Raw genomic sequence first — 68,395 nt, 5'->3', positions numbered from 1 at the left:
ATCAGTATGTGCTCAGAGCTGGCGCCATTAAAGCTCTTGGATCTTTCAGGAGCAACGCTTGAAAATCCTTCAATGGAAATATATTTAATTGGTTTCTCTCAGATTGTGTTTTGTTTTTTGTTTTTTTTGTTTTTGGGGTTCTCCTTTTTCTCTCTTCTCAATAGACTTTCGATGGTTGAATCGGAACTCAATTCTTGCGGCTGCTCTGCTCTCGTCTGCTTTGGTCCGTCGTGGAATTAAGTTCTACAAGAAGTTTTAATTGTTGGCCCTGGAAATTGTACATATTTCCATTTCTCTCCCCTAAAAGAAGAAAAAGAGAAAAAAAAGAAAGAAAAAGAAATTGGGGCTCATTCTCATCCTATGTATTCATGTATTTTTCTTTTTGTGTTTCATCCTTATCCTTTGTTTTTTATTTAATAAAGGAATCTCCTCTATTATGATGTTCATTTCCTCTCTTTCCTATCTCTATTTCAATGGTAAATATTCATTATATTAATCCAACCATTATTAGAGAACATAATAATGCAGTGATTGTTTATTAATTTTGAGCTAAAGGAAGGTTACTTAAAATTAAAGATAGTGAAAATGACAGCACATAGATTACAATAGATAGGGATTTGTGGTGGATGTGGCATCTTGAAGTTTGAAACAAACAAAAATATAAAAGTGGGTTCTAGAATTCTTATCCTATAGAGTGGTTGCAAATGTACAAAAGAGAGAGAGAGAGAGAGAGAGAGAGAGAGAGAAAGAAAGAACCCAAAATTGTTAGGTCATTACAATCTCATTAATTTTTTTCCTAAAGCAAGTTTATGGAACACTAATTATAACACTAATTAATCTTATCTTGATGTTTTAATTTTATGGTTCTACATCATCATTTCATTTTAGTAGGTGAGGTCTAGCTGTTATGTATCATATTTTTCTTTTAAAAGGAAGAATTATTGAGGTTGGACTTTGAGCATGAGAAAAGAGAGAAGAAATTAATAATAATATGGTATTGAATTTGGTTTTATTTCCCAAGGGGGCCATTCAAGAATATTCTTTATGAGATTACATTATTTGTATTTGGTTAGCAAAGACAATGACAAAATAGACAAAATTTAATTGTGATTATCTAATTTAGTGGTTGAGTTACCTATTATAGGACCCTCCCTCCCTCCCTCCCTCTCAACATAGCGTTAAAACTTTATTTTCCCACATTGCTATAGATAAAGCCAAATCCCCCAAACATTATGATTATATTATCATTTTGGAAATCATTTTAATATTCTTTTTTTTTTTTTTCTTTTTTTCCTTTTTGAAGTATTTATTAATCTACCCGTTTTCTCTAGAATTCTCTTTAAATCATCATTATTTCTAAAGAGAAAATATGTTTGTTTTATAGAGAGAGGAAAAGAAAAAGAAAAAAAAAGGAGAGGGAATTTATGAAGTTAGTGCCCATGCTAGACCGCAACACTTAACAATTGTGTGTGTGTGTGTGTTTTTTACTAAATTGCTAATTAGGACTTCTGAATATCCCATTTTTATAGGCTTATTGGAAATATATGTGGGAATGAAACGTGAGCTATGAAATGTATGCAATATCAAGAAAATTCCTCTACCTTTTTTCCCCTTTTGGAAAAAGTATTTCTCAAATTTTAGATGTATATTATTATTTTAAAATTTAAATGTGTTTATTACTTATTTTCTATTTAGATTAAAATAGTTTAAACTCCATTATATCCTACATTTATTTAAGTTAGCTCATTATAACAACAAATTTAAAGCTTTAAATCCTTACCTTTCACACTTATGATTCGAGGTATATTTCAATTTTCGTTCATAATTTTAGAAAATACATTCTTATTCTTGAATTTTTGCTAAATACACATTCTTCCTCTTGAGTTGTTTAAGTCTATTAGTTAATTTAAGATTATAAAAATTAATTAGACTTCTCTATAAAATTGCACTAAAAAATAAAAAACTTAAAATAATTTTGAATTAAGTGATGGACATTGGTGTTAAATATTAAAAGTAAATATTTGGTAAAAAAATAAATATCAATGTAGATCTTAAAATCTAAACCAAATTAAAAATAAGGTCTCGAAAGTTAGAAATAAAATTATAATATTTTGAAATTGGATGAGTAATAAGAAATCAAACACAAAAGCTAAAGAATCAAACCAAAAAATAAAAAATAAAAGGTAATAGTTTGAAATAGAAATAGAAATTAGATTTGATCCAAAAATGAATATTTTCTTTCATTTCCTTATTATTATTATTATTATTATTATTATACTTTAAAAGTAATTAATTAAAATTGATTGGGATTCGTATTAAAAAAGAGATGGGGAGTTTGTAGATTTACATGTGGGATATATATATATATAAAGTTACGTGGAAAGTGTTTGGATGTCCAACCTCATCCTTTCTTCCTTATTCGTATAATATATATATATATGGGTAAGGGCTAAGCTTAAGAAAAAGAGAAAAAGCGAAAGCCAGAGGTTTAAAGGAAGGGAAGGAAGGCCTAGTGGGTTCCTATATTGCAAAGATGCCCTAAAGATTCACGTGGATGGGACATTGCTATGTCACTCCTCAATGGTCCACTAGGATCAACTATTTCTGCCAGCTCAACTGTCGCCTCACTGTTCCTGCCAGCTCATCTGTGGATCCCTTCTTCTCTACTTTTAGATTACAAATTCAATATTTCCCCCTTTCCTTTTCTGAATAGTACAATATAAATATATATGTCCTTCCCAATTTAATTACATCATATTACTTCTTTCTTTCCTAATCTAATTTTACAATCGTGTATTTTCTTTTCTTAAAATATCTTCATTCTATGAATATTATTTATACAACCCCAAAAATTCAATCCAAACTTTATTGTTCATTAAGATTGAGTTCCCCATTTTAATTAGATTTATACGAACACAATTAAATACAATTTTTTTAGAATAAATGATTAAAGTAATCTGAATCCATCCAATTCATATTTTTCATGTTTGTATTTTTTAATAAAAGTAATTTGAATTGAATAATTTTATGATATAAACTGTGCAATTGAGTGTAAAAAGTGCGGTAGCCTAACTTAATCCGCGTAAAAACTATAATTAAAATGAAACTAATATAGATTTCAAAAATAAAATACTAGAGACGAAATCTTAACTTAATTATTAATTATAACATTATGTATTCAAAATACTATTTTAGTCATTAAATTTTTAAGTTTGTTTCTTTCTCTTCGATATTTTTTTTTTAAATAATATGTATGATGAAATACAATTAAATCTTTAAAGTTTATAATGCAAATTTTATGTCCAATGAGTTATACTCGTTAGCGCATCAACTTTATTTTATTCTTGTACCTTAAAATTGTTGGAATTTATGTTCTAAAACTCGTAGTCTGTAGTTTAAAATTATATTCTACTCAATAAAGTAGTTATTGAGAACTTATTAGTGAAAATAAAATACTATAATCTCGAATCAAATAACTAAGATCCCGAGGTTATCTAGTGTAGACTTGAAATTTACGTAGAGACATAAATGTGGATCAAGTTTAAGTTTATACCCTTAACGGTCGATAGTGTATGAATAAGTTTGAGCGCCTTATTTTGGGAACACTATGAATGCGACCCGCTCTGTAGTTAGTACAAACGATGTGATCCTGAATCGTTTATATAAAGACATGGATGTTGGGGCATCTCTTATGTAAAGAGTTTGCATAATACTGAAACCATGAAGTAGTCACTTTTAAGTTATAACATCGTTGGCTTTATAAACTGACTATTTCGATTATGATGACCTAGGTAACTTAATCTTAATCCTAAGTTAATTATGAACTTCTGTTCAAACGGTATTATCTTTAGATCTACATAAATGAGGGCAGTTGAGATTACGAACAACCTGTGAAGGATTAACTTACTGATCATGATTATATCAAATGGTAACAAATATATCTATGGTGAAGGGAGTGCAATTACAGGACTTTATAGCGGAATGACTTGTTAGTTAACGAATGTTGATTAGCTTGATCTAAAAGAGTTTAGCTAGTTAATCTCGGATTGTTGGAGCCTATGATCTATAGATCCATTAGGTTCCCCTGTTAGCTCATATGGAATTAACTTAAAACAATATGTTGGAATAATTCAGATTGTTCGAAATAGGTAGAGAGAGAAATCGATGAATATATGTGATATAACCGTCAGTTAAAGGACTTTACATTTAAATGTGATTTAAATACTAAAAATATGAATATGGATTCATATTCAGAAGCTTGAAATTAATGGAAATGGTCAAAGTTGTAAAAAGTCAAAATATTGATATTTGAATTTGAAAAGTCAGACTTTGACCGACTTTATATTCAAATGTGATTCATGCTCAAAAGGTTGGAACTAGTCAAGACGGACAAAATGGTAAAAAGTCAAAATGTTGACTCTTAGTCAAAGTTTGACTTTGACTTTAATGATCAAATGACCAAAATGCCCTTGGGCTAAGTTAATGGGATATGTGATTACATGAGATGTAAACACCTAGCTTACTAAGTTCCAGTAATGTTAGTGGATTATTAGGTGTTGAGATTTAATAAACTAATTACATGTAATTTTGCATGTAATTAGTCTATAAATAGGGTATTTTTCATATTGAAGAATTTTTTTTTTTTGTCGATTTTGTAATTTTGAATTACAAAATAAACAATCTTTCTCTAAAATCTCAACCTAATCTCCTCCTCAATTTCCATCTCTTTCTCAAATTCCTTCACTTAATGGGTCCCAAAACTCGGTTCTAAGTCCGGAGAATAGCAGGTCAACACTAATGGTGGTCTCGGATTCGTGATTGTGAGAAGACTTGGAAAAATTGGAAAAAGCTTCAAAGGTAAGATTTTATTTTAATCCTAACTAGTGTAATTAAGATAGTATTTAGCATGTTAATCACTAAAGTATTTAATTGCATATAGAGTAATTTTTCGATCATTCTTCCGTTGCATTCGTACGAAAATGAGACATTTTTAGGCACATAACTTAAAATAAATAGAGATTTAGTATTAAGTATACCAATATTTAAAAAATTAGCCTCCAAAATTATGATTTCAAAGAAGGAAAAAGTTACAAATATAACTATGAAATTAAAAATAATTAAATATATAATAATATTTTAAAAGTTTTACAAATATAATAAATTATGTCAAAATCTAGCCACAACTAACTGGAAAAAAAAAACAAAGAAGAAAAAAAAAATCAAATCTCTATAATGTGTATTTAGGCCTACGTAATGGCCCAGTAATCATAAGCCCAATAAGTAGTCAGTCCATAAGATATAAGCACTTTGTTGTAGTTGGATGTGTAGAGTCCAACTAACACCATAGTTTTATATTTATATATTTTTTATTTACATCTTTAACTCTTCCATATATCATTTTTACATAAACCACTTTAATTTAATTAGTTGTGATCGAAGACAAGTTAACAATTATGAAAAATGAAGAGGTGAAGATTATTCTTCCTAGATCATTTTAAATATAAAAAGTTAAAACTTTTACACGAGATTTCGGTATGAAATTTCACCGATAGAAATCAACTTGATTTCATTGATTTGTAGTATAATGTTACTATCTCTAATCTTCATCATTTGACTATTTTCCTTGAATGCATAAACTTTGAACCTATTGACCGTCTTTGATGATCAACATCTAGGTTTAATCTTGGATGCATAAACTTTCATAAACTTTGTTGATCTTTGAGCATGTTGACCTTCTTTGACGATCAACATATAAGTTTAATGGCCTTCAATTGGATGATTGACCTTAAACTTGTCGTTTAAGTTAGATTTACAATTAAGTTTGTTGATCGAGGTGGATTGATTGCTGGCTTGTTGATTAGGTAGGATTAAACGTTGGCTTTATGTTGAAATTTTCTGACTTTTGAATGCTCAAATGAATGGTGACTTCATTTTACGAGACCTTATTTGGACTTAAGCTTTGACTTTGAACTTAATTGTTAGGTTCAAGCTTAATTCAATACCATTTAATAGGATTGTCAAAATCTATCAATGATACAAGTCTATCGTCGATAGACCATGTAACACTGATAAACCATAAGAGTTTATTAGATAGAAGTCTATCATCGATAGATTTTGCTATACTTGTAATCTTTTAAAATATTGTCACATATTTAATGATTATTCTAAAAATGGATACCCATTATAGTTGCTCTATTTAAATTTGATGCAATGGATTTAGTAAGTCTTATATAACCTAAATTCGGGTCACATAGCCATGTGACATAATTTGATTGGACCACCTAAAATTGTTAAGGGTCATTTAAATTGCCTAACATTTATATCTATTAATTTAACACGAACACACATATAGATTTGTAATTAACCTCAAATTTATGTTTAAATTAAGAATATTATAAGTTGTGATTGATTGATATTTCTCAATCAATACTTTGGAAATAGACTATAGTGAGAATGAACGTGCTGCGTGTATTGAGAAAGTGGTTATAATAAATCTATTCACAATTAGTCTTATTAAATGTTTGGGGAAGATTAAATTTTCTCCAACTCTCTCAGAAGCAACCTCAAATAAGAGTATAAGGAAAAAAATTTGAAAACTAAGGACCCGTTTCATAGAAAATTTTAAAATTAGTGGATTAAATGAAAATATAATTGTATTTCATGTTTTCATATATGTGTTTGATAGTAGAATTTATAATTGAATTCTAATTTAGACAATTGCAATTTAGTTGTAGTTACCCACAAAATACTCGTCGACGATAAACTAACAATAATTTGTTTATTAACATGGTTTTACGTTTGAAAATTTTGTAGAATTATTATTTATGATATCATATGATATATAGAATCACTTGAAAATTTCGTCCCTATTGTTTGAAAGAAGTTAAAATTTAGGTTTAAGATTTAGAGTTAATTATTTACCTCGATGGTTTGATAAGAATTTTATAAATAGTCTCTACTAAATAGTCCCTATAGTAGAGATTGTTTAAAAGAATTTAACGCACCATAGAGACTATATATGAAGTTATGTCAAAATTAAATTTTAAATTTTAAAATCACGTAGAATAACTTTTAACTTTATCCAAATTATTGGATGGAATTTGAAATTTAATATAACTTATAATAAATACATATTTTAAATTAGAAAAAAAAAGTTAAATTGAATTTAAATTGTGATACGTAGATTTTAAAATGTTTTTATCTTTAGTTAATATAATTCTCCATTTTAAATTTTGAAATTTAAATTTAGGATGCAATTAAAACATAAAAATATTGTTTTAAGAATTTGTACCATTTGGATCACAAAATTTGAAAATATTTTTTAGAAACATAACTGAAATTATCTTATGAAACCATAAAAATGCGAATGAAATAAGTCCTAAACATCCTCTCAAAACCTATCAAAAGCCCATGTATGGTTCAATTTTGATTGATTGCTTAGTGACTACGCAATCTTTATCTTTTTCTTAGTTATTTTACAAACATATCAAATTTGAAACATGTTTTCAAGTATATCAAAGTAGATTAATTTATTTATAAATACAACAAAATTTTACACTGATAAATGATAAACTATGATAGATATCTATTACTTTAATAATTGATTGATGTGTATGTAAATATTTTATCATCTAATAAAACTTTACTATATTTGTAAATATTTTCATTAATTTTATAGTTTAAAATTGACGAGATATAAATTTTTAAAAAATAAAATAAAATAAGAAATCTAATAATTTTTTTTTAAAAAATAAAAAATAGAAATGATGATAGTAGAATATAATTTGTTGAAACATAAAATTGAAATAGAGAAAAAAGGAACCAAATTGGTTATATTGGGATTATGTCATTAATAAAATATTTATTATGTAAGAAAAAGGAAGAAAGACAGAAGAGTTTCTTTTTTCCGATCATAAAATCAACGGCCCAAAATTTAAAGTCAATTATATTTCTTGTTAAAGAAATTATCTACGCGGTTCACGGCTTTCCTCTGCCAGCGCGGATCCAGTACACGTATCACTATCACTTTTATTTTGTTTTTCGAAAAAGAAAAAAAAAGAAAAAAATGATATCTCACGTGGCACTCCCTCATTGGCACATTCATCTCTTCTTCACAATATATTTCAACCGCTTTACTTATATACTGCTTGGATCCAACTCCAATATTCAAATTTTCCCTCACCGACTTAACAAAAATTCCCTTTTCAGATTCTCAAAATCTTCGCAAATTCTTCTCCTCACTACGAAAATGGCGAAAACCATTCATCTCTCTTGTCTTCTTTTCATCTTCCTTTCCCTGTTCATCAATGTCTCTTTCTCTTTGGAACTATCACACCAACTTCCTCCATCTACGTCTCCTGTAAATTCTCCTCCACTACCATCTCCTACTCCATTCCCTAATGCTCCAGCCAGTTCTCCGGCCGAATCTCCTCTCCATTCTCCTCCTGCGCCTCCTCCTTCAGATCTCCCTCCCACTCCATCTCCAGCGCCTGTTCTTTCTCCCGCACCCACTCCTTCTCATTCTCTAGCGGCCGATAGTGATTCCGGTAATATTACTTCCGGTGGCGGTGGAGAAGACTCCGAAGTCTCTAAAGGCGGGATGAATGGAGGAAAGAAGGCTGGAATTGCAGTTGGAGTGATTGCGGCACTGTGTTTTGTTGGAATTGGAGGATTTGTGTACAAGAAGCGTCAGGATAACATTCGTCGATCTCAGTACGGGAGTGCTGCTAGGTCTTCGTTTTTGTGAGTTATTTGGAATTGAATGGCCATGGTACGGAAATCTCTGCTTAATTAGAAACGGATAGCAGTTCTATTGATTAAACAGCATTATCGTTTTATTTTGACTGCGTAGTTTCGTAAACTCGTTTTATTAGAAACGGATAGCAGTCCTATTGTTTAGGAGGAGGTTGTTAGTAGCATTTCGATTTATTAGATGATTTTGAGTAGTAGTGTGATTACTTTTCCATACGATAGTTCTTAGCTTCTTGCTCAATCAGTTCGGCATTGCCGATTTCTTTGTCATTCTGCTTTGTTTCCAAACATTTCTTTACTATATATAGTGTATCTTCTGCCTGCCTCATGTATCTCTTGTTTAATTGCTCAGAAATTTGAGGAATTATATATTTATAGTTCTTACTTGAATTGTCTGTGTGGATTCGAATTTCTCAATTTTTAATTGCGTCTTTTAATTTTTAATTAAGAATCAATCAAGTGTCTTTTTCCATCTATATCAAGGGTTAATATTATTCCTATTTCACACCGGAGAACCTGTGATTTAATAATGCAAACTGCAAACAAACATAACTTTTAGATTTTATTGTTTATATTATCTTAAGAAACATGAACTATGCTGAGGCTTCTTTCCACTTATTACCTCATTTTGCTTTGAATTGCCATTATTCATTGTGTTGGACTGATAATTTTCCGGATTGGTTGGCCGGGTGTGTCGGGGCTGACATGGATGTTTTTGTTTTCCTAGAAAAAGAAAAGAAAAGAAAAAGAAAAAAAGAAACATGGGCTACACCCCGTGAAAGCAACATCAATCTCAAATTCATTCTGTGATTTTCTTTTATGTTTATTTTACATTCACAATGTTGTGTCAAGTTGATAACTTCCAGAACCACGGCATAAAGTCTATACAAGGAAACTATGGTTCAAAAATGTCACCACCTACATTTCTTGTACATATAACGAAAACCCATATACAATGCATCAAAAAGTAGAATACCTCACTTTGGCCAGCACTGTTTCAATTCAACTTCTGCTTAATGATTCGACAACTGGGTGATGCTGGCGGGGTATAGCATTATGTAGTGAACTTACAGCTATAGGTGGTTGTACTGGTTGTGCCAACCTTTGAGAGTCAAAGTGCTGTTGTCCCATTGGTAGCCCCCATCGTCTTCGCCATCGTAAAAATTCCACAATAATTGAACTTCCACTCATGATGATGCCAAACCCAGTTAATGTAGCCAATATAATGGCCAAAACTGCTTGGACACCAACCTGTAGAGCCATTCTAAAACTTAGCATAGAGGGGAGATGTAAATGACTATTGGTTTTATTCTTTGAAGCATCCTATTCTTAGATTTAGTTTTCAGATTTTGCCATACAACAAGTGATGCAAAAGACACCCAAATTGAACTAATAGGAAAAATAGATGGCTTTGCTCTTACCACAGTGTAAAATATGTGTGAGAAGAGAACCACCATACCAAATTGCACTGTTGCATATACCCATATAAATCTTCTTTTCACTACAAACAAAAAATTTGTTTAGGATTACAAAGTAAACAGTCTACAATAGCAACAAATGTCACATTAAATCTCATTGTGCACATATCAGACAACTCGTTTTTGGAGCTTGTATATCAGATGCTACTACAGTATCATTCCTTTGTCATTCTATTTTAGCATGACGATTCTGTTTCCTTATAGCTCTAATCAGTTTAAAATACTTGAAATTTTCTTATGGGTCTTGCTAACCTACCCATAGTTGAAGAGGTCATGGATGAGAGTAGACCCAGAACGCAAGAAAATGGAAGTGAAATGGCAATTGCACTGGTGCCCATTTTTGCAACCTGCATCTGAAGATATTACAGAAGACATGATAACTGATGGATTTAAAATAAAAACTCCATAGTTGCTACTCTTACCAGTAGTTGCTCAAGAAAGCAGAAATAGGCAAGTATGCTAACAATGACGAGCACGGGAAACTCCTGCCAGACCCTGATTTATTAAAAAGAATTAGCTATTAGCATTACTTTAACATGTAAGGCAAAGAGATGAAGCGTTTAAGTTTAGCTCTAACCCTATTCTATTTGTTTTTCAATTCTCAATTGAACGGGAAGTACTTGGAACATTGTGCATATGGTAACTCGGGAACAATATAACTATAGTAGATAGAGATCAATTTAAATTCTTTAACAACAGATAGTTGCTGACCTATATCCATTAACATTATCCTGCTGAGTTCTAGCGATCCCGAATACTTGAGTTCGAATGCTCTGGATCTTTAGCAGAGTTACAGGAAGGTTTTGAACTTCTTTCTTGCAAACTTCACACGTTTTGTTTCCCTTGATACTAAACCATTTGACTGCACATTCTTGGTGAGCCAGAGCAAGTGCTCCTTTGCAGCTACATTCCATCTTTAGAGTCTCACCTCCTTCACACAATTCAACCATGCAAATTCTACAAATAGCGTCTTCTTCGGAGATGTCTTCACCATTGGCTTCTTTAGTTTCTGGACCATGAGATTGAAATCAAACTGACATTACTCACTCATTGAAGAATACAAACTTTAGTTCTTAAGATTGGATTTAAGAGTTGTTTACCCTTGAATGTTGATAGTACATGCTTTTTTCCTTCTCAGCAAGATCATTGGATACTATTTGATCCATAAATATATAATCACCTCTTTCCTGTAATTAAATGGGGGACAGATACAGTGGAAAGTCTAGTCGAATTACCTCTTTCTACTGTTGTTGAAGTACTCGGTCTTATATCCCCTTCCTTTGGTCGTGGAGTTGAAGGAATTACACGGAAAAATGAATCTGTTCTCCTTATACTTCTAGACTTGTTATTGACTGGAAGAGAAAGCGAGCGAGATATCCGTTTCTGAGATCCTTTTCTCTGCACAATAAAATTGCAAGCTTTGTCAGGTGGTTGTTATAATAACTCAAATGCGTCACCTTCACCCCATAGTAAAACTCAAAGTAGGAGGTGCTTACTACTGATTCCTGTTCACTCTCCTTGTTTTCATCGTGTGTAGATTCTGAATTAGAATGAGCTACAGGAGTTACAGGTAGTGATGAAGCCTGCTTCGACCTAGGCGTAAACATCTTTGCCACAGACAAGGGCTTTAAACCTTGAGACTTCTCATGTGTCCCTGAAGACGAAGAGGCCTCAGAAACAAGACTGGACACTGCCTCAACATCCGGGGAGCTTCGGTAAATGAAGCTAAGCTTCGGGAAGAGAGTTTTGATAGATGATTTGCCTCTGGATGAAGATGGCCCTGAAGATCCACTAGCTATAGCATCTGAAGAAGTAGGTGTTAACACAAAATTCACTTTCCTTGGTGTAGGACTTGATGTTGGAGGCATTTTTATCGCAACAAAATCCGTCGTTCGCGACGGTATCTCAAGAAAAAGATTCCTTTTCTTCCAATGGTTAGTCCCAGCTGAGCCCCCAGCCTGAAAAGGACCCAAAATAACACACCATAACCGTTGGTAATGTATTTACAACACACAAGAAGATTGAAAACACAAAAACACATCACAGCAACTTAGAAAAAATACCTTATGGAGATGATCTGAAACTGCTCCATCACTTGAACTCACAACATTTCCCCCAACAAAATTCATTCTCAAATATGTTTTCTTACAATTAAGCAAAAACAAACATGGAGATGGAGAAGATTTGCAGAGAAAATAAGAGGAAAAAGAAAAGGAAAAGGAATAATCATGAGGGTTGAACGCAAAGCATGGTGGGAAATCGTGGCCTACTACCACCACCACTTCCCTTAAAACACTCCACAGCTTGTTCTTGGTATTTTCTTAGCTGACTTAACCACAAAACAAAAAAAAAAAACCCAACTTTAGAATCTGATTCTTCTCCAAAACAAGGTACTCTCCTTTAAATGGGAGATTACTTGATTGAAAAATTACTAGTTTAAGCTTGTTTAAGCTTTTCTTGTGAAGTAGGTTTCAATCTTTCGTAGTATAAATTGAATAGTTTTTCACTGTTAGTAACCTCTAGTTTTTTTTTTCTCTCTTTTGGGTTTTTGTAGTAATATGATGAGGTGTGAATTAGTTCAGATATAGAGATATTAAATATTAAATGAGGTGGAATTTTTTGGTTAGTGGTATGAAATGAATAAAGTAAGTAAAAAGGGGGAAATGGAAGGAATCACTTTTTGAGTTGAGTTGAGAGACATTATTATTATTAGGATCAACTCTAAATATTTATTTTGTAACCCAAAATGGAGACGTTATTCATATGTTATGATTGAGTTTCATAGTTGACCTTTGTCCAATCAAATGGCATTTACCATGCTCTGTCTCTCTTTCTTCCCCCTTTCTCTTTATATATTCTAAAAGATTATTGACTATATTATTATTATATTAAAAGAAAAAATTATGATTCTGTTAATTCTTAAAATTTTGTAAATGTTTTAAATTTATTATTGTATTGGATATTTTTCTGTGGGCTATTTGTTTTACAAACATCCTAGATAAAGAGACCAGCGTTCTTTTTTACTTTGTAGTATTCTAAGATGCTTTTGTATAAGGCATCTCGAGAGTTTAGATGTCTATGACATATTCTTATGTTTAGGGTTTTTTTTTTTTTTTTTTTTTTTTTTTTCATTTTCTTATATCACTCTCAAATTTAAATTAATATTTATATGTATATTATTTTGTTTAGAAAAATAACATATAAAAATCATATAAATTGTATTAATTAGAAAAATCTGCGGGGCTTTCAGCTGTGTGAATGGTTAAATTAGTTACAAATTAATAAATAAGCCAAATTTGAAAGGCTAAGAAGTTCTTGTCAAATTGGCACTTTATCAAGAGTTCAATTTGGTTTGATTAAAAACGATGTAAGGAAAAAAGTAAAACACTTATACTATGAAATTTCTTGGTGGAAACATTTTAATTTCCATTAGTTTTAAGTTTTGTTAGAATTGATGGTGGAGGTAGAAAGAAGTAGTAATTTATGTTATCTCTAATCGCCTTTTTATTTCTTTTATATTTTATTTGGGGCAAAACCTTCAACTCCTCCAGCTTCCAATAACTCTCTTTCTTTCATCTCTTTGTATAATTTATTAACCCTTTTGGTTCATTTTCTTTCAATCTCAGGCTTCCATTATCACAATATATCGTATGATCAATGGAAATATTCCTATTACTTTACCAATTTTGATTAGAGGTGTTCACAATTCGTGTTCAAAATTGGATTTCATAGTAAACTTAAATTTAACCAAACGAGGCTACAATAAAAACCGAGGTTTCAATACGGTTTGGTTTTTGTTGGTTATAGTGTTCAACCCCTAATGAGTTCCAAATTACAGGAATCTAAATTGCATTTCAGCCTTTTCTATAATTATTAATACAAACAGTGGCATTCAACAATTTTCATTTGATGTTTCTTGACCGTAGGGGCATATCGTGTTAAACTAAAAAGTAATGAAGAAAATATTCTAAAGAAACTCAACTTTGGTCAGCCAAGGGAGTAGTGCAGCCATACTTTATTGAATGGCTCTCTTAACTTAAAAGAAGTCCAATCACATTAGACAAATTATCGTCAACATAAATTAAACTAACCGGAAGAACGAAACTATTAATTTTCTATGAGCTTATATCTCAAAACTAATCATCGAGTCTTCCTCCATAATCGATTGACAAAACTCTTTGAAGAAGGCAGTATATGTTTGTTCATCTACCTCTCCAGCAGCATCACCATCTCACAGTGGGGTGTATGAGGGAAAAGATCTACAGCCATTGCTTTTACAGGCCGAAAAGGCTCAGATATCGGCATGGACTTGACCCGGTGACGAGCAAGGCCAGCACTCCCCATATTTCTCCACCCCCGGTTGTTTTTGTTTCCTTTCTCAATTTTCTCGGATGATGGCGTGCACAGCTCTATTGCATTTGCCATCAAACTTTCAGGGTTGCATGAAATGTAACTGCACCAAGTTGTAAAATATATTTGTTGATCATAGGAAAAGAAAAAGAGAAATAGAGATTGAATTAAAGAGCAAAGAAAGTTCGTCACTAGAACTAACACTAGTCTCCTCAGATGAGTATGAGTTCTCAGAACCTTCGTCACCTGCATTGTTGCCATAATACCAACAGTTAGCAATTTGAAGTCCCCAATAGGATACAACTTGAGGACATCTAACAACCTAATTTGTAGTTTAACATTCGACAATAAAAAAGAATACTTACGATAGGATGAAGTCCACCGCGAGGAGGGTCTACAATAGCCACAACATTTTTGAACTGCTTAGTCCCATTTTCTGGATTGCAACAGCTGTGTTGGCTTCCATTCTTTTCACTGGCAACCTCTGAAGTCTCGGGTCCATTCGCATCATTTTCAGGTACATGGTTCACTACAGGATCTCGATCTTTGTCGTTCATTAAGGCATTTCGTTCCCCAGTCTCAGAAACTTCGTCACTTTTTTCTTTCGCATCTTGAATTTCCCCACTTTTTTCAGAGGCACCTGGAGTTCCATCGTTTTTCTCGGAGGCCCCAGAAATTTCCTCATTTTGCTTAGAGGTACTTGAAATTCCATCACTTCCATTGCTGTCGCATACAATCTCCTCTTCTTTCTTGGTGCCTTTTAGGTACTCTTTCAATAAAGATCCAATTACATCCTCTGCCTGTTCCCTCGTTGAGAAAATGCAGGAAACAAATAGAATATAACGTTTACAATTAAATTCAGAAGTATGATTGAAGTCAAAATTTTGAGGTTGCTGCCCTTTAGATGAAATCATGCTAATAGTGCAAATAAATTTTGAGGTTGTCTCACCTTTGCACAAATAAATTTACAATTATTTATGCCATTGATTTCGGCATTCCTCTGAGCATCAGACACTGCAGAAGCATTCATTTCGATACCAACAACCTGAAATATGATTACAGCAAAAAAGCTATTAATAAATCAAGAAAGTCACAATCAGAGTACCCATAAAGGAAATTGGATGGGAAACGGTTCTTTGAATATTACCATACCAACACGATGAGCTAAAGTCAGCCCAATTGTTCCAGTTCCACAGCAAATATCAAATAGCAAGGTGTCAGGGCCCAACTCAGCCCAATCCCCAGCAAGTGAATACAGCTTCTCAGCAGCAAGTGTATTCACCTGAGGCAAAAAGATTCACTATTTACTACAGCATGAACAAAAAGAAGGAACACAGTCAGTTTTTCTGGAAGATTAATGGCCATACCTGGAAAAAGGCAGTTGGAGATATGCAGAACTTAAGGTTGCTAATGTAATCGTGGATTCTAGGTTCCACGGCATCATTAGTGGCCTCCAGTTCAGCGCTGTGGACTTTTGGAATGGTCAGGGGCTGAAGTGGAGTATCAGCAGGTGCTGCATTTGATATTCCTTGGTGGTGCTGCCAAAGAGAAATGAATACAAAATTTAGAAAACGGAAAACATAAAAGTAGTGACATATTTTAAGTTATATTTGGGAACGAGTTACTCCAAAAAAGAAATTTATGCCTGAATGACTAAAGCAGTTAGTGGCAATGGTGGCGAATTTGCAACAGATCCTTCAGCAAAAGCTTGAGCAAGTCTCTTGAACTCACTGGTCATTAGTTCAGACTCAACACCTACAGAGCAGACCTACACGTGGAAGGGCGACAAAAAACAAATGATTGAAAATGGAAGATCCAGGCGTTTTTCATTTTCTTTCCCATTTTAATGGAAAACTGAGGGTATAGGCAAAGATTTTCTGATACGATTTATGAGGGGAAAAAAAACCTGGACGATGAGCATGACCTCACTGATGCTTGCATCAGAATTATCTGAATCAATCAACTTTCCTGGAGCCCGTCCTTCTCGAACCTTCCATGGTTTACCAAACAGAATTATCAACAAGAAATAGATTGGATGGTTATCAAATACAGAAATTATATTTCTTCAACTTTCCAGGATCTGTCTATTCAACCTTACCGTCAATTGACGCCAAAACCCAATATTCTTGAATCTATTCCAAATTGGCAAGCTTGAAGATTGTAGAAATTCCTGGAAAATCGATGCATATTTGCAAGAAATTCTAGAAACATTGGGACAATTTTCAGGTTCTTCAACAGCTGTAACACCCTCCCTGCACATTCTTGTAATCATCACAAATCATTCCAAGGTCAAAAGGAAAGTGTACAAATAAAAGGTAATGTTCAATTGACCTGAAATTTCCCAACATAAACCCCACAGTTGGCTTGCCTTCCAAAGAGTATCCAACAGAAAACTCACATTTGTTACGGTATCCATTTATAATTGGTGATTCGATGATACCCTCAAAACTGCATGCAATACCACCTTGAAGGTACAAAAAGCTAGAATCAGTGTACTTGTAGTAAACTCAAGTTAAAATGAAGGAGAATCGGAGAGGAAAGAATGCATACACTTCAATACTATCACAAAATTTTTATTATGCAGACTAAACAATCCGTATAAATAGGAGACAACCTTTTAGAAAGACCTAATATTGTACGTACCTATATCCCTTGATTTCAATATCCATTCAGGAAGAGAAACACCGTGTGGACAGGCTTTTCGTGCGTTCCTAGTCTGTCAGTGTAAATTGAATAGTCAAGAATTATATTCGACAGAGAATTAATTATAAAATGACTACAAAATGTGAAGGATGAAAGCTCTTACAAGTTTTTTGAGAACATGCAACAATGAGTTCTTTTTATGATCCAATTGATCACTGTATGACATGTGAGCAAGGGGAGCCACCACTTCACGGGCACTTTTTCCCTTCAAAACTGAATCATTAGGAGTAGAACTCCCATCATTTATATTACCAGCATCTTGACCATCATCTGATGGTAAAGAGAAGGCCGCAGAAGATACAGAGCTATTATCACAATCCATCGATGATTTAATTTTCTTTTCAAATGATCTGGGAATCACATCTGCAACCTTCAAATTCTTTTTGCCGATAATTTTTCCTTGCAACTCCTAATTGATCCAAACTTTGAAGAATCATCCCAAATTCAATTAAAATTTATAGATTGAAGAAGTTTAAGTTTGTAACAAGTGATACCTCAACAGAACTTCTCAACTGTTCTGTACTTTCAAAACTAACAAAACCTACGGTCATGCCTTTCTTCTTCTTTGCGGATTTAAAAAGAACACTCTGAAATAAGAAGACAAAGCAGTGCGAGTGCCACCAGGTTAAAAATACATCCAGTGCCAGGGGATAACGAGACCAACAATTTATGAGGCCTCCCATAAATCCCAACAAGGAAAAAGAATCAGCAACAGAACAAACGACAGCACAAAAAAGACACTTTTGAAATGAACCATCAATTTTCTAACACTATTCAAGTCCAACACATCTTTAATTCTACTTGGTACATAGCCATACCAGGTTCCACAAATGATAACAAGGAGGAGAGGAGATGAGAGGCTTGCAATTCATCAAACAAGATATAAGCAAGCAAGATTCCTCAGATTCAAGTAGTTGCTACTAACCTGTTCATTCAAGTAGTTCCTCAGATTATCAGAATTCCATTTCGTCGGCAAATGAACTAAGCATTTGCTAAGCTCATTATCCCTTCCATCATTGCCAACCTCGTCGTCGTCAACAACAACCTCCGTCATCATAACCTCCTCTTCCTTAACTTCCTCCCCCACTTTCATCACCTTCTTAGCCCGCTCTGACGTGGGATCCCAGGACTTATCAGGACGTTGCCTCAACTCCTCTTCGCCATGAGCGTAGCGACACTCAGTTCCATGGCTACACGACCCCGAATGACGCCTAAAGTACGAGCATAAACTGGTTTTCCAAAGAGGGTTCGTAGACGGATCCGGGTTTGGCTTTGCAGCATCGGAATCGGGGTCCGTTCTCTTCCTCTTTTCCCCTGCAACACTTGCTCCGTCGGATTGTAAATCAGTTTGGTCCGGTAAAGATTCCGGCGGCGGAGCGGTAGTGACTGGTAAGTTCTCAGTATCGTCCTGGACGTCCATTGAGGTCTGAAGATGATCGTCGGACGTTTTTGGGGGCTGGGTTAGAAGGGTTTCTTCAATTGAAGAGGCCGCCATTGGAGGAAACCCAAATTTTTTGAGAAAATCAGTTCGTTCAGTTGAAGTTAAAGTGTTCGGTCGTTTTATTTTGTTTGTGCATTATTCGATTAGGGCAGTTTCTATTGAATTTGGTTTTTATTTGACGACGTGACGTTCCCATTTTTACCCTCTCGTCGAAATTTTCGCACACACATTTTCTTCCCTTTTTTTCACAAGTGAAATTAACCAATAGATTAATGTAATTTTTTTGTTCTTTTCTTTGAATTCTTAATACTTGCTATACAATATGTTTAAGAAAAAAAGAAGTTTCAATGAATATGGAGAATAAGTAGGAGCAAGACATTAAATTAGACACTCCTTTTGAACTTGTTATATAACTCGTTTGTTTTTCTCGTTTTGAGTTCAACAAAATATTATAGTGACATGTTTCCGAACATTATAGTGACCTGTTTTTTCTAGTACAAGATAAACTCAAACTGTGGTAGATACCAGTATATTCAAATGTCAAAATTGATGTATACTTTTCAAGTCTAAGTTAATGTTATATAGCTTAAGATAATTATATCATTAGCTTATGTAAAAATATTGACATATCTCAAAAATCTTTCTCCAAGTGCCCATGTTCTTGCAACTTAGCCGCTCACTGGCTTGCTCGAGCGGCAGTTCTCTGTTCTTTTCTTCCTTTTTTCTGCATTGATTCATCTCCTTCTTCCCTGTTGGAAAATGAAACGTTTTTTTTTTTTGGGATATTGATGTGTTGAATGGAATCTCTTCTAGCTTAGAGAGGAGAGTGGTTTTTTTGGCCCGTTAATGGTGTTTGAAAACAAACGAAAAAGAAAAGCTCATCATCTCATTCACTCATCCAAATTCTCTCGAAGATCTCCTTGAATTGAAGATTTGAAAGAGTAAACAACATTAATTAGTGAACTTCTTTCTAATGCACGTTATGATGTTCATTAATAAAATCACGCAACACTTCAAATGAGTTTTTTGTTCAGACCCAATCCGTTCAAGCTTTAGCTTAACCTACGCTCGAACCGAGCCTATTCAAATACCTTAATCTGCGCTTCAACAGAACCTATTTGTTGATTAGACTCCATAATCCAAAATAGACCAGAAGTTACCCAACAAAAATACCTAATAGCGGAATAACAAAGCCCCCAAGAACTGTTTAGAGCAAAAGCAGAAATTGAACAAGAGACGGCAGAAACACTTGCTTCAAAAAAGCACTGTTGATAGAAAGTCAGAAGGGGTTTGAATTTCTTTTTGTAGATAAAAGTAACTGTAAAATGAAGATAGATAGATATCATCAGAAACGGAAAGTACCTAAAATCTGAAACAGTAATTGAAAACTGACTTTTACATAAAATGTTTGCCTACAAGAAAGATAGAACACAAGAGAATGGGGGGTGGGGGGTTAATTTTACCTATAACTTAACAATTCAGAAGGCAGCAAAAGGGAGATAATGTAATTCCATATATTGAGTAAAAGCCAAATCCAGAAAAGAGTGAAACTATGTAAACAATTATTAACTACAGTTATGAAAACCAAAAACTAAGAAAATCCCTTTGTAGAAGAGAAACCAAAAAAAAAAAAAAAAAAAACTAGCTTCTGTCAAATCAAAGTTATAAATGATTCTTCCTTCAACAGCCCATAACTGCACAGTTGTAGACAAAAACCCCAACATGTTCCTTCACTCCTACTATCTTCCAATCCAAAATCCCATTATTGACTCCTGACTTTGGACACCATGAACTTAGCACAATGGATTCACCTTCTGGGCCTCTTTGTCCTCCTACAACCACAAGCTTTTTCCCACAAGCTTTGAAAGCAAGTCCCCATCCATTTGAAGAATCTGCTCTCACTGGAAGTCTCCCCAACACATTCCATGTGTTCCCCACTTTTTCATACTTCATAACCATGTTTGTTAAATGCTCCACTGCATATAGTTCATTCTCCACAACTGCAACTAGAGGAGGAGCCTGAGCGCCTTGATTCACGTACGGATACATACCTTCTATTTTTCTCCACTTTCTCTTCTTTAAATCATACTCCTCTCCACATGTTAGTGATACTGTAGGACTCGACATCCCACCAATCACGTAGAATTTCTCGTTCATGAAGAAACCGGAACATGAGCGACGTGGGACATGCATGTCAGGCAACATTTCCCACCGACCCTTTGATGAGTCATATAACTCGGCTGATTTTAGAACATTCCCCTTTTTATCACTCCCACCTGCTACAATGGCTATTGAACCAAGGCTGCCTGATCCAAACAAACAACGAGGCTGGTTCATTCCTCGACATTTCACCCAAGAATGAGAAAAAAACGCATATTTCCATATAGCAAAATCGTAAAACTCCCGACCAAAAACCAATAACTCGCTGCCTACTGCTAAGGACTCCTTATCAGCATGGTTGAAACACTCATCACATGGCATCTTAGGTAATGCCATCCATTTATTTCTATCAGGATCAAACGCCTCCCACTCCTTTAGATCACAAACCAGATACACCCAATGCTCCACAATCCCTATCTTCTTCCTCAACTCAGCCAAGGCACCACTTCTAATCTGCTTGTTAAACCTTGTATTAACACATGATAAAGAAGCATAATCTGACCTTCGAACGTATGCAAAGCAATTCATTGCTGCATCATCATTGAGGCCAGGCAGTAGAGAATCAGTCGATATAAGCCGGCGCTGTGAACCATCAAGTGTTTTTTCTATCAAATCTACACTTGAAGAGTAACTTACTTCTTCATCCTCCATCTCCTCCAAATAAGGTATTACAAAGAAACTTTGTTTGTCAATGTCAGCAAAAATCGATATTTTTAAATTTAAAACAAAAGAATAATCAACAAGCTGTACCAATAAAGACCACCAATCTCAAAATGCAATATCCTGGCGGCCTTTGATTATCTTCCCAATACCCAGGGAACAAATTCCGATCCTTGAAAGCAGCAATCAATAAACACTTATTTCCTTCTCCCATTAATTTATTAAAACAAAGTGTGAATCTGTGAAGCATATATACTCATAATATTCCATTTATAAAATATTCCGCGCTCGAACTTATACCAAATTAGAGAAGTTCTCGCAGTTCTCAGCAAACAGATTAAGAAAACCAATAAACCCAATTCACAGAAACCCAACAGTAATCAAATCACCAATAACCACCACGAACGATCTGAATTTCATTCCAACCGCCAAATAGAACGATCTGGAAATTTTATTTTAAAAGATAAATTAGCGAGAAATCCAAAACCCAGAAAGAAAAAAACAATCAGAAAAGATCCGCAAGTTCCTAAAACCATATATTTGAGAAGGATATTGCATGGAAATGGATCGAAAACGAAAGAAAGAAAGATGCAGGGAAATTAATTAAGCATATTAGAAAGAGAGAATTAAAAAAAGAAACCTGAAATTGGGGAAAGTAAGAGGGATCTATCGATTGGGTGTCCGATGAACGCGGTGGCCTGAAAGAGTTGCCGACGAACATGTCGCACTGAAAGTCGGATGAAAAAAGAAAAAAGAAGAAGAAGAAGAAGAAGAAGAAGAAGAAGAAGAAGAAGTAGTAGTAGAAGAAGAAGGGTGGAGTCAGCCTTGGCGAAGCAAAACAGCGGTACCAGATCACATTGGTGGGGCGGCCCCGTGTTGTGTCAATCTGATGTAATTTTCTTTTATTATTTATATATCTTTATATCTTTATATATATATATATATTAAAAAATAAAGAATTGAAAAGAAAAAAAAGTAAATATGGTAAATTCTCCCAGACATCACCGTACTTCTGGGTATTTGTACTTTAACCCTTCTCTCCATTTTGCACTTTGGGGTTTCCATATATATATATATATATTTCTTTTACAAACATACATTTGTTACATTTTTTTTTAATATCATTTACAAATGTTTAACACAAAATGAAAATTCTATATCTCCAAACGTTTATTTACTGATTTCCTAATACTTCTTAGGGTTCTCTTTTGTTGGTTTTCTTTTTTTATATCATCATTAAATATCTTTAAAAAAAATAAATAAATAAATAAATATCCAATAACAAGTTAAATGTCTTGAAAATTTAATATTGACAACTCATATTTAACCGTCTACAGATTCAAATTTGATAACCTTAAAGTTAATTGATTTATTAGATAAATAGCTAACGTTAATAAAACCAAATAGCTAAATGCTAACAACATCCAAACATAGAATTCAACGTTTTATTTTTTATATTAAATTAATGTTTTTATATTTGAGTTCTACGTGCATGACAATCTATCATGTAATGTTTCTCTTCGAATATTGAAAGTTTGTAATTCATCTCATAATTATTATACTAAAAAAAGGTTCAGTGATTCAACTAACGATCATAATTTAGCTTTGGAAATTCGGTTGTACGAGTCGTTAAAAAAATTAAAAGTGGTAAGTGTTAGAGAGAGATGTGGGCGAATTAAGAATCAATAGAAAGTAATAATTAATAAATAGATAAAATGCAATTAATACATTAAAGAGAATATAAGATTAATATGAGCAATAAATAAAAATACTTGAAAATGAAGAAAAGAAAAAGGAAAGAAGAAAAAAAAGTGGGAAAAGGTGAATGACCAACAGACAAATAAAGTAAGAATTTGGGTGTAATTTGACTTAGGAGTTTATGTTTTAAAACCACACGTTAAAAGGTATTTATTCCACAGCCTCCACGTTTTACTTTATATGAATTTTCAAATTTCTTGGATTAATTCAATGTTCAATTTTTTGTGCATAAAGAATCCTTTGACATGAAATAAAGCAAATGTCTGCTCCTAATCTAGCAACTTTGATTTCTTTCTTATCATCTTTAGGGTTTGTTTTTCTCACTCTTCAGAGGGGTTATATGGTTAAGATTTTTGTTATTTGTTCGCAAAGAATATAGAGATTCATTTTTTATACTGTGTTGATCGTAGTTTATTTTGATCTTGTACTCTAACTTTAGTTTTATTTCATTTCTTGTAGTTTTGAAAAAGTATATTTGAGTCCTAAAAATTCTTAAAAGTAAATGTTCAAAATGAATATTGGCCCAATGCCATGTTCACCAACCCATTATCAAAATTGGTATAATTACGATAAGATTCCATTGATGAATTGGTAGTAATGAGCCTCAATCACATACGTAGTCGGACTACTTTTTTTTTATCACTTTTATTTGATTACAAATGAGATTGTTTACACATTATTTGGTAATACATAATTTTATTATTACTACCATTATCGTTCAATGTTAATCAGTAGCAACATTATCTATAACAGTAACGGTAATAGTATCCTCAAATGAATCCCACTTAATTTTTAAAACGCAATTTGATTGATCATTCTAAACTTTTCAATCGTATAGTATTCATTCATTACAAATTTGACAACACGATTTGGTAATATATATTACCTAAATAATGAAAGAGAAATAATAGGATTTGGGGTTTTAATACAAAAGGCAATACAAGAAAAAGAATAAAAAAGAAATAAATAACAACAAAAATAATAAGTACAAAAGTGAGGCTCTCATTAGAAATTGTACTACATATTTCTATTTTGGAAAAGAAATAAATTTATAAATAAAACATTGAAGAAATAATAAAATTAAAATTAACATGAGATTGAAATAAATTTGAGATTTTGTTAGTGTCCCATCACATGAGTTGGCTTTGGGACCCCTTTCATAATGAAACTGAGACACAAAAATGGCCCAATTTTGCTTATTGGGAAATGTTGCTTCTACTCACTAATATTTACTAATAATAAACTTTTTATTCTTTTTTTTTTTTTGGTATAATAATCTCTTTTTTACCTTACAAAAAGCAAAAGGAAAAGAAAAGAAAAGAAAAGAAAATATGGCCTTTTTTTTCTTTTTTTTTTTTTTTAATGGTTGGCAATCGGCATCTTCCTCTTTCTTAATGACGTGTCGGTAAGTTGTAAGATATTGTCTTAATACATAATATGTTTTCTTTTTTGTTCTTTGTCTTAATATTCTTCTTCACTACAAATGTTACGTGCTAATGCTTCTTCCTATCTAACTTAAATAGTTCCAAATTATTCCTTCATAAAATAATGTTACCACCTCCTTCTTCATCATTCCATTATTCCACTCCAACTTTTGGATAAGGAAATTTTCAGATTTTGTACTATTCTAAAGATACTTCTTTTCAAAGTGTTTGAAAACAAACCTAGTTTGATTTATATAAAATTTGTATTATTAACTTTAAGATTAAATGTTCTGTTTTACATTTTCATATGATAAGAAAAAAATTTTACTTGTTTGAATAGACTTTTTGACTAACGGGAGAGCTTGTATAATTGACTTCGTTGTAGAAAGCTTGATGTAAAATAAATAGGGAGTTATTTAAGTAATGAAAGAAAAATACACGAAAAAAACTTTTCAAATTTATTTTTAATGAACTATGAACTTGAATGAAAGTTTTAGAGGCAGAATAAACTTAGACTAAAAGTGGGCATTCAAACTAAAAGAAAGAAAACTAAAAATTAATACAAACGGATGCCAGCAAATAAAACTAATTGTCGAACAAATCTCAAAACAAGCAACAATCATGAAGTCTTGTTACACTCAAACCGTATGATAAAGAATTCTTGAAACTTTATAGTACCTATTTGAAAAGATGTTTACCATCAACTTCAAAGTTAAAAGTTGGTAGAATGAAATGAAAGTTATTTAAATTCTAAAAAAAAAATTCACAATTAAAAAGTCAACTTGGACAAGGTTTGGTAGTATATAAAACAAAAACATTGGAGCTAAGAGAAAATAATACACATGGATGAAACTAGATGTCTCGAAGAAATCTTAAATAAACAACAATTTTGAAGACATAAAAACCCCATAATTTCCAAGGCGATAAAATTGCACTCCATGTTCATCATCCTCAAATAGACAACAGAAGGGATGAAGACTGTAAAATAAAACGGTCAAAAAACTATTCTAGCTTTTTTTTAATTTACACCAACAAATCCAATCACTACATAGACAAATTAGGAGGAGCCACGTCAAAATCATTGTATTTACTCCCATTTTCTTCTGGTTGTAAGTTTGACTGTTGTTCTTCCACCACCAAACTCTTGCGCTTGCACCAGCATAGATATTGTGGGATTGGACCTTCTTCTCCAATAACCCAGCTGTGCTGTGATATGGCTTCCAGTGTCATCCTCTGGCTAGGGTCTGTAAGAGACAAGCTAACAATTTTAGAACCATACAAAATTCTGGGACCAAGATCTTGAAGATGAATCAGACAATTAATCAGGCCTCCTCCTAATAGGCAACCCCTTCAAGGAACACAAAAAGACTATGTGGCTGCATTTGATTTGTGCTTTCTTATGGAAAGCGTGGAAGGAAAGAAACAGCCGCCGTTATAAAAGGAAATCACTTTCCGAAATTTTTTAAAAATATATCATCTATCTGGCTATGACGTGATGGAGATGTATATCTTCCTATAATTCTCTTATGATCTTTCCTCTCTTTTGACCAATTGGAGTAGTCATTTGTAACTCCTTTGGATGGAGCATATGTCAATGAACTTTGTTTCTTATCAAAAAGAAAAAGAAGATGAATGAGACATAGTACCTTTACATAGAATTCCTTCCAATAAATCTCTCAACTGGGGATTCATATCATCAGGCAGCAATAATGGATTATTGACAATCTGAAGAAGAAATGCATTGTCCATTTAACATCAGAATGCATTAATTTTAATGAAGCCACAATAGAACAAATAAACAGTTTCCCACTTTATCATATGTATCTTGCAGCGTCTCTCCAAGAAAAGGATATTGACCAAGTATCATACAGTACAGGGTCACCCCAACTGCCCATGTGTCAGCCGCTTTGCCATGATAAGTAATACCTAATAACAGAGGAAGTTAAGAATTGAGACACATAATGTAAACCCAAGCTTACTTAAGAAGCATAAAAAATCAATATAATATAGACCTAAACAGCATTCTGGTGCAGTAAAAACAGGGGTTCCAGGAGAACGGCGAAGCTCATCATTTTCATCCTGCAAATGAAAAATCAATATTATCCTCACAGGAAGCTCAAATGCTACCCCAACTATACATCGAAAAATTCAGCTGTGAAGAGAAGAAGGAGATCCTTTGATTACCTCAAAAACCTGGCTAACACTGAAGTCCCCTATCTTTATGGTACCGTCAAGGGTTATCAACAAATTATCTGGTTTTATATCACCATGCACTATATTCTGTTTCCAAAATTGGAAAAATAAATATATAAACAACCCAATCAATACTCAAGAGGGAACAAAATCAAGTAAACAGTCAGCTAATACCCAACCAAGTAGATGACCCTATTTTTACCGACTCAGCAATAAGTCGGTATATAATTTATAAGTAGTACGCCCCTATACATTCTATTTTTAGATAAGAAATCATTAAGCCCATATCACACCATTAAGAAAATATATTGAGCTACCATGTCCCCAAGCATCAATCAACTTAAGTGTGAGGAAGATTCAATGTCATTTGGTCTAGATAATATAACCAATTAACAGATATAACTATCAAATGTAATATAAACTCCTTTTATTACCATATCAGTGTGTTTTTTTATTTATATAAAAGAAATAAATAATAATAATAATTTAATTAATTAATTAAAAAAAACACCAAAATTTAGCCAGTAAGGTAAATATAAGCTACTGTGAAAAAAGATGAAAAAAGGTATAAGGTAAGAATCGAGATTATACATGAGCATGGAGATAGATCAGTCCCGAGACAATATCACGTAAGTATTTCCGAGCAATATTTCCATCTAGACCACGTGGTGGATCATAACCCTCACAAGCCCACTTGCCTTCCACATATTCAAGAACTAAACCAAAGAATGACTACTCAAGTAAAGGTTACGTTCAAGAAGATAGTACTTTCAATGATTCAAGCAAGTCCATACAGAAAAATAAAGATGCCATGAGTACCCATATAAAAGCGATCATCCTCCGGATCGTCTATCACTTCAACCAGATTGACTATGTTGGGATGTTCCAACATTTTCATGATTAAAACCTGTAAAAAAAAAGAACGTATTTTTTATCCTAACACAGCTAGGCTAATATTAAGGGTTAACATACAAGATACAGCGAAACATATTCAAAAAGTAATTGTGTGAATGAGAAAAAGAACTAAAATATACACTGCATGCAAGTAAGAATTTTTTTTGTTTTTTTAGTTTTAATAAGATATGCAAATAAGAGCTGAGCATTCAAACCCAATAAAATATTAAAATGCAACACACCGTCAGGCAAAAGCTATCCACCTTAGTGGTTCATGTTCAAAAAGATATCATTAAGCAGGAAAAAACCCTCGGTTAATACAAGTAAGAGTAACAATCAAACATCATATGGAAACTAACTAATTTAGATTTTCACATTACCTCACGAAGAACATCAGTCATAGCTGTCTCCGAAGGAGCAACTCGCAGCTTTGACAAATGAGACTTGTGAAATGCCTACAAGTATATATGCCACAGTTTGATTAAAAGAAACATCTTGATATCTCAACCTTCTAGCAAGTATCACAGCGACAGAAAAAACACTTGCCAATAGAATAATCCCCCCATCTCCAAATTATTTCAAATACATAAAACAATGAAAAGAAATATCAGAAGGAACACCTTAATTGCGTAGTATTTTCCATCCATACGGCTTCGATATAGAACCTGTTTACATAAAAAAGAGGAAAAAGCTAGTTAATAGTATCAATTGAGAAAAATGTGACATAATGATGTTATCAGGAAATGCTTACCACTTTCCCATAGCTGCCAGCACCAATCTTATACTCACGAACATATTCATTGACCATCTTGTTTCCATTTTCATCCTGAACATCAAGGCAACAAATGAACATAACTTGAACAGATAGTATAGTACCAGGAGTAGAATTAAGCTACAGACTACGGAGTACAAACACCATAAACACAATTAGAGGTGACTACAGGGCTGAGTTCCTTTACAAGATTGGTTCATAGCTCCACAAAAAACTGGGGGAAGGCATCGTCTCTTCCCAAATCTTTTAATTCAAGGAGCTATGTAAAGTAAGGCTTTATGTGTTCTGTCTATAAATTGCAAGCAACCCAAGAAATTTTCTACCTCAGTACATTGAAAACCAAGAATCAAATTCAGGCTCCATTAGAAAATTTAATGACCAGATATTCATTTTAAAAATGAAAAGAGCTGCTTACTGGACCTTTTACAGTATTGACAAGAGGCTTGTGATATTACAAGAAGCAAAAGGTCATGAACACAGAATGGTACATTAAGTTTCCCTCCGTCTGCGAGCAATAGAAGAAATTCAAAGCTAGTTCAGCTTATGTTTTTCCCTCTATTCTCAAACCAAACAACAACCAAGCATCGTTCCATATCTAAGTCCATATGGCTAAAAATGTAAAAGAAATGCAGAACATATTTGTGTTAAAAACAGTGCAGGAAGGGCAATTTCTTCCTTCAACATATTCTGCAATGATTTCTAGAATAACAGTAGACTCACATTCAAGTTAAACGGTCTTAAAACTTAGAAGTTACATAAAGTTTAATCTGAATTTCATACAATAGATGGACATATTAATTACTACATCACCTCTGAGCGAATAACTCTGTTTGTCTCCTTGACAGGAAATTGCCGGCAAATCAAACCATTCTGTGTTCTATGCCGCAAAATCTCTTCAGAATTTTTGACACGGCTTTGTGATTCGGTCTCTTCTTCATGCGTGGGACTGGTCATATCATCATTAGACGAGCAGCTTTCCTCATCTTCCATGTCTTCACCCAACAAAAAATCCTCAGAAAGGCGGTTGAAGCCAGAAGCAGGTCTCAGCACTCTTTTAGGTTTTTTGGTAAACCCAAAGCAACCACAACAGCCCATCATTTTGGAAAAGGAGAAACTTTTTTTGTACATGAGACTTTGAGAATCTCAAACTTCGAATTAGTTATTGAAATTATTCCGCAACCAAACAACCCTATCCTGAAACCCCAGAAAATATATATATATATATTATTGGAAACATGCCCTCGAATTCAATAGATTATAATCCATAAACGAGGACAAAAAGAATGACCTCAGACATAAACAACAAATAGGAAGGACTGTTATCGTACCACAAAACTAAATTCATTGAAAGCTGTTCACAATTCTAAGATACTCGTGAGAAAGCCATAAAAATGGAATGATAATGTTAAAAGAAAAAGAAAAGAAAAAGAAAGAAAAAGGAAAAAGCTTCTGCTAGCGCATCATTCCAGCTTTCAGATATGAACGCACCTGATTTACAACGGGATGAAGGGCAACAAGCCCAAGTACAGTATGCTATTCCAACGGATGCCATTCAGCCCGATGAAAGAAACAGCTGGTAGTAGCAAAGGCGTTGCAATTCAGACCTAACATCGCTTATATGGGCAACCAGTGTAGCCTTGTATCCAAAACCCTTACACGTTGACCATTCACCTAATCAGAGAACATAATGGTAGAAACAACAAACAAATACCCACGTCAAGCTTTCAAATAAATTGCAAACGTCATCAACCCCAACAACAAATACAAAGCTAACCCAATACAATTTGTACAAATTTTATCAAAACCCTTACCTAATCAGACGAATTCTTGGAAAGAGGACACTCCGGCGGAAAACCCTAGACACCCTTTATCAAATTCAGCAATCGCAGAGCCACAGGACAAGTAACGGGGTCAGAATTCAACCGCCACCAACAATAAACGTAGAAGATCCCAGAGCACGAACAATTATCACGATCGGGGAGTTGGGGGGGATGAAATCAAAACCCTAACGGGGATGAGCAAAGGGGGTTAATGGAAAGGATCTGCAGGAATCTGAACCTGAAAAAGAGGAAGTGTAGAAAGGAAAAGAAGAAAAATGGAGTTTTTGGGGTTGATTGTTTACTGTTTTCTGGAGAAATTACATTAAAATGGAGAATGGGTAAATAGGAATCAAGGGAGAGAGTTGATGGAATATGCGAAAAAGGTTTAAAATAGGAAGAAGAAGAAGAAGAAGAAGGCTGAAAGAGAAGACGCGTCCGAAGAAGAGGACGAGAGAGAGGTACAGAAAGACAGGACAGATGATGTTGATGATTTCCCTTTCTCCCTCTTTTTCCCCATTCTCCGATGAAGATCCAAACCCCCCAAGCTTTTAACTATTTTCGTGCCCAACCGATTCATTCATACCTTCTTGTTCATCAAATTTATTTTGTTTCTTTTTTCCTTAAATTACAGCATTGCTACCAAGTTTTTTCGTTAAATTAAAGTATATAGTTTATCAAGGTAGCTCAATTGATATAATGTATTTCACGGTTAACCTCTACATTGTTCATACTTTTACTTCGCATTTTAATTACAATAATCCAACACGTTAGATTAGATTGAATTTTAAAAAAATAAAAAGTAATATCTTAGAGTCCTTACCACTATTATGTAAAAATTGTTTAAAATATACTTTAAAAAACCATTTTGTTTAGCTTTTAAACATTCTATTTTCTTTTTAAATAAACACTTAAAAATATAATTCAAACATATCACTAATAATATTAATAATATTGCAATGTTAAAATTATTAAATAATAATATTTTAATTAAAAAAACAAACTCTAAAATTTAGCTAATAAATTTATAATATTTTCAAATATAGAAAAATAAAGACATTTATAATATATAAGAAAATTTTAGATCTAAATATGTATAGATTTCTATTCAAGTCTAAAATTTTACTATATTTTTCACGATATTTCAAAAATTCATCGATGGAACAATAATTTTATTTAATTGTTTTATTTTTACTTTTTTATGCAATGGAAAGAAAACGTGAAATTAGATATAATCTATGAGACATCTAATTGTTGAATCTTACACCTAGTTTGATACCTTTTGTTTGACTATTAAACTTGTCACATTGTTGAGACCAATTCATGATCATCAAATATTTCATGTTGTTCAATTTGTGACCATTTGGTTTGCTGGAAGACCAAGATCATGTGGATTATAAATAGATGGATACATCATCTTCAAACCATCTCAAAATCTTAAATCAAGTGAGCAAATGTGAGATCTAATATAGAGAGTTTGTAATAAAGTGTGTGTTTGGAATATGTTTTTAAATATTTAATTTAAAAAAACAAATCATTTTGAATTAGACTAGGGTGTGACAAATAATCAAAAACAACTTTTCAGCTATATTCTAAATATTTTTTATCTATTATAAAAAAAATTCTTAAATCATTTCAAACATACTTGAAGTTTATAGCTTTTATTTAATATAATATAATGATCGTATCCATGAATTTTACCTTGTTTATATTTTATTTAGATCAGTTTACGTGCATTTCAACTAATCTTATGGAATAACTTGTCTAAATTATATTATTTGAATGTCAAAAAAGACCCGCATGATATTTTAGTTCTTGATATCAATGCTATACCCTCTATTTGCTAGCTCGATCACAATAATTGGTTTTTCTATGAGTTTTTTAAAATATAACAAAATAAATCAAAATATTTACAAAAACATAGCAAAAATTTAATGATAGATCATATTGTTAAATAATATAAAGCTTCTATCATATTCTATAATGTCAACATCCGTATCGGTGCCTATTATATTTTGTATATATCTTTTAACAATTTTGTGATTTGGACGAATGGTCATTATATTTTTTATGCTTCATTATTGTCTTACTTGTGATAAACTGCTCTATTTTGGTCACATTATTCATTCCACTATTAAATAACGATAACAACATATATTTATTTGATAATGAATTCAGTATCGTAAGTTTTCCATCTCTATTCTGTACTTATACGTAAACATGGTCGTTTCCATGGAAAAAGCTGTAATATGAAATATATTTAAATAAAAGTCGGTACATTATATATGACTTTAAAATATGTTTATGGTAACTAAGGCAATAATATTTTGTTTAAGCCAATATGAGTTTCTTTTTGTCTCCACAAATTTGGTACATGAAATAGAGGGAGAAGAAAAGGATGATATTCACTTATTTTGTTTTATTATAGTACTTTTACAATATGGAAATTTGAGTCATGTATCTCATGATTATGAACGTACTCGAGGTGCTAGATTTAGTTTATGGGATAGTCTTAAAAAAATTATTTTATTTAATTAAACGAACTAGTGTATAAATTGAGTTATATTTAACGTCGAAGATATATGTATAGCACAAAATTTATGCCACTTGAATTATATGTGTGAAAATTGACAAATTATTTAAGAGGTTAAATAATGGGGTTTTTTCTTTATTTAACATTGAGGGCAGATTGGTAATTATGCCTAATGGCATAATTGAAATTATATCAATCTTATTCTTTTCTTTTAGGTCAACAAGAAAAGAACAAAAGAAGCAGACAAGAAAAAGAGGAGCAGCCGACTTTTTTGAAAGGAAGATTGACCGGCACAGGCGCGGCGGGAGAACTTCGAAGAGAGAGAGAGAGGCGCGGCGGAAGAACTTCGACGGCGATTTTTTTTACCGACGACAGGTCGGTCTTCACAGCGACAGCGAGAGGTGGCGTCGGGTGGTTTTTTCGGGGTGTTGTCTCGGCATTCCTTCAGCGCCGTTGGTTGGTTTTGTTTTCGAGTTCATTCCGGTAGACAGCGTCGGGTTGACGACGTGGGCAAACTCGGGTCTCTTCAGTGTCGGCTTTCTGGGTTTATTCCGACGAGCAGCGTCGGTTTACAGGCAGTGGTCATCGGTCAGTGTTGTCTTTCTGGGGTTCAATACAGCGGGTCTCTCATTCTTGGCTGATGGTATATTTTGAGTTTGTCTCTTAAAATTACAGATAGTTGATTTGTAAATTTCTGTAATTGTTCCTCATATTTGCTCTAAATAAAATCCTCCCAAACTGATTCTCAAAGTGGATGTAGACCAAAATTGGTCGAACCACTATATATCGCTGCGTTCTTGCTCCTTTTATTGTTCTCTGATTTATTCTCAATTGTGCATTCTGAATTAACATGTTTAGTTTCACAATCTGAATTGGTAAAGAAAATATAACAAGTGGTATCAGAGCTCCGTTCGATCCAAAGGAAATTTGGGTTTTGAGTAGTAGTTCGAAGTCGGCATATCTTGGTTAAATTTCTTTTCTGTAAAGATGGCTTCTACACGATTTGAAGTGTCCAAGTTTAATGGACATGGAGATTTTGCTCTTTGGAGAAAAAAGATTAGAGCTATTTTGGTTCAACATAAAGTAGCAAAGATCTTAGATGAAGAGAGACTTCCAGAAAATATTACAGAAAGTGAAAAAAGAGATATGGATGAAATGGCCTATTCGACTATTCTTCTGTATCTGTCAGATGAAGTTCTTAGGCTAGTGGATGAGGCTACTACTACAGGGGAGTTGTGGAAAAAGCTAGAGAGCCTTTATTTGACAAAGTCATTGCCAAATAAGATATATATAAAGGAGAAGTTTTTTGGATATAAAATGGACCAAAGTAAAAGTTTAGAAGAGAATCTGGATGAATTTCAGAAGATTGTAGTTGATCTCAATAACATTGGTGAAAAGATGTCGGATGAGAATCAAGCAGTGATTCTTTTAAATTCACTACCAGAAACATATCGAGAGGTTAAGGCTGCTATTAAATATGGTCGGGATTCATTGACCATGAGTATAGTGTTGGATGCCTTGAAAACTAGAAATCTTGAGATCAAGAAAGAACGCAAAGATGGCGAGTTACTAATGGCCAGAGGGAGGAGTGAGAAAAAGAGCTGGAAAGGTAAAGAGAGGAGTTTCAGGTCAAAATCCAAGGAAAAATCTAGAAAGTGTTTCCTTTGTCATAAAGAAGGACACTTTAAGAAAAATTGCCCTTTGAATAAGAGCAGAGAAGCATCAACCAGTGAAGCGAATGTTACTGATGGGTATAATTCAGCAGAGATCACTGATGGGTATGATTCAGCAGAGACTGGGTATGAGTCTGCAGAGGTCTTGATGGTGTCTCACAGAGATATACAGGATGCTTGGATCATGGATTCAGGGTGTACTTTTCATATGACCCCTCATCGGGATTTTCTGACAAACTTTCAGAAAGTTGATGGGGGAAAGGTCTTATTGGGTGACAATGGTACATGCGATGTAAAAGGAACTGGTTCAGTGCAAATTGCAACACATGATGGGATGGTAAGAATACTTACTATTGTGCGGTATGTTCCAAAACTTAAACGTAATCTAATATCCCTTGGGGAATTAGATAGATCAGGTTGTACCATAAAATTTGAAAATGGAGTTATGAAAGTTACCAAAGGTTCTCTAGTTAAACTGAGGGGAACTTTAAGACATGGTCTATATGTGTTGGAAGGTACTACAGTTTCAGGCAGTGCTGCTATCGCGTCAGGTAAAATTACAGATATGTCTATGTTATGGCATAAAAGGCTAGCTCATGTGAGTGAAAGAGGCTTACAAGCTCTATCCCAACAAGGTTTGCTAGGAGGAGTTAAGAATGTTGAACTCCCATTTTGTGAACACTGTATAATGGGAAAGTCTACCAGAGTAAAATTTGGGAAAGGGAAGCACACAACCAAAGGTATTTTGGATTATGTTCACTCAGATTTGTGGGGTCCTACGAAAGAGGTCTCTATGGGAGGTTCGAGATACTTTATCTCTATCATTGATGATTTCTCAAGAAAAGTATGGATTTATCCATTGAAACAAAAGGATGAAGCTTTTGGAAAATTCCTTGAATGGAAGAAGCAGGTTGAGAACCAAACAGGTAGGAAGGTTAAGTATCTGAGGACAGATAATGGCTTAGAGTTTGTAAATAACAAATTCAACCAGTTTTGCAAATCTGAGGGAATCACGAGACACTTTACTGTTACATACACTCCACAACAAAATGGTTTGGCTGAAAGGTTTAACAGAACTATCATGGAACGTACAAGGTGTCTCTTGACTAATGCTTCTTTACCATTGAAATTTTGGGGAGAAGCTGCCCAAACAGCGTGTTATCTCATTAATAGGAGTCCTTCTACCGCTTTAAACTTAAAGACTCCTCAGGAGGTCTGGACAGGTAAGGCTCCAAGTTTAGAACATCTTAGAGTGTTTGGATGCACAGCTTATGCTCATGTTAAAGATGGAAAATTGAACAAGAGGGCACTGAAATGCATGTTTATTGGGTATCCTCAGGGTGTCAAAGGTTATAAACTTTGGTGCATTGAAAAAGGGATGAATAAATGCATTATCAGTAGAGATGTAACTTTTAATGAGACTGAAATGCCTTACTGTGTTAAAGAGCAGCAGAAACAACAGACGGGTGATCATGTTGTGACAGAAGTTAGAATTGCTTCAGAAGTACACCATCAATTGACTTAGATAATCAGCCGCTACTAGTTTCAGAAATAGAGGATACACAACAGTCTGAATTTGATGGTATCCAATCTCAACAGGAGAGGATTTTGATTGATGAGGGAGCTTTTATTGAAGAAAGCTCAAGTAACAATGACCTACAGAATTATCAGCTTACCCGTGACAGAGTTCAGAGGGAAAGACATGCACCTATAAGGTATGGTTATGCTGACTTAGTTGCTTATGCTCTCACTTGTGCAGCTGACAGTATTGAAGCAGAGCCTCTTACCTTTGAAGAGGCAATTGTATCTGATTCAAAGAAACAATGGAAGGATGCCATGGAAGAAGAATTGTTCTCTTTGCATAAGAATCAGACATGGTCATTGGTTCCAAAGCCTCCTAATCAGAAACTTATTCAATCAAAATGGATTTACAAAATTAAGCCAGGTACAGGAGGTAACAGTAAGCCTAGATATAAGGCTAGGTTGGTAGCCAAGGGCTACACTCAGAAGGAGGGAGTTGATTTTCATGAGATTTTCTCTCCAGTGGTGAGGCATTCGTCTATCAGATTAATTTTATCTATTGCTGTTCACTTTGACATGTTTATTGAACAGATGGACGTCACCACAGCATTTCTTCATGGAGAATTGGAGGAAGTGATCTACATGGCTCAACCTAAGGGCTATGAGGTGAAGGGTAAGGAAGACATGGTTTGTCGACTTCACAAGTCCCTCTATGGATTAAAACAATCCCCAAGACAGTGGTACATCAGGTTTGATACTTTCATTTTAAAGCAGGGATTCCACAGAAACTCATATGATGCTTGTGTTTACTGGAAACAATCTCAAAAAGGTACGTACATCTATCTACTGTTGTATGTAGATGATATGATACTAGTGTCTAAGGATTATGCTGAAATATGTGAACTCAAGAAACAGTTGAGTAATGAGTTTGAAATGAAAGATTTAGGTGAACTAAAGAGAATTCTAGGCATGGATGTAAAGAGAGATAAAGAGAAAGGTTTGTTAACCATCTCGCAGGAGAGTTATGTGATCAAACTGCTTGAAAAGTATAATATGTCTGGTAGCAAGGCAGTTTCAACACCCTTAGCATCTCACTTTAGACTTTCTTCGTCACAATGTCCTGTTACTAAACAAGAAAGGATAGAGATGTCTAATATCCCATATTGTAATGCTGTTGGGAGCATTATGTATCTGATGATTTGTACTAGACCTGACTTGGGTTATGCTATGAGTATGATCAGTAGATTTATGTCAAATCCTGGGAAGGAACATTGGAAAGCTGTTAAATGGGTGTTACGATATTTGAAAGGTAGTGCCAGTGTATCATTGTGTTATAGCAGGGATTGTGATAAATCAACACTGTTAGAAGGTTTCACAGATGCTGACTATGCTGCAGATCTTGATAAAAGAAGGTCCTTATCGGGTCACATTTTTCGTTTATATGGTAATGTTGTCAGTTGGAAAGTTAACTTACAGCCAGTTGTTGCTTTGTCGACTACGGAGTCAGAATATATTTCTCTTGGTGAAGCAGTTAAGGAAGCAGTATGGTTGAAAAGAATTGTTGGTGAGTTGTTATCGCAGGAGCTTATTCCTATCATTCATTGTGATAGCCAGAGTGCTATTCATCTTGCGAAGAATCCTTCTCATCATGAACGATCTAAGCATATCGATGTCAAATTTCATTACATAAGAAACGTCATTGCTCAGAAAGACGTGGAACTAGTCAAAGTTCATACAGTTGAGAATTTGTCAGACATGCTAACTAAAGCTCTTTCAGCTCATAGGTTTAAATACCTATTAGATGAGCTGAATGTTAAATCTGGATGATAGGGAGTTTGAAGAATCAGTTTGGTGTCTTAAATAGTTTGTCAAGAGGGAGATTTGTGAAAATTGACAAATTATTTAAGAGGTTAAATAATGGGGTTTTTTCTTTATTTAACATTGAGGGCAGATTGGTAATTATGCCTAATGGCATAATTGAAATTATATCAATCTTATTCTTTTCTTTTAGGTCAACAAGAAAAGAACAAAAGAAGCAGACAAGAAAAAGAGGAGCAGCCGACTTTTTTGAAATACAGAAAGAGAGAGAGAGAGTGACGGCGGAAGATTGACCGGCACAGGCGCGGCGGAAGAACTTCGAAAAGAGAGAGAGAGGCGCGGCGGAAGAACTTCGACGGCGATTTTTTTTACCGACGACAGGTCAGTCTTCACAGCGACAGCGAGAGGTGGCGTCGGGTGGTTTTTTCGGGGTGTTGTCTCGGCATTCCTTCAGCGCCGTTGGTTGGTTTTGTTTTCGGGTTCATTCCGGTAGACAGCGTCGGGTTGACGACGTGGGCAAACTCGGGTCTCTTCAGCGTCGGCTTTCTGGGTTTATTCCGACGAGCAGCGTCGGTTTACAGGCAGTGGTCAGCGGTCAGTGTTGTCTTTCTGGGGTTCAATACAACGGGTCTCTCATTCTTGGCTGATGGTATATTTTGAGTTTGTCTCTTAAAATTACAGATAGTTGATTTGTAAATTTCTGTAATTGTTCCTCATATTTGCTCTAAATAAAATCCTCCCAAACTGATTCTCAAAGTGGATGTAGACCAAAATTGGTCGAACCACTATATATCGCTGCGTTCTTGCTCCTTTTATTGTTCTCTGATTTATTCTCAATTGTGCATTCTGAATTAACATGTTTAGTTTCACAATCTGAATTGGTAAAGAAAATATAACAATATGGTTCATTACTTGTGTAATATGTACTCTAAAAGTAGATAAATGGTCAGGTGAAAAAATGGAAAACGAAAAAAAAAATAGAATCCTACAATATTTAGAGACTTTTTAGTTGTTGGGTTGGTTAATATACTAAAAATTCAAGCTAAACCGATGAATTCGAATCAAAATTTATACAGAAAACCAAAACATTTAGTTAGGTTAGGTAGTTGGTGGTGTGTAGAATTATTTGAGATATTTGAGAGGGATAGTTTATTATTTTGATGACATAAAACAAAAATAAATAAATTGTGACGTTTGGGGGAGAGGTGAAGTTATGAGGGATAAATGTTATAATAATCTATGGTTATGATAAAACTAGTGTTATAATAATATTTGTTGAAAATGTTTATTATTGGTAGTGTTATGATAGTACGTATTTGAGAGAATGATTAATTATGATAGGTAATGTTATGTATTTTTTGGGGGAATGATTATGACAGTAATGTTATGATTTTTTTTAATGTATATCCAATGAACAAATTTAATATATTTATTTTAATAAATCATGTTACGAAATAAATTCAACAACAAAAAATTTAAAAAGGAAATTTATTTTGGGTCTTTGAGTTTTCTTGGACTTGAAAGAACGAGTATTCATCCGTTTCTTATTTTTTATTAAAATTATTTTTTACAATTTTTTATAATATTTATTAAATTTAATACTTTTTTTTTTATAATATTTATGAAAACAACCATTTGTGATAGCTTCTCAAATTTTGATTTAGTAAAAATAATAAAAAGTAACAACAGGTTTCTAAAAACTATATTTTTCTTCATTTTTCAATTTAATTTTTAAATATATTTGTAAAGTAGGGAATTAATTAATAAAAAAATGTTCAAAAGCTAAATTTTTATAAAAAAAAAATAAGAATAAAAACTAAATTTTTTATGAAATGGTATAAATATTTTAGTTTCTATTTTTTCTAATAAAATAATCTTATAAAATTAATTTTCATAAATTTCTTTTTTTTTTCTTTTTAAGTTTTACTGTCCACCTTATATTTAGAAAAACTAAAACTAAAACTAAAATTTTAATACATTGAAAAAATAAAATTGTATATTCTTTTAATCTTTACACAATCTTATTAATACAAAAATAATATAATTGTGAAAATTTAAAATTAAAGGCAAAGGAGTATTACGGGGTATGGGGTTATGTTAACCCTCCCCAGACAAGGACTATGGGATTATGATAATCCTAATCTTCCGTAAACCCTTCTTTAAATATGTCATACTAAAAAAAAAAATACTAATTAGATATATTTTAGATATCAATTATCTTTGTGGATTTCATCGAATTATTCGATCATAATTGGTTATGTAATATTTTGTTCAATATTTTAATATTTAAATGCATGCAAATGGATGAAATAACATTACATTTTAAATTTAAAATATTAGCAAATATGTTATCTATTTCATTTTTTGTGTCAAAATTCTTCACTGGTCAAATATGGTTGTGTTTGTATCAATTTTATAGTTAGAAATATATTTTAAATCCCTGAAAAGGTAGAATTGGATTCTTGCTTTATGATTTTTGTTCTTCAATTCCATAATTTAAACAATATGACATTGTATTTAATGGTAATTAAAAATTAAGTTCATTTTGGTAGATGCATTTTTTATGTTTATCCTCTACTATGAGTTCTCTATCTCTAAGTTTTCGATAACTATTACATTATATCACATCAATAAAATAAAATAGATTCAAAACTTTAAATCAATATAATTATTAAATCCAAGTCTTGAACTATACCACCATATAGTTTTGTTATACAAAATATTTTTTCTAGTGCAATAACTTTACATGTAGTGAATGAAATATAGTTTTCATTGAATTTGCAAGTTGAGCATCTTTTTGAAAAATACAATACAATTTGCCAAAAGTGGGGATTGTGAGCCGCCAGCCTCGGCTGCAGCGACGCTTTGTTCCAATTACCGCCACTCGAAATGAGAGGTTCGAAGTGTTCAATCGACACACGCTTCTGATTCCCTCTCAATCCCTCCCCTCCTTTTTTCTTTTTGTTTTTGCTTCGCCGGAGCCGGAGTTGCCGGCTTCTAGGGCTACTCAACTCTCCAATTCACTACCATGACGATCGTCGGCGTTCTTGCTTTGCAGGGTTCTTTTAACGAACACATCGCAGGCATATTCTTCTTCGCCTTCTCCTACTCCTTCTCCTTCATCTTCGCTGTCGCTATCTCCTTTTTGTAGTAACTGATTATCTTTGTGTTACGCAGCTTTGAGAAGGTTGGGAGTGAAGGGCGTAGAGATACGGAAGCCTGAGCAGCTTCTTAATGTAGCTTCTCTGATTATTCCTGGCGGGGAAAGCACCACCATGGCCAAACTTGCGGAGCTCCATAATTTGGTTTATTCTTCTTTCCTTCCTCTAGACGTTGCATTCATAATCGTTTTTGAAGGTTTTCTTTTGTTTGTTCCAAGCATCTATAGCTACATAAACGCTACCACATGAATGGGCAAAAAAAGGTTCAAACATCTAGCATTTAATTTCGTGTAATAAGCAGAAATGTAATCTTTAAAACTTGGTGCGAAACTGGCTCGGTTAGACGAACCCGCTAAAGCTGCTTCTCGGATTAGTCACATCAGACGTCTCAAATTTAGGAAATAATCGCTCATGTTCGTTTGGTCGAGCTCATTATCATGAAGCTTAGAATTAGAATCGAGTGTAGTATTTATCTTTTCGTATTTTTGTATATTTGCAGTTTCCTGCTTTGCGAGAGTTTGTTAAAATGGGGAAGCCTGTGTGGGGCACCTGTGCAGGACTTATCTTTTTGGCAAACAAGGCTACTGGTAGATTTCCTTCCTTTTTTCCTCAACTTCTCAACTTTGGATGTTCTTTCCCAAACCCCACCTCCAACACATCAATAAATTATCGAAATGTGTTCTAAACTTTATATGGGGACATTTTTCAGGACAGAAAACAGGTGGACAGGGACTTGTTGGAGGTCTGGATTGTACTGTTCACAGGAACTTCTTTGGCAGTCAGGTAACTCTCCTTTTGAGTTGTGATTGTGATTTTGAAGATGTATGAAAAGAACTGGAGAAGAAACTTGTTTAGGGCTCAAATTTGCATAAAGCTACCTCTGCTCGTGTGACATTGTAGCAGACGTGCTGTCCTTCTACGAATTGAATAAGCTTCTAAAGTTTTTTTGAACCATTGCATGTTGGAAATATATAGCCCTCTAGAATATGGGGAGCTAAGATCCTTGCTAATGGTCATTACGGTCCTTTGGAAAATTTGAACTACGTTATTTTGAAATCCATCTGTCTATTGGCTCATCTAATGACTTCCCCAATGAAAATTTTCATACTTCATTTAAAATCCTCCGTATAACAAGATTTGTGAGATCTGCTTGGAGTTTTGAATGCAGATTCCTCGACGGTTTTTTTTTTTGCACAAGCTGATCCAAACACAATTATTCTAAGAATTTCTGCTTTGATGTTGATTCCGGATGTTCTGTTTTTCCCTGAATTACATATTTCCCAGTGTTACTGATAAGTATAGCAAGCCCATTTAACTCAACGTTGAAGTCCGCTTTATATTCACTTTCCGTTTCTAGAGTTCAAATTTTCCTAATATAAGAAGATCATGATTATATAGCTTCAAAGCTTTGAGTCAGAGCTCTCGATACCAGAGCTAGTGTCTTCCGAAGGTGGTCCAGAAACATTTCGTGGAGTCTTCATCCGAGCTCCTGCAATTCTTGATGTGGGACCCGAAGTCCAAGTGCTGGCTCACTGCCCTGTCTCTTCAAACTCCAACTTGCACTCAAGTTCCTCTGGTGAAGGCAAAAAGGTTTGTTGGTATTTTCTGCTGCTCTCACAGATCTCATATCATCTCTACACTGATAGTGCCTCTATTTTGAATGCCTAAATTATTATAATCTGTCTGTATGAGCCGGAAATTTCAAACTCTGTGTATGTCGGTTGTGAGACGGTTCAGTAGAACTATAGTTTCACTGGCATACAGGAGTTTGCTCGTCTTGCGTTTGTTTTCCTCCCACCCCTTCACATTGTGGTTTGAATATCTCAGGAAAAAGATGCAGAAAGTAAAGTGATCGTAGCAGTGAGGCAAGGGAACTTGCTCGCAACTGCCTTCCATCCTGAATTAACATCAGATAATAGATGGTATAATGTAGTTTTAACTTGAAATTCTACTCATCATATTGTGATGATTAATCTCAAGTGAATTTCAACGATGGGTTATGCAGGCACAGTTACTTCCTGAAGATGGCTGGTGATGTCGAAGAATCCTCAAGTAGCTTAGAAAGCATAGGAGTTAACAATTCAAGATTCGAAAGATCGAAGAGCGACCTTCCAATTTTTATTTAGTTTAAACCAATTGAACTCCTCCACAACCTAAATTTACAGTTTCAAGTTTCATTGGAGGTTTAATCCATCTATTCTGTAGTTTGCACCATGTTTTATCTTCCTTATGTTAAGTTACAATATTCTTCTACTGCATTAAGTTGATTTTACTAGAACTTTGTGTAGGAGATGCTGTACATGGAGTCTTAATTTGAAAAGATTCATCTCCTTTTGCACTGGGTTAATCATTGTTGAAAAAAACAAACTGCAGTGTAAATAAAGCAAAGTTGTTAGGCTACAAAGAATTTAATATTTCCAATTTTTTTGAATACTTTTATGAATATTATAATATTTCCTATTACCTGGAGTTAAAGGATTGATTGAACTATGTTTAAATGTTTTTATATTATCACCAAAAGATCATTAGTCTTAAACACGGTAAAACTCTGAATAATCTAAATAGTTAGACAAAATAAAACTTATCCTACAGAAACCTTTTGAAAAGAAAAAAATGAGAGCATGCCTGAGTCGTTATGGAATATGAATGAATGCATGGAGGTGATTAATCTACTGAATAAGGACACTGAGTTTAGAGCTTGTAATTTTGGAGAAGTTTCATTCACTCACACCTTTCGGGAGTCGCAACCTTTTCCTTTTCTTTTTGTACATTCTCTTGTGAAAAAGACACTACACTGGACGGATGTTTGTCTTTTCTTTTCTCTATTACCTGTACATTTAGTTTGGGATAGTATTATAGACCAAAAAAATCAAGCTGCCTGATTAAACTAAGAATTTTCAAAAAAGATTTTAAGTGTTAAAACCAACCGATCGATCCTTAATCATCGATGTTGAAGTCGGTTGACACTTTACTAAACTGAATATGGTCGGTTCTGGATCGATTTTTGTTTTAAAAAAAAAATGAATCCAATCAATCGATAATCCCTCCTATTTAGTGGTTTTCTTCTTTATGTTATCAAAACAGACTAATATAACTTGAATCGTAAATGAACTCGTGAAAAAATGTTTTAAGTGTATTTATGTTTTAAATTTGGGAAAAATTGAATTGTTAACTAAACTCCATTTTATCTCCCACCTTCAATTAATTACAAACCGGGCAATTAATTGAAACTCGTTTTTAGTTTAATAAAACTGTTAATTGTACCAAAAATTCAAATTCTTGTACATCTCGAACAAAAAGCTTTAAATTTAAAAAATCAATTTATTATTGTCATATGTTTTTCGTTACTATTAACCGTTCTCATATTTTCGTAAAATTATATCTTTTAGTTCAGACTTTCAAAGAGAAAAAAAAAAAAAAAAAACAGAAGAATTGATTTTTTTTATTAAACCTTTTAACTTTAACACCAAAATGTTATATAGTTTAGTGGGTTGTTACGTAAAAGTAGTCAAATTACGAATAAGTTAGTTCAATCATTTTGGTAATTGTAAAATAAATAAATAAAATAAAAAACCAACCCTTAAACAGTGTATACACTTTGATGTTAATCGATTTCTAAGTTTTTATTTGGTAACTATATATTTGAATGTACGTTATATATTTTAAATTTATATTTAATTAATTGAGGAATGTAATATCATTGAAAATTGTTCAATGCATTACAACCGTAGAAAGCATATGATTATTTTTAAAGAAAAAGATTACAATTGAAATTGACATAAACAAGAACAAGAATTAGATTATATATTCAGACGTGAATCTCAAAATATATCATACAATACAAGACACTAAAAAGAAAGAAGAATAAAAAAAAAAGGGTTGTTGTGGGCTGGTAAATAATTGCTTTACGATGATATATAGCATTGTATTGATAATGTTAGAAATGGGCAGAACCACGCCATGTTCATCAGCTTCTTTATCAATAGACGAATTAGGTTCAAAATACGAGCATCCATTAAGTAAATGGAAAGTTGGAATTTCAAATGAAATGGTAGGTCCAAACCAAACACTAACAATTCATTGCAAATAAAAGAAGATGATTTGTGTGAATACAATCTCAATGTTACGCAAAGTTTTGAATGGGAATTCAAGGAAAATTTGATATCAACCACTCTGTATTAGTGTATCCTCAACCTTCCTTTGAATTATCAGACTGCTTTTCAAGTATTTTGGGGAAAAAAGGGAGAATGACTTGCTTCAAGGTGTAATTTCAAGTATTGCAATTGAATTGATCCTAACCCTACCTTCCTCCTACCTTTTTCGTCGATCTCTTTAGTCTTACTATATTTGTGATATGTAACACTTATCTTGTTTTCTATTTTAATAAACAATATATATTATTATGCATCTTTTTTTTTGTTTTTTTATGGTATTAAATTCAAGAATGGTATATACCTAGCTCCATTTCATAATAAAAGGGGTAAGATAAAACTAAAAATAATAATAATAATAATAATAAATCAATACTTTCTATATGTGATATACAACAATAAACTTAAATGTATATCTATTTGATTCTATCACAGTGATAAAAACTTTGTTAATTTAAAAGAGTCGGAATTGAACAGGTAAAGAAAACAAATTTACGGTTTAATTCATCAATAATTAATAAGGTTTACTACCTTATTTGCATTTGCATTGATTCACATTTTTTATAAAAAACACTCACATTTATTACTCGGTAATTCCTGTTAAATCCCTGGCAGTCACCGTCATTATTATTGTGGGTAAGTGTATGGGCCATCCGGATAGGCCCAAAATGTGAAAAGCTGAAGTAAAATCCAGGGAGAAAAAGGACCCAAAGTTCCCTAATTTTCACAAACAACCAAACATTAACAATGGCATCATCCAAAAAATCAAGTACCGAAGCGAAGGGCAAAGAAGCGGGAACCTCAAAGCCAGCCCCCAAAGCCAAGACCCACAACAATGCCAGAAATTCCGACAAGGAAATCTCAAAGAAGAAGAAGAAGAAGAAGAAGATTAGCATTAGCACCAACAATGGCTCCGTCAAGGACAACGAGGCCTTAGCTGTTTCTCCTCCAGGCGGCTCAGCCTCTGAGGACGACGATGCCGCCGATGAAGACAAAGCCGAAACCACAAGTAGAAAACATAAGACCTCCAAATCGAAGAAAGTTAAACGGAACCATGCCAAGGAAGAAGATAATGGTTATGCCGAAGAAGAAGAAGAAGAAGCCGAGGAGAAGATTTATAAATTCCCTATGCATCGGATCAAGAAAATCATGAGGGATGAAAATTCTGATTTGCGTATTAATCAGGAAGCTTTGTTTCTCGTCAACAAAGCTTCGGTAAGCCTTTAAACACCATCACTAACGCACGCACGCACGCACCCAAAATTGCTCAATTTCAGCTCTATTGAAGAATTAGGTATTTTTCTTATGAAATTGGGTTTTCTGTGTCCGTTAACTTCTTAATTGTTGCAGGAGATGTTTCTTGTACAATTTTGCAAAGATGCATATGCATGCTGTGCTCAGGATCGCAAAAAGTCTCTTGCTTACAAGCATCTATGTAATGTTTCTGTTCTCTATTTTGATGCTCCTGTCTATTTTCCTTTGTTGTTATATGCTCCATGTTCATTTGCATATCTTGCATGGACTCATACGGTTTTGCCTTTGCTCTTCTTGTCAGTTTTCTATAATGAAAGTTAGACCTGTGAACATATTTTAAAAAGGTTAAAACTTGGATCTGAAAACAGTTGATTGGATTCCAGCTTCACTATCTTTCATGGTCATCATGACGGGGCTTTACCTTTTTATAATCTGAGCTTTTAGCATGATGGTCGTAGTAGTTTAACACGGATTGTGACCTTAGAATTAGGTTACTCCAATTACTTGGTCAAGGGACTTGAATTATGTGAGCAGTAATCTATCATACTACAGTGTTGTAGAGGATTGCCGACTTATATTATCATTGCAAAATTCTACAGCAGCTGAATCCAGCCTTTCGATAAATCATATCGTTAAGCTACATTATGTCTAGCTGGATGATTTACTCACCCTAACTATGTCTAGCGATAGGTTTCCAATAAATTCACATGTATGAGGAGGAATAATAAATAAGCAGTGGTAGCAAAGTTGATAAATTTGATACTTGAGATGGGTGTAAGTTGGTTGGGAAGGGGCACTGTAACTGTTATCAGGAGTCTTTCTTTTGGACAACTTCATGTTAGGTGGCAAGGGATAGGAAGATAGAGGATTGGAGAAGTACTTATTTGGGAGTCGAAAAAGGGGAAGGCAGTGTGAATCTATTGTGAAATTTCAATTTGGATCAGGAGAGAAAGAAAAACTTATTGATCTCTGTTAGGCCTCGAGTATTGAAGAAACCTGAGGAAGGGCATATTGGGAAAGGAAGGAAAAACAGTTACATTAATGAGGGGAGGTGGGATCCTGCATGTACTGATGTCAAAAGGCTGGTGCAGAGGGGAATAAGGCATTTGTGAAAAGGGCAGCTGATATTTTGATGGCGTTTATTCACTAGCGTGGAGGAGAAACAGCTCACTCCTGGAGGCCCTGAGTTTTCTTGATTCATTTACGTTGTTTGGCTATCTTTGCTTATCGTTCTATTTGGATTACTAGAGAGAAGGAAAACTTGTGCATCTATTCCTTTGTTTTCTTCTGTTAACCACTAATAGATGGCAAATTCAAATCTCTCTCATCTGGCTAGACAATTTTAACCAGACGATGCTGAAATTTTGATAAGTCTTCCGTTTTACTTATTGTTTCATTGTATCTGCTATTACTGTTAGTTTCAAATGTGAGAATTCAAAGGATACTTCTTTTTTTTGTTGATTGACCACATTTTGATGGTGGGGAATGTGGGAGGTTGGAAAGGAAAAAAAGAGGTCTTTTCTTCTACCCCGACCAGAGTAACCTATCTAGTTATGAAAATATGAATGTCGGATCTGATAGCTCTGGAACCATAGAGCTCTCTTCTATTAAAATTGGGAGAGGAAAAAGTAAACCCTGGTTCTTCAAGTCCAAAATAACTCGGAATCAAAACATGTATGCATTGAAAATGAAATATTCATTATGAATCTCCATTTTTTGTGTTTCTTTTTTGAGCATCATTGAGTTTCGAGGCATGTACAGTTTTCAAAATGTCAAATCAAGTGTATCCAACAAAACTGTCGTACTGAGGTTAGACCAATGGTAATTGGCATATAATTCCTCCCTTTGAGATTGGAGGTTTAATCTTCCATCCCCTACAATTATTGTACTTAACAAATGAATATACCATAATACTTCCTCCCATAGATCAATGTTTATCCTGCTTGAAATCAAAACTATACAATTTGCTTCCTTGCAATTACCAAACCATTACTTTAGATTTATTTTCTTGGAAGTAATAGTAAGATTCTCCTTTGTTGTTGCAGCATCAGTAGTTTCCAAAAGGAAGAGATACGACTTTCTTTCAGGTATATACACGTGCCTATTACATAATGCTTAAATACTGCTATTATTAGAATGACGCTTCATCTCTAAACCGAAAGACAGCCTTATAAAACGTCACAAATGTTCTTTTCCATCTCCAGATTTTGTTCCAGAGAAGTTAAAATTCGAAGACGCCTTAAAGGAAAGAAGCATGGCAGAATCAGGAAAGGACTAAGCTTCTCGATATTTTATTTTGAACACTTCATCTTGTTCTATGGATGTGTTATATATTTAGGTATCGTTCTTGTCATGTATTGAATCCTAGGAAGTTAGATACAACATACAACATACATTTTTTTTAAACTACGTACCTGTAACATGTTTATTGACATCTTAAATCTAATCTAACATTCATTCTAACACGATTATTCTTCTATGCATTTATTGAACTAAAAGTACTCTCTCTCTCTCTCTCTATACATGATTTATGCCAAAAAAGTAATCAGGCAAGTCTGCCATATTTTGACTATTAATTCTGTTATTCTACGAAAACATTTGCCATTTTAAACACTATTTGTGTTTGGTTACGCATCCTGCCTTTTCTTATTGATGTTGAGTTGAAAGTTCATTCATGTTCCAATTTCTTGTGTTCTTTAAAGGGAAAAAAATGTGCCATAATTATTTAAAAAAAGTACCTTTTTTATCCTTCATTTTTAAGGTTAAGTGTGTTTGCATAATTTGTTTTTGAAAACTAACTTTTTAATTTCTGAGTTTTCAGAAATAGGTGCATTAGGTCCATAAATTTTCAAAATGTAATTTTAAATAGCAATTTTTAGACTCATTCGATTAAAAAGTTGCATTTTGAATGTTTAGGAATGGATTTTAAGCCTACGTTTTGAATAGAAATTCATGGAGCAAAGCAAAACTAGGAACTAAAAATGGTTTTTCAAAATTATATCATGCGACTACCAATTTTATTCTCCGGTGAGGATAAACTTCATGCCAACCTTGATTTTATTACTTTTATGTTAAATTAGATGAATTTTAGTGAAAATTGAACATGTAGCAGCAAGTGTTTAAAAAACAAGTTAAAAGTTCAATGAAATTGAAAGTTTTATAAGTTCAATTTCCTTTCATGTAATCATTGTTGTTCCAAATCTATTTACTCCAAAAGAACCATTATATATATATGTATATATTTGACTTCCCCCAACAACAAATTTACAAACCTCAATAAAGCAAAATGAAAAAAGGGGATATAAATTTTACAATAAACCCATGAAATGAAATTATACACAAAGCTGAAAAGATCATCAAAGTCCAGAGTATTGAAGTTGATAGCTCCTTCTCCATATTTACTATCATCCCATATTTCAACCAATGAAAAAATAACCTCTTAAACCAACTCAACTCAATATGCTGCACAAACATGCCAAGTTTTAGCAAAGAATCACAATTTTTTTTCTCATCACATTTGTTAATTTCTCTACATTATTTAGAGGGACATTAAAAGAGAACTCACTTGTACAAGTAAGAAGCAATTCCAAGAATTACACAGAGAAGAATGATATCAATGCAGAAGTTTTGACTAGTTCTCACCTTTAAATTCAAAACCAAATATAACAATTAAGTTCAAAGTATTTGCAAATATAGTACGGTGTAAAATAATTTGTAAATATAACAAAGTTTAGGTTTAGTTCTCAAAGTTTATCACTAGTAGAAATCTATCTTCAATGATAGACTTTTGTTATATTTGCAATTCTTTATAAACAATTTGATGTAGTAAAATTACAACTCGTTTGCATGACAATATCAGTTTTACCTCATAAAGTGTTTCCTTGAGCCTAACATTGGTATTTTTAATCTCATCAGTCACCTTGTCCACCTGTATTTGTAGTTAAAAACACAACCAGTTAAGATTAAGAGACTCTAATCTTCACCAAACAAATAATCTAAAACTATACCTTTGAGTCAATCTCCTCGATTAATGGAACTTGTCTGTCCAATTCCTGGTCAAGTATAAAATCAATTAGCTAGACGGTGACTCCCAACACAAAGTAATTAACCACTCAATTTGTATATCTTTTCTAGCAAGTTTAATCCTCAATCAACTCAAAATTTTAAGCTATTGGGTTATAAAGATGTTTACCTCATTCATATCATGAGCCAGATTTTTCAGCATGTCCAAACCTTCGGATATGACATCGAGACCTTGGTCCTACAGAAATCATTACCAAACCGATAAATCACTGGATTAGTACATTAAAAAGATTAGATTTGCTCTAAGTTTAACTCTTCTATTCATGTTTGATAGTTTATGAGTTGAGTCTGTTGCAATTTAAAATGAGGTTTGGAACTAATTCTTCTAACAAAAGCGGTAAAGAAACTCACATGCCTGTTTCATCTTCCGCATTTCATACTCATTTCGAAATTGACTTGATTCTTCACTTTGCTGGAAATACTCGCTCTCGAAGTTTCCATCTAAACTCGAGTCGTAAACAATCAAATCCAAACAACAAACACGCTTCTCGTTTTTTACTAATTTAAAAAGAAAATAGAAAATGTGAAAACCTGATGATGAATCAAACTTGATATTGTTAAATGAGGAGGAGGAGCCCCATCCTCCAGAATGTTTGGCTCCTGAGGTTTTCCCATCTGGTATGGCTTTAATCTTCTCTTCAAGTGCAAGAACAAGATCATCTCTGACCTCCAGCTCTTCTTTTGGAACCCCTTTAACCTGTATTCATTATACATAAACAAAACAACCATATTCAGTTGGGTTTTGGCAAAATACTTGAAGAGTATTTGTTCCATAACGGAAAAGTTTTAAAAAGTTGTGAGATCCCAACTTATTTAGATAGAATACTTTTTTGGATGAGCTAATTCAATGTATTTCCTTTTTGCTAGAGTGCGAGTGGGGTGAAGGTGTGAGATAAAAAGGTTTCAAATGAGTGACCTCCTACATTTTCTGTCGGAGGTGATTTTCCACCATTTTTGTAGTTTTAGACGTAAATGTGTGTGTTTCCTAGTTTTATTCTTTTCCTTGGTTATTTGGTAGAGAATTGAAATTTTTGTTTTATGTTTTTATATTCACTAAATTCAGATTTTGTTTCCAAATGCTTTTGAATTAAATGATCAAATAATGTAAGTTCTTAAAACATTTTTTTTTTTGTTTTATGTTTTGAATTTTTGTTTTCTGTCGGAGCTAATTCATGTTCGTTTTTGTTATATTCAAATTTTGAATTTTGAATTATAGATTATATTGAATAAGGATAAAAAAATTCATAAATATTATATTATCAACTCAATTCATTATTATAGTCAAAGTGAAATCAACTAGGCGGTAAGTGACATGACGTTAATATACAACATTACAAATAATAATTATAACATAAATCATATTTATAAATAAATCGATAATAATTTATTTTCAATTAAATGTTTAAAATGTTGTGTTTAATATATATATATATATATATATATATTTTCTTTTGACTATTTGATATTTAGTTGAAATTTGAATTTCAATAGTTAAAATTTATGAAATAAAAGTTGAATCCTAAAAATTTTAATATAAAAGAGGCCTTAGTTTCTCAATTAATATCAAGTTTGTCCTAAAAAACACATTCATGGAAAACGAAAGAACAAAGAAGAAGAAAAGACAAAGCCCTAAAATAACAATAAACAAAACAGTAGTGGGGGAAAAACTCACCTTCTTGTGAGCCAATTTACGAAGCTTAGGGACTTCATCCATCAATCGAGCCTTCTTCCGTCGAACCTCAGCGTTCATCGCAACAGCAGCAGCCCTATTCGTCTCAGTTGAAGCAGCCTCAGATTTCTAACATGAAATCAATGCCTTTAAATTTCAATAGGAAGGATATAATAATAATAATAAACCACAACAACAATAAGAGAAGGTTAATGAAGAAGAAGAAGAAGAAGAAGAAGAAGAGGAAACCTGAAGAGCGGCGTGGATTTCGTGTTCGACGGCGGCGAAGAGGCGAGCGAAGGCATCATCACCATAAGCATTGAGCTCACGCTGTTTCACGACATCATACTTTTCGTATTTCTTGCAAATGGAATCGACTCGGAAGATGATGTCGATTACAGTCATCTTGATTTGGGATGGAGAAGATTGAAGAAGCAGAATACAAAAATGGGTTCAACATCATTTCTTGTTTGTTTCTTCCTTTCTTTCTCAGACGTTCACCGTACAAAGCGCTTACGAAGCGAAGATGGAGGACTAACCATATTTAAAAATAGAGAGAACTAATTTCTTCCTCTTTTTAGTTTTTGGAAACAGCTAAAAATTACGTGAGATTTGAAAAAAATATATAGACTCTAATATCCATGTTAATCATCACCCAAATATCATCCAAAAATCTCCAAACATTCGACAGAATCACAAGGTTGATACCTTTTACTTATTTACATCTCGGTTCTCGATCTAACTTGACAGAAACTAGACTCAAGATGCAAACTTTTGGGGTAACTCTGCCGATTTCTTCATTTGGTACATGAAGAAGTTTTAATTTGACTATTTCTGTCTCTATATTTTAGTTTTACGAACACCGTTTTTATTTGCTACATTAATTACACTTTTTTAGTGTTACTAATTTTAATTCTAGTATTTGAATTGTTTGATGCTAGAGACTAATATTTGAAAATACAAATATTAAATGGTTACATACTAAATTTTATTGGTTAAACTTTTAATTGATTAAATTGTTGCAAACTAAAGTTTGAAATTAAAGGGTGAGACCTCACGTAAGAACCCAATTCTTAATGATTTGAAATATAAAATAGCATATTTAAATAAATGGAATGGAAAAAGTTATATTTTCGGTCTCTCTTCCTGGAAAGATTGGACCCAAAAAAACCCTCAACCCAACCAATGTTATTCAATGCATCCATGAGACCTATAGGACAGAAAAATCTTCCCAAATAAAATAATTTTCAACCCCTTTTCATTTCCTTAAGGAATACGAAAGACCAACACATTTCTTACAAGATATGCCAGTAACCGCTATATTTGTTAAGTGCATCTAAAAAAAGGGTAAATTAAGTTTGAGCCCCTGCATCCTGCAGTTGTAAACTCTTAAATTGAGATTGAGATAAAACAATTTCTCAGGTTTTCTTAGTTGCTAAAGATATTCAGACAGTGGCTGAATTAATTGAATCCTAAGGAGGAAGGAAAAGTTTAATTCAATAATCTGTCGTGTATAAGTAGCTGGTTGTGGATTCAAATATACTCGATCCCAACAATTGGGTAAGCAAAAACATTAAACTGATACAAAAACATTATTCTCATAAATCTAAACTATTTCCTTCGCCCAATGTAGCGTAAAATGAAGTTAGAATATGAACTTTGTCAGTCACAATCACACAACTATACCTTAACAAACAAATGAAACAAAATTTCAAATAACAGATTTCTTCCACTTGCCATCATTCAATACAAAAGACCTTTCGTTAGACAATCTATTTCTATTGCTATTTCTATGTGTCTTAACTTTTCAAAGATCCACCCAACCCATTGTTCCAAATGGATTGTTATTTCTTACTAAATAACGACTTCAGCAACAAAAAAGAAAAAGAGATCCACACTCTCAAGTATCCAAAGTTTGCAGCCTACAATTCCAATTAATGGAGCTCCATCAAGGTAATCACGGATCGTAGAAGCAGCAAACAAGAAATAGACAAGTTGAAGCAACAAACAGCTGAATCTCAACAATCGTGGGAGCAAAACCACTTCGAGACGCGACATACAATAGACAGGTTCATTTACTCAATCTAAAACCATGGACTCAACATAGACTACTTAGTCTTCAATACATATATGTTCCTCACGAACTGGAGCAACAAAAGCTGCTTCTCAATAGATCGTGGCAGCCAAACCACTCTGAGATGCGACTTACAATAGACTTGTTTACTTACAATATCTAGAACCAAAATGATGATATGGATTACTTGATCTTCCATAGAAATGTCTCGCCGAATTGGAGCGTTGCAACTTACACATAAACAAGTTTCTTCAATCAATCCAAGACCAAAACGGACGGAGTCAAATTATCCATCCTCTAAGCTAAATACCTTAACCTTCTTAACAATAGATGCCTTCATGCACACTTTCCACTTCACTCACTTGTAAAAGGCAAATGATAAAAAGGTAAAAACAAGAAATCCACAAAACAAAAGAAGCTTTTTTTTTTTTAATGAAGTCTGATTCTATCTTCTCAACTTTAATTCTAAGTAGAAATGACAAAATCAAACATCAACTTTAATAAACGAATCTAATGTGTGAGTATCCATCCGAAAACGTACAAAGTTTAACTGCTAATAAAGAAGAAACCGTATATAGAATCCCCACTAACTCATCCAAATCAAAATCTAGAAGAAACAGCTAATCTTCATACCATATAAAAGCACAACTTTGAGTGAGAAATAGAATAAACTCAATACCGAGACGAAAAAGAAGAAACCCTGCAATCCGCATCATTCACAAGAACTAGATTGATCTAAAGAGAAATTATCAGCTAAAGAACGATCTTGCTACCTTTGATACGTCCACAACAGTGATGGAATTGAAAACTCAAAAAAGTACAACAACGATTGTGAAATTTACAGAGATACTTGAACATTTAATCTAGGAAATGAAAAGATCGGGAAGGGAAAAAGCACGGTAAACAAAATGAGCATAGAATTAAACTCCAGCGGCGGATCGTGCACGGTAGAGCTTACCAAAGACGTGGAGGCCGGTGACGAAGCCGATGAAGCAGAGGCTCATGACGAGGACGACAGTGGGAGAAATCTTTAAGCCTGGAGCATCGTCAGTGTAGAATCTCAGCATGTTTCCGCCGCCGCTTGATCCGCCGCCTACGAGTCCAGTAGAGGCGGTGGCAGAAGTAGAGCCGGGACGGCGGCGGCGGAGGCCAGCTGTGGCCGCCGCAGAGCCGCGAGGAGCGACAACGCCAGGTCTAGCGGTAGAGCCAGAGGAGGTTGAGGATTGGGATTGAGAAGCGCCTCTTGCCATGGATTTGGGAATCGGAGAAGATGATCGGAAGTATGTGAATTTGGGAGAAAAATCGGATCGGTGGGAAATTAAAAAAAAAAAGAAAAGAAAAGAAAAAAAAACGAGAACGAGAAAGCCTAAAAAGACTATTGAACACTGAATATTGAATAAGAGTGAATATTTCACCAAAATCATATTATTAATTTAATTATTATCAAATATAATAAAAAAAACTTTAAAAATTTTTGACAAATTTTACGATATTTTATAAATAGTTTGAATTTATATTCTATTTGAATTTTCGAATTTTATAATTTAGAAAATTAAATTTTAAATCTATATATTTTTTAAATGATTCTCTTTAGAATATAGAAATTTAAATCGATATATTTGCTTAATAAGACTTTATGAACTATAATAAGAAGAATAAATCATGTATGTGAGATTTTTTCTGCAAATTGGAGTAGCTTTGTAATACTAATTATTAATTAAAAAATAGTAATTTACATTAAAAATGGGGAAGCAATGAATTGAAATCTGAACTAAATATTCAGTTGGATTTTTTTAATGAATAAATAATAAGATTATCACTATAAGTATCTTTAAAATTTTAATCTTCTCAAACAAGATCTTGTCATATTTTGAATTCAAAATCTTTATTCTCAGCTTAACTTGATTTTTAGTTGGACTAGAAAAATAAATAAAACGTTACGTTGATACGACAAATTAGATATGAAGGGTTAATTTTAATATAATTACATTGTTCTACTTCATCTTTTTTTATTCTTCCTATGCTAAAACTTGGATAATTGCACTAAAGATAAGTGCAGTCGAGATGAATTATCTCAACTCGAATCAACCTAATGCCTATAATTATAGCTCATTATTATTATGACGACGATGATAATTTATTTCACAAAAATCTCAAATTGGAGTTTACACAAAACGACGCAAGTAATTTACATTTAGTTACTCGATGAGGAATCAGTACTAATTAAACTATTTATTAGCCTTTTACAAAAACATCACAAGATTAGTAATTATTGCATAAACACTCCGCCTAATACGACGCTTCAATTCACCACCGCAGGCAACTGACGGCCGCCATCTCCGCCGCGAATTGATGAGCCGTGCAAGGCCCGAAGACGGCGCTTGGTCCGCTCGCGTGGATCGGTCGGCTCCCCGTCGCCAACGTAGTGAACTACAGCCACCGTGAGAAGAAGAACTCCCAAACACAAAACCGCATAGCAATGACGCCCCAATCTTCCGAGAATCGCCGCCAGCGCAGTCTCCGCCTCCATTAATTTTTCTTTGCTCCGGTAAGGAAATTTTGGGAGTGGAAAAGAGAGTATATGAAGAGAGATGGAGAAAACAAGGGGTGAAGAAGATTAGGGGATTAGGGTTTGGGGAAAAGGAAGAAAAACGGAGTAATGATTGAGAAATGGATAGGGATGATGAATTGAAAAGAGGGATTGTCATTACTGTGTGCTATGGGCGTTTGTTTGGTGGGTCTCACAATTGCTTTGAATTTCTTTAGATTCCCAAAAATGCCAATGCCCATAGCCCATACCTTCTCAATAAATATCTCAAGATATTAGCATACGTTCAGGCTGTCCCTCAACTTTCTCGTCTTTATATAATATATATAAAAAAAATACTTAATTATTAATATTTATCATTAGCTTAGTAATTATTTTGATTGTCAGCCCTCCTTCTCATCTGAGTTCAAATCCTACTTATGTAGTTTATTTTTCTTTTAGCCTTCCGTCAATATATTTTTTAGATTCGTCATTTCTCCTATCCTTCCCAAAATCAGATAATCCATTCTCTCCATTTTAATGCCGCTAAAAATAATTATTTTTAAATATAGTAAAATAAATCAAAATATTTATGAGAAGATATCAATAAATTAAAATCTCCAGATTTATTAAACACAAGTAAAAACCATAAGGTTAAATATGTAATTTAACTAGTAGACTTACCATATATTTCATTTTCATAACCAAATTCCAAAAGTTATTACTAAAGTACTATGTGAATTACAATTACACCTTTACATTTTTAATACTCATAATTGAGTTCCTAAATTTTTAAATGTATTAAAATTGGATCATCATATTTATAATACTTGTAAAAATTTAATTTATAAATTATAAAATTTGAATCTCCAAACTTATATATAACTTGTATATTTTATAAAACTATGTCTAATTTTGAACGTTAGGATGAATTTGAGAAATTAATTTTAAAATTTAAAACTTTAAAACATAATTACATCTGACCCTACTTCTTCTTCCTTTTTTTTTTTTTTTTTGTTTAAGTGGTTCAAAAATTATTAAATTACGAAATTGATGCTCACAACAATTATTGAAGTTTGTGTCTGACAATAAAGTAAATTATTTAATGTTAATAATGATATAGGTCAGTTCGCCATTCCTATGGTCCAATTTTTCTTTTTTTAATTTTTAATTTCTAAGCTACATAATATGAATTTGTTGTTCAAATTTCTTCTCACTTTCTAATGATGATAGGTCTAAATGCCTTTGTAGAATTCTCCATCTTTCTTAAATGTTTTCTTTAGACAAAGTGGTTCTTTTAACTGTAGTTGTTTTTCAGTTTGCCTCAAAAAATTAAATTAAATTTTCTATATAAATTATAACAAACCTAAATCTCATTGTCATGCATTGATTATTTGGTTCAATTTTTATTTTTATTTTTAAGAATCAATCCAAACAAAATATCTTCAACAAATTAAAGGATGGCTCACATTGACACTATGAATCAAAAGATTAATCGGGAATTTAAGTCTAAATCCATGTCAAAGTGGTCCATGTAATTATAAAAAGCAAAGCAAATGTAAAAGGTATCCCCGAAAACTAGAAAAGATAAAGACTTTGTCGGAGTTAGCGGGATCGTTGTTGAGTTTGTGAAGTTAAGCGAGTTGACCCATATCGTCTTTTTTGGTTAGTGTGAGTGTGGTGCAAATAGGATGGCATATTGCTTGGCCTATGCTGCTATGTTGTATGACAATTGAATTGGTTTGTTTATTGCAAGTTCTTTTTCTAGTTTTAAAGATGCGACTAGGTTTTTTTTGGTATCATTTTGGATTCACACTTCTCGACCTTTATTGGAAAGTTCCATGGTTGTGGTTAGTTTCTTTAAATGAATAATTGACTATTTTTTAATTAAAAAAAAAACAAAAACTAAAAATGTCTCTTTCATTTACATCAACCAACAATAAAGTGTATAAATACACAAAGAAAAAAAAAGCTCTATTTCTATATCTTTCCTCTTTTAAGTATACCAAAACCCCAACCTCACCCCAAATGATGTGATAATAATTTACAAAACAATGCAACAACAAAAAATTGCATCATTTCAAAAAGAATAACTCCAATCATTGACGGTCAAGATTGAATCTCACCCCAATAACAACAATTAAAAAAAAAGTTAAATTAGCCTCATAGTCTATCAACTCTTCTATCGAATGAGAATTCATTAGACCCCACGTCAATTTGGTGTTGCTCAATATTTATTGGGTTCATCGATTGAGTCGTCCGATCGGGTTGAGGCGAATCAACATCGGCATCAAGATCACCGGCCTCCACGTCGCGGTGATGGTTGGAAATGGAGCCGTCGCCAGGATGGGGACGACGGTGGAAGTGGTGGGAAGGGGAAGGGGAATCAGGGTCCCATTGATCGGTGTCGAAATTGGATCTTCTAGGAGACGTATGGACGCTGTCTAATTCGCTTCGATAGTGGCGAAGAAGGTGGACCGGTGACAAGTGGTGAGAGGGGGTGGCAGGACGGCTCGACATCGGCGTCATTGAGCCGCGATTTTGTTTTATGTGTTTACGAGCCGTGTGGTGCCAATTTCTCAATGCCGTCGCTACTCTTTCATTGAAAATCGTAGGCTTCATCGTCGAACCCATCTTCATTGAAAAATTAAATTAGAGTTAATGATATATAATTGAATGAAATTTATCTTATATAGTTTTAAGATGTAATGAACTTTTTGGAGTTTACTATACCTGTGTGACTAGAGCATAGAGTGGCAATGTGACGTAACTGCAAAGGATTTGAACGAGGACTCTGTTGCAATAATCCAATAGTATAATCACTTTATTGTAATTTATACAAATTAAAGCAGGTAAGTTGATTGTCTATACCACCACACTACATAATTAATAACCAACTACTTGTTCCAAACTCTTGGTAATTGTGTCACATTTTTATAACCTTATTACTATTATATATACACGAATTACTCTATCTAATTTATACATGAGATGTAGTTTTATCTTTGAAAAAAAAAAGGTGGAATATTTGTGACATGAGACTATAATTTAAAAAATGAGTGGAATATGGTTGTTTACATATAAATGTAACGCTGTAAATGAAATAAAAATAAACATGTTGGGTGGTTAGTGAAATTACCCCATCGTTATTCTGATGACCAAATCCTCGGTGTGTTCATGGAAACAAGATTTCATCCCAAACTCTTTCTGTAAAATTTGAAAAAGAATTAAAATGTGAAGAAAAGAGAGAGAAGAATATTTAGAAAAAGAAGAAGGAAAAGGGAAAATATACCCAAGTCCAAGCAAAAAAGGCAAGCTGAAAAGCATTCTGGAAGAGGACAAAATTGATAAGGTAAAGAATAAGACGAGGGCGATTGAACCAAAAGAGGTCATCCCCCGGCTCTACCACCGGTACTCCTTTCACCACTTCTCCTCTTTCTTGTATCCTCAGCGCCATCTTCGTTATTATCACTTGCAACTTTGTCCCCACCAATAACACTATCTGCATATATACACCATTTTTATTTACAGTTTCAAAATGAGTTTTTTAATGAAAACAAAAAAATGAATTTCTCTTACAATTAATGGAACAAAGGGTAGCCATAGATAAGCCCTCCACCCTGCCAAACAAACAAATTAACAGTCATTATTATAATAATTCAATTACCTAAGCTTGATTAAGTCATGATTAATTATGATTTATCCACTCACCGTTGGTGTTGAAAAGTAGGAAGAGGACAGCAAAGAACCATATCGGAGGGCTGTTAATCAATTAAAGCTGTGAGGGTTAGGGAATAATGTAAATAAGTACAAATTAATGAAGAGAGGCTGAATTATTGGTAACATATGTTTACCTGATGCTGACCACCACCTTGAAATCTTCTTCAAGAGATCGTTTTATGTATTTTTGAAAGTCAAATTTCTGATCGCTGTGGGGTGCCAGATGTGCCTATGGAATATTCATATCATATCATGTATTGCTTTAAAAAAAACCTCAAATTTTTATATCACAATCATATATTTAAAAACAATCGAACTAACCATGACGAAACCATGTCTTAAGGTCAAGTAATCAACCTTTGGAACCGACCTAACGAATTGTCTGAAGAAACAAACCTATCCACACAAGAAAAAGAAAAGTTTCATTAATTAGTCTGCAACCAACAAAGAAATAAAGAGAAGACAGGAGAGATCAAAGAAAGAGTTCCAATAATTCTTTTGACTTTTTATGTAATAATAATTAATATGCACTGATTGATCTCCTCCAAATTTTATTACTATCAGTAGTATGGGAAAATCATGAGCCAATCAATAATTAATGATTAGAAGCCACATGCATACGCTAAGTTAAAAGACATTGACAGGCAAGCAAGAATTTTGGTTAATAACCATAAAAAAAAAAAGTCAATATCCCAAAACCATTCCTACCTTATGTTCCATCAATTTTATAATTATGTGGACAAAATATAAACTTTGGTATATGAAATTTTATAACACATATTATAAAACTACATCCATATAAATTCCATATAACATAGACTACAAGTGTATCATAATTTTTTTTTTTTTCAATTGAAGGGAATGACCAAGTTCAATTGGAATCGACGGGAGAAAAAAATTAATTTTTTTTAATAAAAACACTCGTTTTTATTTATTAAATATTTTTTATAAAAATTTTTAATTTTAAAAGTTATTTTGAATGGTTGAAATTTACTTTTAAATTAAACACTTAAAATATTTTTCAAAAACACAATAAAAATTTAAATACTAATCGGTCAATATACTTTTAAGATTGTACTTATTTTGATTTCAAAATACTTTAGTCTATTTTGAGTATAAAAAATGACTATCTTGAATCATTCGTTTTATTTTTAAAACATTAAAATAGACATCTTTCTAAAACTCAATGATGTAGCCAAAATTAAGAATATAAGTATGAAAATAAAATAAAAATCACATATGAAAGCAATATTTAAACATTAAAATGAAAGAACAAAAGGTAGGCGGCGAAGGCCGTAAACAAAGAAACGTGAAAGGATAAGAAAAATCTGTCCCCTAAAAAGCCAAGAGAAATACGTAAACAGAGGAAATAACGCTAAAAGAATTATTAATATAACTTAATGGTTCAAAACACGTTCAATGACGACGCTACGTTTTAAAATCCCAACGCCCACAAAAATTGGTCATACGAAAAAAGCAAAAAAAAAAAAAAAAAAGAAAAAAAAAGGAAAATAGGAGTACTTAATAGTAATTTTCCAAAACTATGGGTAGTAAATTGCAAAGATACTTAAAAAAAGGGAACCACGTGGTCATGGTCATGGTCATGGCCCCTAATCTAATAAACCAAAGTCTAACGTCACAAAGTCTTTCAGGTTAATTAATGCTTCGATTAATTAAAAACATAATGTAAAGAGAGAGAGAGAGAGAGAGAGAGAGAGAGAGAGAGAGATTGAACTAACAATCCATATGAGGAAAGGGGATTTTGTCCAAAAGCTTAAATGTCTTCTCCCAAACGACGTGTCTCTTGCAAATCGAAACCGTTCCGGATCTGTTGTGTTTGAACACAATCAATCATTAACATAAATACTACTTAGCTTATTCTACATTTTAAGTTCTTGTTCGTAATAAAAAGAAGAAATATTTTGATTATTATTTACCGTGTGAGAATTGGTACTCCACTGTTCTAGTCTCTTTCTCCCATGACTTCCAACTTCTCATCTATTTTCATTTAAATTTTGAAAACCCCTATTAGAAAAGAAATATATACACACACATACATAAAAAAGAAAATGAAAATAGAAATGAAATTAATTACCTTGGCATTGCCCAGAGCTAAAGTTAGAACACAATACAAAACATGGAAAACGGCCAATACGAAGATGAATATATGTAGCTGATGAATACCCCCTTCCGATACAAATGGAACTTTACCCTGTCGTATTTAAATTACACCACCATTAAAATTATTCCATACTTTAAACAAAATATAATTCAATTTTTGGTTGTGGGATGTAGAGAGAAGTAGATTCAATTCAAAGCCGATCCACTTTTCAAACCGGACGTGTCGTTTTCGTAATCAAATACTTTTTTGTAAATCAACATTTGTTTAACTAATTAATAATTAATGAATCTCTCGGCTTAGTTGGTTGGTATAATTAAATAATTGTACATACCTTGGCAGCACATTTGTCGGTACCACCGGCAGCCGCGAGGGAACGGCGGAAGGTGGCGTTGACATGATGGGAGACCGTCGCGAGAAGTTTCCGACGATTGTGGTCGGAATCGACCAGGTCGGCTTCTTTAGTTAATTCCTCTTCTCTTTGAGGACTACATGGATGCCACGTGGCTGCCACGTCTGGTGGTATACAAACATTTGTGATTAGGCTTTGTCCCACCGTCAGCAGCAGCGATATGAATCCCAACAGCATCAGTTCTGCCATTTCATCGTGTTATCAAATCTTCATTATTATATTTTCCGATCCTAGTAAAGTGAAGTCTGGAGAATAAATAATAAATACCTGATTTGATCTTCTCTAGAGCTTCGTAAAGAGCTCGTTTGTGTTTCTTCTTTAGCCACTAAAATCCAATTTTGAAAAAGTGAGACCAAAAAAGGAAGAAGAAGAAGAAGAAAAGGAAATAATGGGATTTGAAGTGATGAAACGATGCCGTATTTGGGTTTGGGTGTACCTTTCCGATGAGATGGAGAATGTGTTCGATGATAATAGAAATCAGAACCAAAACAAAGCAGACGGCGGCGACGGCCCATGTCGGCGTCTCTTCCAAGGACCTTCCGGCGCCACCTCCGGCCATGAAAAATTTCGAGAGAGAGAAGAAGAAGAAGAAATGTTAAAGGGGGTTAATTAGGAGAGAGTTATGTATGTATTTGAAGAGAGAAAAAGGGACATAAAGAAAAATATAAAATTTTAGGGAAGGTTGGAAGTGTAAGGCGATGACTTTGACTTTAGAACGCGTGGGAAACAAACAGGGAGAAGAGAATGGAAGATTCCTCCTTTCATACCACACTCTTTATATTTTATTACTGTTACTAAAAAAACATCTTTTTTAGTCTTTTGAGTTCTTACCTCCACATTAATTTATCAACTCTATCTACCCAATCTAATCACTCATGAGTTTCAAAATCTTACGCACTTTACTCCTTTAATTTTGAATCTCTAATATTAAATTATAACAAAAATTGATTTAATCGTAATAAAACTTCATTAACCGACAATATAATAAACTTTAATTACAAACACAGTTAGATGATTTTCATTATCGTCTATACTTAATTGTTGATCTATTACACGTTTCCATCGATTAGGTAAATATGATCTTAGTTTTAAAACGTTACAATTTTATTTTTAGTCCATTTATTTCAAGATTTACATATTTAATCTCGAAAATTTTCTTAAACAAATTATTAAGTCAACAAAAAGCAGTGAAACTCAATACTGCTAGATTAATTAACAGACGAGAAGGAAGAGTAATCAAAATTTAAAATGGATTAATTCTTAAAACTTATTAACCAAATTGAATAAAAACACACGAATGTAAAATGTAAGGTAGTGACTTTCGAAACCAAAATTCAAAAATCTATATTTGATTATTAGATAAAGTAGTTGTAATTATTTGTGAATATATAATCCGTAGGTCCGAGGTCAAACAAATCCAATCTGTCACTACATATTCATAATAAACACATCGCTTTTTATTTTTTCTTTTCTAAAAATGACGTCTTACGGTTAATTTAATTCCATATTTAAGACATCGCTCCCATTTTTCAATCTTTTTAGCTTTAGCCTCTATTTTCTTGGCCTTCCCAAATCCACCATTTAAATGTCAACTTTGCAATAATAATCGAAATTTCTTCAAACACAATAACATAATCAACCTACTTCCATATAATCTTCTTAGAGTAGTTAATTTATTGTAATTGATTTCATAATCATAAAACTATAAATGATAATTATTGCTTTAGCTAGAGTTCTCATACGAAACTTTTCATGAAAACCAATTGACAAGGGAAAAAAATAATATATATATACATATATATATATAGATCGTTTACTTTTATTAGATTGAATACGTGCCTGAGTTTTATATGCTAGCTCGAATATCATATTAGATAACATAAAGTTTCATATGTTTTATAAGAAATATGAGGTACTTTACTTCTTTTAATTAATATAGGATTATTAACTCATACCGAATTATTCTTTCGTTTTTATTATGTGTGTGGATAAGAATGAGACGTAAAGAAATTAGTAAAAATTCAACAGCATTTAAGTACTATTTATAATCAAACAGAAGTACTCACTTACATATAAATAATTGAGAGCTACGTTCTTAATTAGTATGTTTTTATGGATGAATACGTATCTTTCAATTTGTCACCGAGTTGTATCTTTGACATGGATTTAGAAGAATGGTTTTCCTAATAGTACTTTTTCTTTTTATTGGTTTTTTTTAAAAAAATATTAATAAGTTTTTAATTAGTCTTTATTGTCTTTATTATTATTATTGTTGTTGTCATTACAAGATCAAGAAGAAGAAGCAAATATATAACAAATCTATCTATGATATAGCTAAGAAGAAAAGAAAAAGGTGCCATAAATCATCCTACAAGTTGTCTTCATAATTTATTGTAATTTAATTGGTCAAATGTCTTCTACCATACACATTTCTCTAATGTTTTTTACTTTACCATTTATTTTTTACCAATGGTTTTAAAAGCTTATGTAAAGTTTTGAAAATTAAAAAAAAAAATTTAACAAATTGGATTAGTTGACCTATTAATTCTTTTAGCTTCGGAGAAATAGAAATTTTGAATCACAAATCTTTTTATACCAACATATATAATTTGTATTCGTTGAGCTATATTCACTTTGAACCTATTAGTTTTGTACAAGAAAAAAAACTCAAATCTTTTATTTTAGACCAGTAGATTTACCGATTTTAAAAAATTCAAGTTTATATAATTCTAAAGCTTCATATATCAAATTTACTAAACTCAAATCTATAAACACTCAATTTATTCACCTCTAAACCTTTTTAACTTTTTTCTGCATTTTATCGAATATCATCTTAAAAAAACAAACTAAAATTTGAAAAAGTAATGGTTTAGAAAATTAGTCTTTTTTTTCTTAAAGTTCAACCAAGAATCAAACTCTTTCCCTTAAAAGAAAATTGTTACATTTGATCCAAATTGTGTGTGCATACATAAAAATATATATTCAAATAAAAAAAAACATGTTTTGTTTTCTCCAGCAGTATTTCTCAACATTTTTTATTTTATTGAACAAAGAATTTTGTAAAGTTAGGTGAAAAAAATGAGATTTTGTAGTTGAAAAAAAAAATAGAAGAAAAGAAAAATATATACTTACAAAAAATCAAAGCATGCATAATTAATGAAGACTATATAAATCCTTCTCATCATTTGGTTAGATTTTACATAAAACACAATCAAAGATATGGATTTTGACCCTCTTAATTACCTCAAAATGAATACTTCAATTACTATCGAAATAATTTTAGTTTTCTCTAGATCTTTTTTATTTTCTGCCTGAAACACTTACAAACTTTTTGAGTTTTGTCAAAGACTTGAAATCAACGGTTATGTCATTCAATTATTTTTTATATTATATAGTTTGAAAACGTTTAACTTTGAAGTTAATTATACAAATTTTTAGTCACTATAAAATTATTTATTACGACACTTTTGACCAAAATTACAAACCATTTATATAGCAATTAGTATAGTCACATTGTTTTTTTTTTTTTTTTTTACCATTGAAAAGCCATATATTTTGATAAATAAAGTATTGTCTTTAAACCATGTAGTCTTTTGTGTTTAAATTTTTCTTTTCATCATTTTTTCTAACTCATAATTCAATAACATTAGGAGAGGAAATCTAATAGCTAGAGTGAACTTAATTATTCAACAATGATGTGTTAAGAAATATAATAATGATGGATTCTATAAAATTGTGGAGAAGACTTGGTCTAAATTAAATAACAAAAAAAGTTGAAATTTCATATGGTCACACATGTGGGGAATAATTCCTATATATAACAATTGGTTTTAAATATTGCCTTCTTTTTTTTTGTCAACATCCACTCAACAATGACATATCACACCATATTCTTCATTAATCCTATGTAAGCATGTCTTGATAATGATATTATTCACACCACATTAATCACACTCTTATATATCATAATATAATGGGTTTAGTAATTTGGGTTTTAATTTCCAATTTCTACTTAGTAGCTTTTTGTTTCTTACTAAATTTAAAATTTGAAGTTTTGAAGAGAAAAAAAAGGTCACACACACACACATAAACCGACTTGCCGGCTTAGCCACCTAAGCTTGCAGGCAAAAAAATCAATATGATAAGTTGGTGATAACTTCTCTTTGTTTTTTAGATATTATTTTGTAAAAGAAAAAAAAAAGGAAAATCAGATATTATAGTTTAAATTTGAAAGTGGATAGAGAAATTAAAATTTAATTGTTTTTCTTTTGTTATTTTTATTGAGATAAGAAAATAATATCCTGACTGAATAGTGTTTATTCCTGAGGCTGGGTCAAAGGTCATGGACGAATCAACCTTGGCCACGTCAAACAGTTGAGAAGACATATTTACACGTGTAGACAGGTAGTTGAGTTTAGAACGCTGACCTGGCTTTCTCTTGTTAGACCGCAATTCTAGAGGACCCTTATAATATAAATCGCAGCCGAAAGGCCAAATACTGCTTATCAACCTTTATGATTTTTTATTTGGTTATTTAGTTATCTCAAATAAAATTTAAAAACCCTTTGTTTAATTAATATATATATATATATATATATATATATATGCATTTTCATTATTATTAAATTTAAATTGGCTTCATAATATAATATAATATAATAATAGCAAACAGATGTATGCATATATTCATATCATCCCCAGTTCTCACCTGTTGAAACCATCTAACAAACCATCTTTAATTCTTCTTTTTTTTTCTTTAACCTCAAACATTACATTGAAATTTTCAATTATATTTGAACATTTAAATTGGAAGAGGAGATAGTATGGAACACTTTTGAAGTCAGTAGTTTGTGCTAATTGAATTGTGTTATATTTAATGATGGTAGTTAATGTAACGCCCTAAGTTTAGGTCAGGAGGGAGACATGAATGAACTGATATCATGAGAAAAATTCTGATGATATAAAAGTAAGATTAAGAATGACTTAAAAGAAATAAAAAATTACTACCTATACCAACAAAATGCACATTTCTTTTCGGTGACTCAATCGTAGGAACTTTAAAATTAAACATGCTTATTTAACTTAGAATAATTATATGTTAGGTGACCTCTTGAAAATAATTTTCATGAGTGAGAACAAAACATATAATGATATATATTACATCTCAATAGTTATACTCAATTTAGTCATTTTTAACGTCTAATGACTACTTATAACAAAATATGGATGAGAACAAACACAAGGATACCTCTGCATTGCACTTTTCAATTTGAAGTTAT

The 68,395-nt window shown here is 32.8% G+C and overlaps 11 protein-coding genes across 14 annotated transcripts in view; 4 read left to right on the top strand and 7 right to left on the bottom strand.

The window, feature by feature from the left end:
• PIP2-4 (aquaporin PIP2-4) overlaps window positions 1-446 on the top strand; it is a 1,556-nt gene extending 1,110 nt beyond the window's left edge. Inside the window, 1 exon segment of the mRNA NM_001393782.1 lies at window positions 1-446. This exon segment is cut by the window's left edge and continues 52 nt beyond it. Within this exon segment, the coding sequence (NP_001380711.1) occupies window positions 1-62 (62 nt within the window). The 3' untranslated portion in view covers window positions 63-446.
• A 7,802-nt stretch (window positions 447-8,248) lies between these two features.
• Window positions 8,249-9,079, top strand: LOC103501947 (pollen-specific leucine-rich repeat extensin-like protein 1). Its single transcript, XM_008465720.3, has one exon. The coding sequence runs from the start codon at window positions 8,249-8,251 to the stop codon at window positions 8,744-8,746; it is 498 nt and encodes a 165-aa protein (XP_008463942.3). The 3' UTR covers window positions 8,747-9,079.
• A 450-nt stretch (window positions 9,080-9,529) lies between these two features.
• LOC103501946 (uncharacterized) lies at window positions 9,530-12,759 on the bottom strand. 2 transcript variants are annotated; one of them, XM_008465718.3, is made up of 8 exons: window positions 12,293-12,759; window positions 11,726-12,187; window positions 11,465-11,627; window positions 10,941-11,238; window positions 10,652-10,724; window positions 10,486-10,582; window positions 10,173-10,252; window positions 9,530-10,002 (listed from the first exon to the last, which is right to left on the bottom strand). In XM_008465718.3, exons 1-8 carry the CDS (start codon window positions 12,356-12,358, stop codon window positions 9,754-9,756), a joined length of 1,488 nt encoding a protein of 495 aa, XP_008463940.2. In that variant the 5' UTR covers window positions 12,359-12,759; the 3' UTR covers window positions 9,530-9,753. The 2 variants fall into 2 exon arrangements, with proteins under 2 accessions (XP_008463940.2, XP_008463941.2); XM_008465719.3 differs by having other exon boundaries at window positions 10,486-10,576.
• Window positions 12,760-14,211: 1,452 nt separating this feature from the next.
• Window positions 14,212-18,880, bottom strand: LOC103501945 (zinc finger CCCH domain-containing protein 24). The gene is made up of 14 exons (XM_008465717.3): window positions 18,208-18,880; window positions 17,777-17,869; window positions 17,386-17,691; window positions 17,223-17,295; window positions 16,911-17,043; window positions 16,678-16,831; window positions 16,486-16,569; window positions 16,225-16,347; window positions 15,947-16,117; window positions 15,727-15,861; window positions 15,529-15,624; window positions 14,945-15,379; window positions 14,782-14,825; window positions 14,212-14,682 (listed from the first exon to the last, which is right to left on the bottom strand). Exons 1-14 carry the CDS (start codon window positions 18,775-18,777, stop codon window positions 14,436-14,438), a joined length of 2,664 nt encoding a protein of 887 aa, XP_008463939.2. The 5' UTR covers window positions 18,778-18,880; the 3' UTR covers window positions 14,212-14,435.
• A 1,338-nt stretch (window positions 18,881-20,218) lies between these two features.
• Window positions 20,219-22,447, bottom strand: LOC103501944 (F-box/kelch-repeat protein At5g60570). Of its 2 annotated transcripts, XM_051091729.1 has the most exons (3): window positions 22,184-22,447; window positions 21,844-21,985; window positions 20,219-21,715 (listed from the first exon to the last, which is right to left on the bottom strand). In XM_051091729.1, the coding sequence occupies exon 3, from the start codon at window positions 21,532-21,534 to the stop codon at window positions 20,404-20,406; it is 1,131 nt and encodes a 376-aa protein (XP_050947686.1). In that variant the 5' UTR covers window positions 21,535-21,715; window positions 21,844-21,985; window positions 22,184-22,447; the 3' UTR covers window positions 20,219-20,403. The 2 variants fall into 2 exon arrangements, with proteins under 2 accessions (XP_050947686.1, XP_050947687.1); XM_051091730.1 differs by lacking the exon at window positions 21,844-21,985.
• Window positions 22,448-25,572: 3,125 nt separating this feature from the next.
• On the bottom strand, window positions 25,573-31,053 carry LOC103501943 (serine/threonine-protein kinase GRIK1). Its single transcript, XM_008465713.3, has 13 exons — window positions 30,396-31,053; window positions 30,073-30,255; window positions 29,395-29,778; window positions 28,564-28,638; window positions 28,433-28,477; window positions 28,193-28,267; window positions 27,738-27,825; window positions 27,510-27,634; window positions 26,910-27,005; window positions 26,738-26,804; window positions 26,536-26,651; window positions 26,372-26,450; window positions 25,573-25,969 (listed from the first exon to the last, which is right to left on the bottom strand). The coding sequence occupies exons 3-13, from the start codon at window positions 29,710-29,712 to the stop codon at window positions 25,770-25,772; spliced, it is 1,284 nt and encodes a 427-aa protein (XP_008463935.1). The 5' UTR covers window positions 29,713-29,778; window positions 30,073-30,255; window positions 30,396-31,053; the 3' UTR covers window positions 25,573-25,769.
• Window positions 31,054-40,652: 9,599 nt separating this feature from the next.
• Window positions 40,653-43,528, top strand: LOC103501941 (probable pyridoxal 5'-phosphate synthase subunit PDX2). Its single transcript, XM_008465712.3, has 7 exons — window positions 40,653-41,029; window positions 41,124-41,251; window positions 41,607-41,694; window positions 41,817-41,890; window positions 42,506-42,697; window positions 42,935-43,029; window positions 43,113-43,528. The coding sequence occupies exons 1-7, from the start codon at window positions 40,975-40,977 to the stop codon at window positions 43,231-43,233; spliced, it is 753 nt and encodes a 250-aa protein (XP_008463934.1). The 5' UTR covers window positions 40,653-40,974; the 3' UTR covers window positions 43,234-43,528.
• A 2,454-nt stretch (window positions 43,529-45,982) lies between these two features.
• On the top strand, window positions 45,983-48,977 carry LOC103501940 (DNA polymerase II subunit B3-1). The gene is made up of 4 exons (XM_008465711.3): window positions 45,983-46,473; window positions 46,609-46,693; window positions 48,558-48,599; window positions 48,717-48,977. Exons 1-4 carry the CDS (start codon window positions 46,006-46,008, stop codon window positions 48,788-48,790), a joined length of 669 nt encoding a protein of 222 aa, XP_008463933.2. The 5' UTR covers window positions 45,983-46,005; the 3' UTR covers window positions 48,791-48,977.
• Window positions 48,978-49,633: 656 nt separating this feature from the next.
• On the bottom strand, window positions 49,634-53,145 carry LOC103501939 (syntaxin-71). Of its 2 annotated transcripts, XM_008465709.3 has the most exons (9): window positions 52,514-53,134; window positions 52,268-52,393; window positions 51,127-51,292; window positions 50,951-51,036; window positions 50,705-50,773; window positions 50,520-50,564; window positions 50,378-50,440; window positions 50,078-50,154; window positions 49,634-49,974 (listed from the first exon to the last, which is right to left on the bottom strand). In XM_008465709.3, exons 1-9 carry the CDS (start codon window positions 52,667-52,669, stop codon window positions 49,962-49,964), a joined length of 801 nt encoding a protein of 266 aa, XP_008463931.1. In that variant the 5' UTR covers window positions 52,670-53,134; the 3' UTR covers window positions 49,634-49,961. The 2 variants fall into 2 exon arrangements, with proteins under 2 accessions (XP_008463931.1, XP_008463930.1); XM_008465708.3 differs by lacking the exon at window positions 50,078-50,154 and having other exon boundaries at window positions 49,660-49,974; window positions 52,514-53,145.
• Window positions 53,146-55,084: 1,939 nt separating this feature from the next.
• Window positions 55,085-55,748, bottom strand: LOC103501938 (protein transport protein Sec61 subunit beta). The gene has a single exon (XM_008465707.3). It carries the CDS (start codon window positions 55,586-55,588, stop codon window positions 55,259-55,261), a length of 330 nt encoding a protein of 109 aa, XP_008463929.1. The 5' UTR covers window positions 55,589-55,748; the 3' UTR covers window positions 55,085-55,258.
• A 3,018-nt stretch (window positions 55,749-58,766) lies between these two features.
• Window positions 58,767-63,769, bottom strand: LOC103501936 (MLO-like protein 6). Its single transcript, XM_008465702.3, has 14 exons — window positions 63,553-63,769; window positions 63,384-63,441; window positions 63,039-63,298; window positions 62,681-62,797; window positions 62,523-62,583; window positions 62,325-62,413; window positions 60,907-60,981; window positions 60,720-60,814; window positions 60,577-60,626; window positions 60,445-60,485; window positions 60,158-60,367; window positions 60,005-60,072; window positions 59,599-59,659; window positions 58,767-59,499 (listed from the first exon to the last, which is right to left on the bottom strand). Exons 1-14 carry the CDS (start codon window positions 63,673-63,675, stop codon window positions 59,029-59,031), a joined length of 1,779 nt encoding a protein of 592 aa, XP_008463924.2. The 5' UTR covers window positions 63,676-63,769; the 3' UTR covers window positions 58,767-59,028.
• Window positions 63,770-68,395: the final 4,626 nt, after the last annotated feature.

This window comes from Cucumis melo, chromosome 11 (assembly GCF_025177605.1).
Source record: "Cucumis melo cultivar AY chromosome 11, USDA_Cmelo_AY_1.0, whole genome shotgun sequence".
NCBI lineage: Eukaryota > Viridiplantae > Streptophyta > Magnoliopsida > Cucurbitales > Cucurbitaceae > Cucumis > Cucumis melo.
Note: the sequence above shows the minus strand (reverse complement) of the source record. Positions and strands in the feature narration are given on the sequence as shown.

What these genes read in the sequence shown, in the direction of transcription:
- LOC103501947 (XM_008465720.3), top strand. Translation starts at nt 8,249, where the DNA reads ATGGCGAAAACCATTCATCTCTCTTGTCTTCTTTTCATCTTCCTTTCC.
- LOC103501946 (XM_008465718.3), bottom strand. Translation starts at nt 12,358, where the DNA reads ATGAATTTTGTTGGGGGAAATGTTGTGAGTTCAAGTGATGGAGCAGTT. An exon ending in GATAATGTTAATGGATATAG is followed by an intron (nt 10,725 to 10,940) that starts GTCAGCAACTAT and finishes TTAATAAATCAG; the next exon opens with GGTCTGGCAGGAGTTTCCCG. An exon ending in GCTTTCTTGAGCAACTACTG is followed by an intron (nt 10,583 to 10,651) that starts GTAAGAGTAGCA and finishes TAATATCTTCAG; the next exon opens with ATGCAGGTTGCAAAAATGGG.
- LOC103501945 (XM_008465717.3), bottom strand. Translation starts at nt 18,777, where the DNA reads ATGGCGGCCTCTTCAATTGAAGAAACCCTTCTAACCCAGCCCCCAAAA. An exon ending in AGGTCATGCTCATCGTCCAG is followed by an intron (nt 16,348 to 16,485) that starts GTTTTTTTTCCC and finishes TTCCACGTGTAG; the next exon opens with GTCTGCTCTGTAGGTGTTGA. An exon ending in GTAAATTTATTTGTGCAAAG is followed by an intron (nt 15,380 to 15,528) that starts GTGAGACAACCT and finishes ACGAGGGAACAG; the next exon opens with GCAGAGGATGTAATTGGATC.
- LOC103501944 (XM_051091729.1), bottom strand. Translation starts at nt 21,534, where the DNA reads ATGGAGGATGAAGAAGTAAGTTACTCTTCAAGTGTAGATTTGATAGAA.
- LOC103501943 (XM_008465713.3), bottom strand. Translation starts at nt 29,712, where the DNA reads ATGTACAAAAAAAGTTTCTCCTTTTCCAAAATGATGGGCTGTTGTGGT. An exon ending in TGACTGATGTTCTTCGTGAG is followed by an intron (nt 27,826 to 28,192) that starts GTAATGTGAAAA and finishes TTTTTTTTACAG; the next exon opens with GTTTTAATCATGAAAATGTT. An exon ending in TGATCTATCTCCATGCTCAT is followed by an intron (nt 27,006 to 27,509) that starts GTATAATCTCGA and finishes TTTTGGAAACAG; the next exon opens with AATATAGTGCATGGTGATAT.
- LOC103501941 (XM_008465712.3), top strand. Translation starts at nt 40,975, where the DNA reads ATGACGATCGTCGGCGTTCTTGCTTTGCAGGGTTCTTTTAACGAACAC. An exon ending in TTGCGGAGCTCCATAATTTG is followed by an intron (nt 41,252 to 41,606) that starts GTTTATTCTTCT and finishes GTATATTTGCAG; the next exon opens with TTTCCTGCTTTGCGAGAGTT. An exon ending in TTTGGCAAACAAGGCTACTG is followed by an intron (nt 41,695 to 41,816) that starts GTAGATTTCCTT and finishes GACATTTTTCAG; the next exon opens with GACAGAAAACAGGTGGACAG.
- LOC103501940 (XM_008465711.3), top strand. Translation starts at nt 46,006, where the DNA reads ATGGCATCATCCAAAAAATCAAGTACCGAAGCGAAGGGCAAAGAAGCG. An exon ending in TCTTGCTTACAAGCATCTAT is followed by an intron (nt 46,694 to 48,557) that starts GTAATGTTTCTG and finishes TTGTTGTTGCAG; the next exon opens with CATCAGTAGTTTCCAAAAGG. An exon ending in GAGATACGACTTTCTTTCAG is followed by an intron (nt 48,600 to 48,716) that starts GTATATACACGT and finishes TTCCATCTCCAG; the next exon opens with ATTTTGTTCCAGAGAAGTTA.
- LOC103501939 (XM_008465708.3), bottom strand. Translation starts at nt 52,669, where the DNA reads ATGACTGTAATCGACATCATCTTCCGAGTCGATTCCATTTGCAAGAAA. An exon ending in TGGCTCATGATATGAATGAG is followed by an intron (nt 50,565 to 50,704) that starts GTAAACATCTTT and finishes ATACTTGACCAG; the next exon opens with GAATTGGACAGACAAGTTCC. An exon ending in TCAAGGAAACACTTTATGAG is followed by an intron (nt 49,975 to 50,377) that starts GTAAAACTGATA and finishes ATGTTTGTGCAG; the next exon opens with CATATTGAGTTGAGTTGGTT.
- LOC103501938 (XM_008465707.3), bottom strand. Translation starts at nt 55,588, where the DNA reads ATGGCAAGAGGCGCTTCTCAATCCCAATCCTCAACCTCCTCTGGCTCT.
- LOC103501936 (XM_008465702.3), bottom strand. Translation starts at nt 63,675, where the DNA reads ATGGCCGGAGGTGGCGCCGGAAGGTCCTTGGAAGAGACGCCGACATGG. An exon ending in CCGACAAATGTGCTGCCAAG is followed by an intron (nt 62,798 to 63,038) that starts GTATGTACAATT and finishes TAAATACGACAG; the next exon opens with GGTAAAGTTCCATTTGTATC. An exon ending in CCTACTTTTCAACACCAACG is followed by an intron (nt 60,486 to 60,576) that starts GTGAGTGGATAA and finishes TTTGTTTGGCAG; the next exon opens with GGTGGAGGGCTTATCTATGG.